General features: G+C 45.8%; 1 protein-coding gene across 1 annotated transcript; it reads left to right on the top strand.

The window, feature by feature from the left end:
• The first annotated feature begins 35,083 nt into the window (after positions 1–35,083).
• LOC138515251 (caldesmon-like) lies at positions 35,084–38,703 on the top strand. The gene is made up of 2 exons (XM_069630189.1): positions 35,084–36,181; positions 36,424–38,703. The coding sequence occupies exons 1-2, from the start codon at positions 35,084–35,086 to the stop codon at positions 38,701–38,703; spliced, it is 3,378 nt and encodes a 1,125-aa protein (XP_069486290.1).
• The last annotated feature ends 33,386 nt before the right edge of the window (positions 38,704–72,089 follow it).

Below are 72,089 nucleotides of genomic sequence, written 5' to 3'. Positions count from 1 at the left end.
CTGCCCCGAGGCAGATGGAGAGCACGGCGTTCACTTACCTAAGGTGAGAGCGTTAACCTTTAGGGTTCTACAGGAGAAGAGAAAGGGAAGAAGAGAGAGACATTCAATAACCCAGTTCCTTAATCCCATATTTTCTATCTGCAGACATCTTACCCTTCGAGTCAGACATACAGTGCACAGAGGTCCAGCCAAAAAAGCCAGCCGTGTGTTACACATCACCTTTGAAGATACGGTATACGCCCAGTCAAGCCTGGCGCCTCTACGGGAATCAGGTGAGCGTTACAGAACGCAAAGCCTACCACAAAACTCCCGTCCAGGCGCTATGGAAACCTCGGATACCGACCAGCTAGCCCAGTTACTTGGGGAACTAAGGGCAGAAGTGCATGCAGCCCGTCAGGAAACGAACGCTCTAAGAAGGGAACTGATTATTTCCAAGGAGCGAACAGATGATCTCGCTAGACAATTGCTACAGTCACAAGCCGGACAGACCCCGTTACCCGCATCTGGGGGAAATCTTCCTTCTACATCCTCTATGAATCCAGTGCAGATCAACCTACCTGGGAATGTACCTCTGGCTCCGCCCGAACGATTTTCTGGTGACCCAAAGAGGTTTGCAGTATTTATCAATCAGTGCCGGTTGCATTTCTTATGCCGGCCAGCAGCCTTTCCAACTGATCAAGCTAAAGTAGCTTTCGTGCTTTCGTACCTTAGTGGCAATGCGGCAGACTGGTCGATCCCTCTAGTAAATCAAGATGATCCGGTCCTCCATGATTTTCAAGCTTTTCAGCTCAGTATGGAAAAACTGTTCGCAAGACATTCACAGGGGCAGGCCTTGGACAATGAGCTTCTTTCGTTGCGACAAGGTAATCAAGACCTTTTGGCTTATATTGCGTCTTTCAACAGACTGATAGTGGAAACTCAATGGCCTGAGGACAAAAGGATTACGCTGTTTTATAGAGGTCTACGTGGAGAGCTCAAAGATGTGTTAGCCCAAGTAGTGAATCCCCCACAAGATTGTTCGGACTATATAGACTTAGTCGTTCAAATAGATCACAGACTGCAGAACAGGAAGGCCGATCGTTCCAAGTTTGATGCTCGAGTATTTTCCAAACCGCCAACTCCTTCCAAAGGAGTAGACTCCGGGGAACCCATGCAAATAGGTTCTGAAAGGTCCTCTAACACAAAAGGAGCGGGAAAGGAGAAAACAGTTGCAATTATGCCTCTATTGCGGAAACTCAGGGCACTTTCTTCGAGACTGTCCGGTGAAACCTGCCAAGAAGGCAGTAGGTGCTGCAGTTACCAAAGTCACAAACTCTGAGCAGGGAAACGACCTCGCCCGACAAGAATAGAGGTCCTCTTGCCGAGCGTGAAAACCAGTTCCGTGACCTCGCATTTCATGATACCTATGGTCCTCATTAGCCCTGATAATCCGGATCGATTACATGCAATTGAAGCTTACGTCAACAGCGGTGCCATCGGCAATTATGTGGATCATGAAATGGTTTTGAGGATGAATCTAACTCTTTGTCTCAAGGCAGTAAAGGACGTCATTACTACGGTGGATGGTACGGAGATAGCCTCCGGGCCAGTAACGCATACCACTCAAGAGGTGACGCTAGTAAGTCAAGGTGGACACCATGAGAAGATCGTGTTCGATGTGATCAAGGCCCCTCAGTTTCAGATTATTCTAGGAATACCTTGGTTAGAGAAACACAATCCTCTGATCGATTGGCGAGCAAGAACGGTCCAGTTTCCAGAATGTGTCTCTACTTGTCACCCTCCACCTGGTGTTGCACTGGCAGCAATTTCTTCAGAGACTCCCCAATTACCTCCCGAATACCTAGAATACCAAGATGTTTTCCGGAAGGATCAGGCTAACTCTCTACCTCCTCATAGGTCTTATGACTGCCAGATAGACCTGATACCTGGATCTACTCCTCCTTGTAGTAGAATGTATGCCCTCACCGAGCCTGAGAACCTTCACCTTCGACAATACCTGGATCAATACCTGGCAAATGGGTTTATTCGTCCTTCCAAGTCCCCTGCTTCTTCAGCTTTGTTCTTCGTTCCAAAAAAGGAAGGAGACCTTAGAACTTGTATAGATTATCGCTCCCTGAACCAGATCACCGTTAAGAATAGATATCCGTTACCTTTGATCCCTGAACTCCTGGACCAAGTCAGAAAAGCATGCATATATACAAAGCTGGATCTTAGAGGAGCTTACCACTTGGTACGAGTAAAAGAGGGCGATGAATGGAAGACGGCCTTCCGCACTGAGTATGGGCTATTTGAATATCAGGTCATGCCCTTCGGACTTTGCAATGCCCCGGCCGCCTTTCAATATTTTATGAACGATGTCCTCAGAGAGCTCATAGATGTGTGTGTTGTTGTTTACATTGACGACATCCTCGTTTATTCTTCATCGGAATCTGAACATCGGAAACACTTGAAAATGGTCCTCGAAAGATTGCGTCAACACAAACTTTTCGCTAAGTTGGAAAAATGTGTTTTCAACGTGACTGAAGTTGAATTCTTGGGATTCATATTATCACCTGGCGGAGTGCGTATGGATTCAAAGAAGGTCGATGCAGTTCTCAAATGGCCATCACCATCCTCCGTAAAAGGTGTGCAAAGCATGTTAGGCTTCGCTAACTTTTACCGCAGGTTTATCCCCGAATTCTCTCGAATAGTCCAGCCCATCACTGCCTTGTTAAAGAAAAACAAACGTTTTGAATGGTCTACCGAGGCGGAACAAGCTTTCCAGGATTTGAAGACTAAATTTATCTCTGCACCAATCTTAAAACACCCTCGCCCCGAACTCCCCAACATCGTGGAAAGTGATGCTTCAAGCCTTGCCATGGGGGCAGTTCTATCACAAAAGGACCCGGTAACCAATCAGTTGCATCCCGTGGCATTTTGGTCCCGCAAATTCTCGCCTCCTGAAATCAATTACACGATTACTGACAAGGAACTTCTGGCTATCAAGTCTGCCTTTAAGGCTTGGCGGCATTATCTGCTGTGGGCCGGACACACCGTTACTGTGATTACGGATCACCGAAACCTGCAATATTTGAAAACCGCAAAAGCCCAATCCTCTAGACAACTTCGTTGGGCATTATTCTTTGCCGAGTTTGACTTCATAATTACCTATCGACCTGGTACAAAGAACGGTAAAGCTGATGCCCTTTCTCGGATGGGAGTGGAAGAACACTTGATGAACCCTAAACCTGTACCAATCATTCCCGAACAAAGAATTCTGGGTGTAATCGCCACAGAATCCATAGAGGAAGTTAAGGATAAAGCCAGGCAACTTGTAACTCCAGCAGACATACAGAATTGGCAGCTGCAGGGAAAGGACTTTGCAGTAAAGGACAACTTATTGTATTTCCAAGAACGATTATACCTACCCAGCACAGATTTACAGAAAAAAGTAATCTCTTGTTATCATGATTCTTTAATGGAAGGACATCCCGGTATGGCCAAGACCTCAGAAAAGATCAAGCGCTACTTCTGGTGGCCATCTTGGAAAAAAGATATCAGAGACTTTATAATGTCCTGTGGAGTATGCGCCCAAAACAAGAGTCAAAAGGAAAGACCAGCAGGCCTCTTACGCCCTATTGACATCCCACCTCGCCCTTGGCATACGCTTTCTATGGACTTCATCACCGATCTACCTCCATGCTCCAGATACAATACGATTCTAGTAATCGTGGACTTATTCTCCAAGATGGCGCATTTCATTCCGCTCAAAGGCTTGCCAACAGCAGCAACTCTGGCCCGAGAATTTCTCGAAAACATCGTCCGACTGCACGGTTTTCCTTCGGTTCTAATTTCGGATCGAGGTAGTCAATTTATTTCTCATTTTTGGCGAAGTTGCTGTCGGTCGGCTCAAATTGATTTGAGACTATCAACCAGTCACCACCCTCAGACCGACGGACAAACCGAGAGGACCAATCAAACTCTGGAACAGTATTTACGCTGCATGCTGCAACAAACTGAAAAAACTTGGAAAGACATCCTTTGGATAGCCGAATATGCCTACAATAACTCTGTCCATTCGGGAACTGGGAAAACCCTGTTTTTTCTTTTGTACGGCAGTCACCCTCGAACCTCGGAGTTGGATCCCCTCCAAGATCTTGAAACACCAGCAGTAGACTACCTGCATTCTACAATCACCCAAGCCTTTAAGGAAGCTGTTTCTCACCTTCAAAGGGCTAAAGAACAATACAAGAAAGGAGCAGATCAACATCGGAAGGAAGCCCCTCAATATCAAGTAGGGGATCAAGTCTGGTTATCCACCAAATATCTACCTCTAAAAGGGCCACGCACATTCAACCCAAGATACCTTGGTCCCTATTCCATCACTACCATAGTAAACCCAGTAGCGGTCAAGTTGGACTTGCCCCCGCACATGAAGATACATCCGGTCTTCCACGTCTCTCTATTAAAACCCGTGCAACCTCAAACCCGACTAACTAAATCTCCAAAACCTATCCTAGTTGATGGAGAACTCGAGTTTGAAGTCAAAAGCATTCTGGACTCCAAGATCTCCAAATCTAAACTATTTTACCTAATTGACTGGAAAGGCTACGGCCCCCAAGAGAGATCCTGGGAACCTGCTGAATATGTCCACGCTCCTCGCCTAATCAAAAGATTTCACCGAACATTTCCTGACAAGCCAAAACCCCTGGAGAAGCCTGGTTTGGGAGGGGCCTTGAGGGGGGGTACTGTCATGATCTCTGCTTCCAAAAGGTCAGGGTTTTCCCAACTCCCTTGGAAGCAGATCCATAACCCAGGTTCCGAGTGCCAACCAGTCCCAATTGGGACCTTTTGGACCCAGTCCTGGCGCCAGTGGCACCAGGCTCATAAATATGCCCAGTCCCAGCGCTGGAAGCGCCGGGCTCATAATGCTTGGGTGGACTTACCTGCAGCAGACCATGCTGCTTACTTGCCTGCCAGTTGAGCCTCTGATCCTCTTCTGTTTGGAGCTACTTTTCCTGTTGGGTGGGGCAGGAGCCACTCCCTAGATTCAGAGCACTGGAACTCTTCTGGAAAGCAGGAACTCTTCTCTTACCTAGGCGTGGCTGTGGAAGGAGACACCTAAGCACTACAGGAGGCTATTTAAACCACACCCGATGGATGAATCTTGCTTTGCGTTATTCTGCATCCTCTGCAGCAGAACGCTCATCGTGTCTTCTGCATCTGATCCTGGGCCTAAGGAAAAAGGCTTACCATCCTGAATCCAGTTTTCAGCAACACCTATAAAGACAAGAAAGAACAGGTTAGCATTATGGTCTTCAGTGACAGCTCTTCACTTACCTGGTCCATCGGCTGTCACCAACGCCTCGCACTGCATTCCGGCATCTGAAAGACAAAGGCTTACCTACTCTTCGTGCGCTCCGGAGGTCTTCACACTGCATTCCGGCATCTGAAAGACAAAATCTTACCAACTCTTTGCACGCTCTGGAGGCCTTCGGCGCTGCATCCCGCATCTGAAAGACAAAACAAGGTGTGTTTAAAGACATTGGGGAACTTTAATACTCACGTGCCATTACTCCTTTCCACATCTAACCCAGTGGGTATTCCGGCACCCTGCAGCCGCTCCGAACTTGTACCTGCAAAATAAAAAGACAGTTAGAGCGCATCGTGAAGCAGGCAACAAGCGCTTACTTACGTGCTTCCAGGCGCTTCTATTCATCACACGGGCTCCATCTTCAACTCACTTCAGCCCGTCATCCGCCATCGCCGGAACCCTGCAAAACAAGAAAGATCATTACTAAAGACTTTAAAGACATTAGAATTACTCGAAACTTACCGTTCGTGCAGTAAACGACGGACAGCAGTCCTCTGAAGTCAATAGGCCTGCTCCCCTTATCCAGTGAAGAAACTGGTTACAGCACCCTGCCCCGAGGCAGATGGAGAGCACGGCGTTCACTTACCTAAGGTGAGAGCGTTAACCTTTGGGGTTCTACAGGAGAAGAGAAAGGGAAGAAGAGAGAGACATTCAATAACCCAGTTCCTTAATCCCATATTTTCTATCTGCAGACATCTTACCCTTCCAGTCAGACATACAGTGCACAGACGTCCAGCCCAAAGAGCCAGACGTGTGTTACACATCACCTTTGAAGATACGGTATACGCCCAGTCAAGACCGGCACCTCTACGGGAATCAGGTGAGCGTTACACCTCCTCTCCCTCCCTCATCTCTGACTGCCTGTCTGATATCCAGGAATGGTGTGCTGCCAATGACCTCTGCCTTAATGCTAGTAAGACTGAGATCCTACTCATCGGCACACCCACTCCCTCCTTCCCTGCAGCTCTCTAGCCGGCCTCTCTTGGCCCTCTTCCTGCTCCTACCTGCAAGGCAAAAAACCTCGGGGTCATTTTCGACTCCACACTCTCCTTCTCTCCTCATATATCTGACGTCTCTAAGAAGTCACATTACCAGCTGCACCTCCTCAGAGGTATTCTTCCCTTCCTCTCCTTCCCCCAGAAGCTCACTGTCTCCCGAGCCCTGGTTCTCTCGAAGCTGGACTACTGTAACAGCCTCTATATTAATCTGCCTGCCTCCACTCTCCGCCCTCTGCAACTCATCCAGAACAGAACTGCGAGACTTGTCCTTGGCCTCAAGCCCAGGGACCATATCTCTCCAGGACTGAAATCTCTACACTGGCTCCCAGTGGCTGCGAGGATTAAGTTGAAAACCCTCTGCATTGTCCACAAGGCCTTCTGGGGCCTGGGTCCTAAATACCTTCAACTCTCTCTTCCTAAATATCTTCCTTCCCGAGCCCTACGCTCATCCGTCTCCAACTCCCTCAGGGTCAGCCGCTTCTCGAAGCAACGAGCTGGGGGTAGATCTCTCTCCGCGGCAGGAGCCTCCCTCTGGAACAGCCTTCCTGCCTCCCTGAAACTTGAGGAGAACTATCTCCGGTTCCGGAAGCACCTCAAAACCTTCCTCTTCACTTCTGCTTTCTCTCTCCCTCTCCCCTGCTAAATTCTTCACCTTAACTGCACTGTTTCTGCAAATGGGCCACTCTCACCGACCTCGATCCTGGGCCCAGTCACTCTTCACTTGCACTGCCTCCCTGGCAACCCCTGCACTGCGAGACTGTCTCTGTATCACTACAGCCCCCCCCCCCCAGCACTTGTCTGCACTTACCTTGCACTTGCCACCAGCTGGCCCTATTTATTTATTATTTTATTTCTATTCTACTATTTGTACTGCACTCCCCCCTCCTCCTTCCCCATGCACTTTTTCCCTTCCCCCTACCCCTGCACTTGCGCGGTCTGAATGACACCTGGCCTAGTAGGATCGTTGTCTGTCTTCCCCTTGTTCCCCCCTCCCTGCCTCGTCGCGCCTTGAAACACTTGTGTATAGGCGCGTTACAAATGCCTTATCATATCATATCATATCATATCTGGCTTTCAATGTAAAATGCTACGGTACACAAAGAAGTAGACTGAATTTATTGGAGTTGCTGATAACATGTCCTGCAGAAGTGACCGTAAGGTCAACCTTCTGATAAACCATGCATTAAGCCTGAGCAGGTACCCCTTTGAAGCCAAAGAGAGAAAAGGTTAAGATAAACCAAATGGCTGGTCACATGTTTTAAGAGAAATTAAACTTACTGACACATGTTATGCCCTGCCATTGATTAAACATTGAATACAATTATTCCCAAGTAAAATTAGCACGAAAAGACCTTTGGGTCCCTGTAAAAATTATTATTTTGTGATGTACATAATTTAAGTTATGGGGAAAATTATGATTCGGCCATTTTCATAGACCTGAGAAATGGGAAAGTTGGCAAAAGGTTTGAATTGGAAATTGTCCAATTTTTTGCTGTTTCCTGCAGCAGAAAACTGCAAAAAATGATAACCACCCAGGAAGGGCATGCCGAAATAAAATTAGTCTGGTCTGACTCGCCATACAATATAGAACCCAGTTACACATATCTTCATAGGGTTATCTGAAAAAATAAGGGAGATACCACATGATGAGATTTTTCAGAACACAAATTTTAAAACTCCCTGTCATTTTGAAATAATGTATCTATTCTCTTGCCTCAGCCTACATCATACATATCTCCCAACTCATGGTCCTATCAACAACAAGTGGGCGTCTTGGTGGGAGGTGAAGTGAGCGAGTTAGGCAATCCTGACCATGGGAATTATGGCCATGTTTCAGTGTCACTAGCCCTATGAAAGAGCATGTGCATCAGAACAGGGATTTTCTGACTTATTTTGGCAGATAGCCGGATGCTGAACTCTTGTGAGGAACAACTAGCAGCAAGGCTAGGAGAGCTAACAAGGTGATCAGGGTAAACCTTGCCTGGAAACCTAGGAGCACTATCTGGGAGAGGCCTATCTGGAGGGACATTGCTGTGGGAGGGGCCTGGTGTGAGCTGCCTACCAAAAGAGGGTCCTAAAAATCCGGCAGAGAGTCCCCATGTAAGTAGACCCATCCCAAAAAGCCATCCATTGGGCCTCATTACGACTCAGGCGGTAAGGGTTTTACGGCGGCGTAAACAGCGCCGACCCTTACCGCCTGAGTACGAGGTCTCTTAGCGCCATGGCGGACTTAACACCTGCTTTTAGCAGGTGTTAAAATCCATGGCGCTAAGGGACCATGGAGTTAATTACGCCACCGTAATTTACGGTGGCGTAATTAACGCCTTCCCCACTCCCATTATGCCCTATGGGGCAAAAATGGGAATGGGGAAGGGTAAATGGGGATTGGGGACTTACCGCCCCGCCCCCGCGGTAAGTCCGCCAACCACCATGGCGTAAACGTGACTTTACCATGGTGGTAAAGTCACGGCCCAGGCGGTAATTTACCGCCTGGGTCGTAATGAGGCCCATTGTGTGGGATCCACCTGCCCGTATCCCTTTCAATTAGTCAGTAAAAGGGGGGATGTGATACTGGGTACACCCTTTGCATACATTTCTTGAATATCACTTAAATTACATCCCCATTGAAAAACATGCCCTCTGTTGAAATTGCATTGGGTTGGGAATAGCCCGCCTTAAATCTTTCCATTAAACTGTGGGGGAAGGGAGAGGCACTGTGTAGATCCTTACCACATTTGATAAAATAAATCAATTCATTCCCACATAGAAAATCACAGGATGAGTGTTGTTAGTATTGAAAACTAGCAAAGTTAATCCCTACTGTGTTAGAGCCAGTATAGCCCATAAAGACTTGGTAGACTGTTTCCTGAATCCCTTCACTACCGGTCCCGAAGGTGGGTGTCTATAATTCCAAAATAAGTAAACCTAAACCCTACCTTTCAAGTGAATGTAGAGGGTGAAAATTGAAATTTCCCCATTTATCGACATTCATTTTAAATCATAATTACAAAGTATTGCATCTCATCTGTATGTGTGTTACAAAACAAAATTTCCCTTTTTTCCCCATTTTTCTGAAATTACCAAGTCCTGCCTTTTTTCATGCAAGTTGAAAAACGATTTCCATTGGAGTCCTTTTTCCCCAACCTTGCCTTTTAAATAAAAGTTGAAAAAATAAAACCCCCACTCTATTCCTTTCCCTAATATTACATTTATTTTAACAAACCCAAAATTATTTTTCCCATAGAATTCCCTTCCCAAACAGCTCCTTTTTAAATAAGTAGCCAAAAAGATTTTTCCATTGTGCTCTAACTCACTGCACCTTGCCTGTAAATGAAAGGGGTCATATTTAATTGTGGCCTTGAGGGTGGGGTTTGCTGGGAGAACAGCATTGTTTCAAATTAAGTAATTCCTGTGGATCCTGTATTGTATTATGAATGTTTTGTATTTGTTAAATTAACATATATTTGTTCAAGATTTCACCTGTGCATTTGAATAGCAGAACTATTGTTGTGATATTGGGTGTGCCACAGCTTTGGTGGCTGATATTGGTGTTAGCAATTTGTCAAAATAAATAATTCAATATATATTCTTACTATACACTGTTCTGGTTCCTAGTCCATTGGGGACACAGGGTATTTGTGGGGGTTGGATGTGAGGCGGGTTGGAGGCCTCACCAAAGTGAACCTGAAATCAAAAGTGCTTTATTGTGCGCCACCTTGCTTGGGGGGAAAGGAACTCCCTGAGTTGAGTGTGACCGCCTAATAAACTGTGACAACACCTTGAGGGACACACTTCTCTATGGGAAAAGCAAAGCTTGAAGTCAAGTTTTAAAATTGGCCTCAAATCCCTAAAGCCTGTCTAAGCCCCAGCACTATTAACAGGCAGGCCTGCTAGCTACATTTAGAAATGCTCTACAACTCTTTGTTCCTGCTTGTAAACTTTAGTTATCCATTACATTCTAGTGAATATGAGCGTGAATGAATGCTGCAGATTGTGTGATTGTTTGACAGGGAATGTGCAAGTGAATGCATGGATTACTTACCAATAATCATATTACTCCTACCCCTACTCTTCCTCATCACAGTACGTACATGAGGTCACCCACATCACAAGTAAGTACTGGGACGAGGAAGAGGGGTATGGAGGTAATGACTGCTGGTGAATAGCAGAGTGAATGAATGCTGCTGATTGCATGCGTGTATGAATGGGGAATGTGTGCATATTCTTTTTTTTTTTCTTTTTTTTAATCAGAGTGAATGTTTAAGTGTGTACATTCGCGGGATGTATGGGTTCATGGCTGCTTGTGTGATCAATGGGTATGAGTATGAGTGAGTGAATGTGTGTGCATGCACTTGTGTTTGTTCGGTCAGGTAGTGATTTTGCTAGGAGGGTCGGGGCAAAAGGGGAAGAAGGGTGCGTGGTATTTTTTGATGGTCATCTGTGATAAAGCAAGCATTATAAGTGATGTAAATGGCTAGACTGGCATTTTGGTCGATCCAGTCTAGCTGCTTTTTACTGTGGCATATATATATATATATATATATATATATATATATATATATATATATATATATATATATATATATATATATGTAGTCAACCCTGTACGCGAGTGCAGGGAAAGCGGAAGGCATTCCAGGAAGCGAGTTCTGCTGCTAACAATTACGGCAAAACACTGAGGCAGCAATCCATTAGGTTCAGTCAAAAAATAGTACTTTATTTGGACATATGTCCAGGACAGAAAAAAGAAAACACACGGTAAACGACGCGTTTCGCGGCAACTGGCCACTTGCTCGCGTTCAGGGCAATGAACACTAAGGAAGGACAATTTATCCACATTGAAACTCTATGATTGCAGTGTAGAAAGTCACGCTCTTTCTCTATTCGTTCGTTTCACATATCCACCATTTTACGTTGGGTTCAAAAGGTAAAAAGTTAAAAACTTGCACATATTTTAGTAGATTCAAATGGAACATGTGTTCAAAACGACCATTTCTAAACATAAATGGAAACATATTCAAGTCACATCAATATTAAATCTTTTGATTTTTAAGTTTTTAACGTAATTGAATCAATGCAGTTATTTTACCCATTTGATAAAAACAAGAAAGGATTATAGTGCATAGTGCACACAAACTCTTCATTTTTAAGACACAAGTATGTTTAAATTACAAATTCTAATACAGTAGTACCTTTTTGGAATTGTTGTGCATAATATGCTCCGTACAGCTTAATGCTGTTAAAGTGCTTTGTGCTAGCAGCCTCCACGGAGTGTAACTCCGGATAATAAAGTGCTTAGTGCATCTAATGACCTTCATTAAAATTCTCCATTTCAATATGGAATAAAGTGCTTAGTGCATAAAAGGCTTCCCTTTGGTACATTAAAGATTACATGTGTCATGATTTGCTGCATGAATATAGAGTTCTAATTTACCCTTCTGGAAAGAGAAATGAGCGTATAAGTGGTAAAGTTCCTGTGTCCATACATATTTAAGCAAAAAATGAAGTGCTAGCCCTGCAAAGAGTAATGTGAAAATAAATGTTAAAATACTTTAAAATAAAGGGCGTCCAGGCCTCACTGGAGATTCATTATGCATGAAATTATCAAATGATGCAAAAAAAAATCTGTTGAGAGACCATCGCACCCTTGAACTTGTGAACAACATAGTTGCCAGATAAGCTGCAAGCAACCTAATATATTCTGCATTTACAATATCATGAGGCTATTAGTTAAATTAAACATTACATTAGTACTAAAAACCAACCATTCACTATTTGAGGAGGTAAGGACTAAATCAACCATGTTGGAATCAGGGGTTTGTTAAAATCTTATCATGCATCAAACTAGTTTCAAATGTCATTTCATCAATCAGGTGCCAAGGAATGTATATAATTCTTCATCCAGATTATGGCCATATGGTTTCTTTGTTTCATAATCCAAAATGTATCTAGTTTCTGTTTGTCTCAATAGGAGTTCCCGATTTCCACCCCTTACAGGATTGCTGATGACATGTATTCCAAAATATCCAAAGCCTTCAAATTTCCCTCCGTGTTTCTCTTGAAAATGTAAAGCCATGGGGTATGTCGGATCGATATTTTTAATTGCTCTTATATGTTGTAAAATACGCAATTTTAGCTTACAAATCGTACTTCCGACATACCATTGGTTACACGGGCAGGTAAGGACATATACAACAAACTCTGTGTCGCAAGTAATTCTAGATTTTATGCTCACATTGTTTTTCAATATTGGATGTTGATAGTTCTTAATGTTTTTAGCAAACTTGCATGCCTTACACTTTGTGCATTTATAGAAACCTTCAGGATTTGCTCCCAGCCAACCAGGGAACACTGATGTACTTTTGGGACTCATATAACTTGAGACTAAGCTGTCTTTCAAAGAGGTAGATCGTCTATAAGTGATCTTGATGTTAGCCCCCAAGGTACACCCCAAATGCTCATCTTGCTTAAGTACATGCCAATGTTTCTGCATTATGTGTCAAATGTACTTAGAGGCTTTGCTGAATGTCAAGATGAGTTGCGTTTCCGTCTCTTCTATGTCTTTTGCAATTTGTACCTTAGGCATCAACAATGTTGAACGATCTTTCTGTCGTATATATATATAAATATATATATATATATATATTTTTTTTAACTGGGCATCTATTAAAGGAAACATGGTAAGTGTTATCACGTGTCTATACTGACCTACATTGCTGCGGCCAGTTCGGACATGCTTTCTTATAGTGGCATGGCATCTTTAAAGGCAAATCCAACAAGAGTGTCTTCTTACATGGGACAACGACATATATTGGCAGTACCACCTGCAAGGCTCCGCCAGCTGCGGATCGTGCGCAGCATTTCGGACTCATCCACCGCATTCAAGCCCAGGACAGACCTCAATAGGAAATTAACACTTAAGTTTTGACAAGAATCTTACCGCTACTGAAGGCATATGTATCACAACAAAGGGACACTTTCTCCAAACAGACCTGTTACCCAACAGTCGAATTACAGATCAAATTATTAAACTCACAGCAGAACAATTCAGCTTATGAGAAGCTCTCATGTTCTACAACATTGAAGGGGACAAACATATCAAGCAAGGCGACACCAGTTATCAGAACATTGTTCAATAGGCCCAGCCTTGAAAAAGACCCAAGCTGGTCGAAAGAAGTGTTAGTTCTTTGGGCTTTAGAAACTATTGGAGTTTTGAATTCATGTTATGGTGTTTCGAACTCATGTCAAATGTGCAATTAAATGGGTCACCTTGGTTCTTTTGGGCTTTAGAAAGTATTGATGTTTCAAATGTATGTTATATGTACAAATTAATGATCTTTGGGCTTTAGAAACCATTGGTGCTTTGAATTTATGTTAAATGTGCAACTAAATGGGCCATCCTATCAGGACATCCTTACCATCTACCTTGGTATTTTTTCACCAACAAGAATTATCCCTGAATATGACCTTGTTACTTATATGAAACTAGTGAAAACGCACACTCCTTACAAAATACAAATAAGCTTTCACCTTGAACACATTATCCTATAGCATTATTAGTGGCATTATGAGCAAAGCAAACATGAGTGAGTTCTTATATTTAAATAATGACATATATCAGTGCAGCCAGCAAGGAAATGTATGGGTGCAGCCAGCGTAAACATGTTTTTTTTATACTGGAATATATTTGGAAAGGCATCGTAAAAATGCATTGGGAAATGCTCCTGTGCACTGTTGGTGTCTGGCATCTATTGGGTTTTTTCAAGAGTTACCCTACAAAACCGATTGCGAACTGTCTGGATTGTTAACAAAATGTTCAGAGAAAGAGTGCTCCATAATCCAAGATTTTAACCCATTATTCCAAAAATATTCTCGTTGAAGAACCCTCCCGAATCCTCGTTTGATGTTTCGGGCTCAATTGCTACATTCCATCGCTTTCACATAATTTTGGAAAATATTTGCACCCCTACAGTTGAAAAATTCGCCAGCTGTCACTTTGGCTAATGGGTGTTTCTTCCAATTGTTTTCTGTGTGTCGCAATGTTATCTATGTGCAAATGTTATGTGTGTGCAATTGTTATGCTTCTGTGTTTCGAACTAAAGGTTGGCATGAGCCGCTCTATGTGAGCAACTGCAGCGTACAATCCACTGTGCCACCTATAACAGTTTTTATTTGGCTGACGTTTCCGGTCAAACATTGTTTTTAAACCTAGGACAAACACAGTTGCAAGAGGAGTAAGTACGTCCCCTGTTGCTCAAATTTTTGAAGGTGTATTTTGGGATAAACGGCTTGGCTCCAAAAGAGTTTCAAATATATATTTTTTTACTCTTTACTAAAATGTATTAGCTATGAGGAACTTTCTGGAAAAATAGTCCCTCTTAAAAAAAAAAAATATATATATATATTTTCCACTATAGGAGAGGGGGAGAAATGTAATAGAGAACACATAGAGAAAGAGATGGTATATAGATAGTGAGAGCTAAAGAGGGAGGCAAAAAAGAGTGTGGGGGAGAACGTGAGGGAGATAATTAGATGGATTAGAGAGAGAGAGAGAGACAGGTTCAATGCAGCTATTAAATGAGAAGGGGTAGAAGTGACAGACAGTGCAGAATGCATGATTATGAAATCTGAGACTTAGTCCTAGATGCGAGATGATACATGCACAGTAGGATATTACCTTTTAATGATGTTAATTAATTATAAATCATAACCTTTTGGCTGTGATTATGCCGTCATTGGTCTGTGTTAGGTGGTGTAAAAATGCCTGGACTCTGCAATGGTCAGAGGTAAGCAGTACACAAAATAAAAAAAATAAAAAACGCTAAAGCATTGATATTTTAGTACCATCTGCAGGGAACTGGTTCATGCAGCAGCTGGAGCTTACATTATGAAACAACGCAGTATTTATGTGTAATCATTCTAAACATGCAGGGGTACCGACACAACTCTAAATGGTGCCATGAATCAGATCAAGAGATATATGTTTTGATCTCAGCTTAAAAACCTTTTATTTTGCAATATAAACAGAAAAAGTAGCACAGTAACCATTCAAATACCCAACAGTGAATCATAAATAAAGTACATCATACAACTGGACAGTAACAATAATGAATTGGCTAAGAAAATTTAACCAATGAAGTCAAGGGAAAGAAGAGAAAAAAGGAGGAAGAAGAGGAAGAGTCAGAAAGAAGTTATGAGCAAAAATCACTAGTGATATTAACATCTAGAAGCATCAATCAACAAAAACATCACATAATATTATGGTCATGAAATCCACAGTCTATACAAGAAAGAATGCAGTAGATCATAAGATATTGACAATGAAGTCACCATAACATAGAATTATACAGACTTTAACGCACACATCAGCCATAAACACCAAAGAAGCTTCCCCATATGTCCCAAAACGTATCAATGTCTTCTGCTTGCTTGGAAATAGCTTTCTCATAGGTGGAAACGGTGAGCAGCTCCTCCACCCAGTTGTCGATACAAAAGGAGCTAGTCGATTTCCAGGATCTTAATATCATTTTCTTTGCAATCATGCATGCACAGAGAAGCCAGATCTTCTTGCTGAATGGAACTTCTTCTACTAGAGACACATCCCCCAGAACTAGTAGAGAGGCAATCATAGGGATTGCAAAGCACAGTATCAAACCTAGCCTCTCGCATGCCCACTCCCAAAATGTCTTAATCTTTCAACAGAGCCAAACAAATGACAGCGGGTGCCCCTTGCAATTTTACACTTATAACATAACTCATTCTCCAGAAGATGTATTTTGAATAATCGCACCGGCGTCCAGTAGGACCTTAAAAGCAGCTTTGTTTGTGACGCTCTTAGGCCTCAGTCAATGCTCACTACGTGTGTATTACCATAGCATCGCTGCCAACAATTCAGATCAATATCTTCTCCAATTTCTTCAACCCAGATGATTGGCAACCTCGGGTTTCCTTTACGACAAACCTTTAAGACTCCATACATAGTAGCAGCAGGATGAGATGCACTTTTACCGGTCAGCAAAGCTGACCATGCCATATTCTGAGCTGCCAATTGAGACATATGCACACCTGCAGCAATGATGAATTTCAATCTCCTAAATTCTGAATAAGTGCAATCATCCATTATAATGAATGGCTTAATTGTGCAAACGATATCCATTTGTCACCATCGATCAGATCTTTAAAGTATTTTATTCCCATCAAAAACAACCCTGGCCAAAATAGGACTTTTCCTTGTGATTATAAAGTCGGGTTGAGTCAAATGGAAGCATCAGGGAATAAGTAAGGCTCAGTACCCATGCGTTTAGAAATATCACGCCGATAGTCCTGTAAGACCTAAGTCAGTGGATTTACCCCTTAAGAGGATTTTTTCTTGGTTGTCAATAGGGCCTTTGGATCCAAATGTGATAATGTACTGCTCTCCCAAGCCATATTTTGAACTTGGTCTTCATCTGTTCCAATGACCCTGCATAGATGGCAAATTGTGAATGACAGATGATAGTCAGTGAAATTTGGGAAGTTCATTCCCCCTTTCTTTAAGGGGAGCTGCATTTTCCACATTTCAAATCTGGGTGGCTTTCCGTCCCAGATGAATTTTTGCATGATCCTATCAATCTCCTTGAAAAGATGTCCCAGTACTTTGATGGGAAGCATAGATAAAATATAATTTACCCATGGTGCTAGGTTCATTTTTATACAATTGATCTCCCCCCATGTGGACGGTTTTAAAAGTCCCCACCTATCTAGGTCAGATTTAAGTTTCGGTAAAATTATAGCAAGATTCATTTTTGTCAACTTTATCACTTCTGGACCAATCCAAATAGCCAGATATTTCATCCATTCCGAACACCAAGTGAACTGGAATTGAGCACAGGTGTGTCGCAGGCAAATATTGTTCACTGGGAGGATTTCAGATTACCCCAATTCACCTTATAACCAGAAAATAAGGAAAATTGCTGTATATCTCGCATCAGGTGAGGTATGCAATTTGCTGGATCCTGCAGGGCCACCAGCAAATCATCTGCGTAGAGCCAGAGTACATTTTTGTGATCATTCCTAATTATCGGTTGAAGACTATCATCAGCTCGCAGTAGCACTGTGAATTGCACCATCGGCAAGATGAATAATAGTGGCGAAAGCGGGCAGCCCTGTCTTGTACCACTATGAAAACCAGAAAGTGTCCGAAATAAGGCCATTTGTAAGTATGCTCACAGATGGATTTGGGTATAACAGCCATACCAAGGGCTTGAAGTCCTGGCCAAATTTCATTTTGTCTAAACAGGAGAACAGGAAGGCCCACACCACACGATTAAACACCTTCTCTGCATCCAAGCGAAACCACTGCAGTGGCATTGGGTTGCCTATGTCCATATTCAATTATTAACAACAAGTGTCTCATAATGTCAGCCACAGCCCTTCCAGCGAAAAAGCTGACCTGGATCCCATGGATTAATGAGGGTATCACTGGCTCCAATCTCATGGCCAAAGACTTTGCCAGAATCTTGCAGTCAGTATTAATTAGACTGATTGGCCTGTAGTTTTCACATCTTGTAAGTGAGCTATCTTTTTTTCTTCAAGACTGTTATCAAAGCGTGCCGCAATGTGTCTGGCATGGAGCCAGTCTAAAAGCGTTATTAAAAACATCACAAAGAATTTGCAGAGCGGAATCAGGTAGAATTTTGTAAAAACTCTACAGGCAATCCATCCGTGCCTGGTGATTTCCCCACAGTAAGTTTGGAGATGGCTGACAGACATCTTCAACTACCATTCCCCTTTCAAGACTCACCGTTTGATCACTTGACAGTTGAGAAATGTCTAATGAATTTAGGAAATCTTCTATCACATCAGTCTCACAAGTCAGATGCGGCTTGTAGAGTTTTGCATAGAAGTCATGGAATAGTATATTTATCTCTTTTTGTTGGGTTTTCAAGACATCACTTGGATTTCTAATTGCATTGATAAAATGATCACTTGAGAAATGATCAATTGAGAATTAGTTCCCTCATTTCGGCTCGCAGCAAAGCAATTGTCTAGACGCTTAGCCTCTGCAGAAAATTTCTGAATTTCTTTGGCATTCTTTTTCTTTTGTTTGCTGGTTTTAGACATTAGCGCACCCTGGACCAAACATTTCATTGCTTCCCAGACTGTGGAAACCGCAATATTATCTGTTGTGTTAATTCGAATGAAGTCTTCAATGTCTTCCACAACTTCATCTCTAATCTGTTAGTTCAGCAGAAGGCTTGAATTCATTCTCCATCTTGATGACTTGACCAGAGTATGCTGCAAGGAAAGACGTAAGGATACAGGTGCGTTGTCTGACAAGGCAATGAGCCCGATACTTGAATCAAAACAACTCAAAGTCACTTGGCTTGAGGTTAGAAAGATGTCAATACTGGAATAGGTATCATGACATGATGAGTGGAAGCAATAGTCTCTTTCAGACGGGTGCTCCAAGCGCCATATGTCTGCCAGATAGAATTAATTCATTAAACATTCTCAAGATCGCTTGCTCTTCTTTGGGACAAGCGAGCAGTCTCCATTTTAGCGGTCTGGATCCAACACTTGGTTGAAATCGCCAGCCAACAAAATAGCACTATCATTATAACTTTGAAGCAATTGAGCAAGCTCATGAAAAAAAGGGTATCATCCAAATTGGGTGCATACACATTGCATAATAGCATTGTTGTATCTTGTACTCTAATCAAAGCACAAACAATTCTTCCTTGTTTGTCTGTTTTGCTTTGTAAGAACTGAGTTAATCATATAACTCTGGTACTAGTTACAAATAGATGGCTCACAGATCGGACGTAACGCTAAGGTAAGTTCAATAATACAGTAATCTTAGCGAGCAACTGTACAAGTAAAACCACCAACCCCAGTATCCCGCCTCCACCCTATAAATATATTCAACAGCTGACACCAATGTGTCAAGAGAACTAGTGCCCCCAACACGCTCCCATTTCTAAATTTCAACATCCACAGACCGCATGCCATAATCCCAGCTGAGGTATCATCCCACCAATAAGGCATACAGATTGCAACATGTAAAGTACATCAGTAATAAACACGTTGAAGCCACACGATCGAACATGAGTAAACAACCCAATGTTCAAAGCTAAAGCGAGCAGACATAGTAGCAAAGCAAAAATAAAAGCATGCTCCCGGGCCACATGTATCGTTGTCCAGTCAATTGATGATATCCTAAACCTCATTTTCCAATGTAACGTGGCTTCGTCTGCTATCATCACAACAGGTTAAACCAACCCATACAAAAATGGCTCAAGACTGCTTTACTATTTTGCACTTGCTTTACCTAAGGCCCATGCCACTACATAATGACTGAGACACTCAGGGCCTGATTCATGGAAATGTTTTATAATGGCGCAATCCCATAGGAAAACATTCTGTGAATTAGGGCCTCAGTTCCAATTCACAAAACAAGGGACTGCATCTTGAATTCCTGTACCATACAGTACATCAAAAGCAACTTCACTGATTCATCCCATCACATACGCCCAAGCAGTGCCACCTAGATCAATCGAGCAGTGGACAACAACAGTAAACAGTAAAATCAGCCCAACTAATACCGGGTGCCCATAAAGGAAGTACTCCAAGAGTAGGTCAAAACATGTAAAAGCCTCAAGTACCCGACAACAGGGTTACAATAATAATAATCACACAGTTTTGCCACTATCAAATACGTGTTCATAGACAATTAGTATATCTGGCCCATATGTCTTGTATTGCAAAGAAACGTGCAAATAGGGATGTTCAGAGACGCATTCTGTATGTAAACCAGCTCAATGCACCCAATTTTGTATCACAATTTACATAATGGTACACTCTTTCCAATTTTATCATTTTCAGTAAACAATATATCCCATACCTATCACCTGTGGCATGCCTCAAGGCTCTTGTGTCTCCCCCACATTGTACAACATATTTACTAAGCCCCTTTTCGATGATTTGGATTATCTCGGTATCACCTACACCAATTACGCAGATCATACCCAGATCCTCCTTCCGCTTTCTGGAGATTATAGAAAGGATTTGGCCTTCGTAAATAGAGTGTACATCATCTTCCAGGCATGGATGGCCACACATGGACTATGCCTGAATGATGATAAAACTGAACTCATCATCCTAGGCATTAACACCAGTTTAAAGAAACTAGGCCCTGCCTACTGCTCCTTCGTGATTGATGGCAATAACATTAAAGTGGGACAAGAGGTCAAAACTCTAGGCTTTTACCTGGACACCAATTGTTCCTTTAACAAACAGATGAGCTCCCTAGCATCCTCCACGGCATACACGTGTAAATTGATCAGTGCAGCCAAAGCATTCCTGTCCGACACTAGCTGCCTAACCCTCGCTAGAGCCCTCGTACTGTCCTGCTTAGACTATTGTAATGCCCTCTATCTGGGATCCCCTAAAGCCACCACTAGCAAACTACAAACTCTTCAGAATAACGCTCTTAGGGCAGCTCTGGGAATCTCCAGAAGAGAGCATATCACAGGTTACAGCACACAGAACGACTGGCTCTCCATCAAAGACAAAACTCTCCTGAAAACGGCGTCACTCACTCACAAATCCCTTAATGACGCTGCCCGTCCTATTTGATCGACAGATTTCACAGACAGTCCTCCCTTAGACCCATAAGAACAGCAAACAAAGATCGCCTTTCTGTCCCTAACTTCAAACGCTCTACTATCGGTGGTAACAGATTCCCTGTGAAAGCAGCTAAATTATGGAACTCATTGCCGACAACTCTCAGAACAGACCAGCCCTACCAAAATTTCCGATCCAAGTTAGTTCTTTGGCTAAAAACATAGGCCCTTAAATACACTCAGGTGCCAAGTCTGTCCCACTCGTGCCACCTGCACACACTGTAACCACGTGTGCCTACTTGTATATATGTATATGTATTAATTCTAAGCTTCAAATATTCATGTAAAGGCTCCGCCCTGATACCTGAGGGTATGCTCGCGCATTACAAATAATAAAACAAACAAACAAAAAAAAACATATCCAACGTTCAATTGGTAAGGAAAGAGAATGACATGAATTAATGCATATGTATAGGAACATGAATTGAGCATTAGGCTTAACGTTAACAGAAACTAATATGGCATAGGGTTGCTATAAAGGAACCTTAGTTGGGTAATATCAAGCGGTGTGCAAACTCATCCGTGACTTTCTTACTGACATAGGAATGAACATCTGAATCGTCTCGGGTGCCGTCAGCCTGTACACAAACATTCAGTAGTACATGCCCCTTTGTGACCTGCCACTTCAATCTCGCATACGCAACAAGCACCATAGCACCAGTGCGGTGCAAATATGCTGACCCCTATTCACCGGTGCAGCCACATTAAGACCGACCCAGAAGCTAAATGATACGTGTGCAGTAAAAGCAGTAATGTCATCACGTCCCGTCACGCTACACATGCGTGCCGCATCACCCCAGGTCCTTTTCTCAATATCAGCCCTATGCAAACACGCTCTACGATGTAATACGCAACAGATAACAACACTGAACACACATGACCAGCGTCCGTTAATGGCAAAAGCCTAAGTAAATCATAACAGAACTATTAAAAAAGTTACAATTATTAAAATAGAGGCAATAATCACTTCAATGAACACATTAGATATTATGTGGGAGGAGGGGGTCTGGGAACCCCCCCATTCTTACACTTCCTTGGTAGGCCCAGTTATGGCTGCTTTGGGTTCAGGGCCCCGGCCCCGGAGCACCCGCGCGGGAATACCCCTAGGAAAAGTGACCCCTTTAAAGACATCATAAAACCAGAGTTGAAGAGGACTCCATTTTGTGGGCTACCGACTCCATTTTGTTATTTCATAATGGTAGGCCAGCCGTGAAATTAGAACACAGGCTTGCAGCTCTCCCCGCCAGTCGTACACAGCAAACAAGCTACTCCCCAAACCTCCTCCTCTGTGCCATCTCTGCAGTCGTCCGGTTCTCATGGGAGACTAGCCGCCAGAATGCAACAAACTTTACACTGTATCTTCTGTCTTCCGTCTTACCTCACCGGCCTGCCACAGCCAGCACAGGGACTAACAACAGAAGTCGTTCATCTCCACAAACCTTCCCCCATTTAACAGACCCAGGCCATAAAGCATACCAGCCCCAGATCCTTTGAACTTGGTCAGATAATTAAGAATGTTCGTTAAGTATGTTTATTTGTTCGCATCTTTAAATCAAAGTGTCTTTTCTTCACACAACCAAATAATGTTGATCATGAACTGTTTCCATTGCGTGCAGAGTACTGAAAGAATACTGAAAGAACAGCCTTAAAATAGCGAGCGCATGAGTGTATACTATATTGTATGTGTAACCAGAATTATTAACAAAAGATTCCAGTTTTAAATGTGGGTTGTATTAACGTGTAGAATGTAGTGGAATGTAAATGGATTGTAATAACAAAATGCATAACAGAACATACCACTGTACATCCCAGCACAAAGCTACCTCATTTTAAGTTTAATGTAAATATATGCATGATATAGTGTGAAAACAATATAGCAACCAGTTGCCATAACTAATGTGATTTTAACATGACAATATATGTTATGGCCTACATGTGAAGAATTTAATAATGAACAGTTCAATTTAGTATGGACAATGACCTGAGCATATGCGACTTATCATCGTGAAGTATGTAACCATGAGAACACTCAGTCAGGTAGAAGAGATAATATGCTTTAGATGAGTATAATCAGAATGCAATAAGCCACGTGTAAAAAGCCTTCATGTAAAACCTACTCCTAAAGGCCCTGTTTTTCTGTGCTATGCAGAACTACACCGCAAAGGTGTTTTGATTCCCCCCCACCCTTCATAGTGTCAAAATAGATCAGCAAAGATTTAATGATGTTTAAACAACCGATCTTTGACTCCCATAATAAGATTTATGACCATTGTGGTATGTGCCTCTTTGTGACCCAGTCTTTTATGTGTAGTACAGGTCTTGGATTTAGAGCTCCCTTTGTTGTTTATCAGATAGACATTCCAGACCACACAATGACCTCAAAAAGTCTCACCTCTTTAGCCAATAGTAGTTAAGCCGACACATAGTTAAGCCTGCCTATCAACGGATCAAACACTGCATGTAATAGTTGTATTTTGACCTATGCCCAATGATAAATTAACCTGTGGTTGAGAAATGTCTTTTCCTTTAGTGTCTAAGCTCACAGGTCTCAGAGCATGCCGGACATAGCAAATTATGGTATTGAATGAATGGGAATGTGTGGCCACAAGGGCAAATGGTTATTTAATAAAGAAACATCTCAACAGTTGCCGATCCTGCATACCAATTCGATGAGCCCAGCTGACTGATTGACCCAAGAAGCATCATCACAACACCACGTCCTCCTGAGCCAACCACAGCTCTCTGATCCTATGGTACCTATAGGTGTTCACCCCTAGTGACCAATCCCAACTGTTCATGTGTCCCTTAGGCCTTCCCTCTGTTTGGTGACGAAAAAGTTGTATAAAAGTAACTTGTAACATGTTTTCTGCAGAGTGCGCTCGGGGTAAGCAGAGTAGATTCTGCTTGGCCTATTTTATATAAAGCCTTTTGATGTAGCCAGCACTTGGTCTTGGTCTCATTCCCTCCGGGGAAGTGCCCTGATTTACTTTATTGGGAGAATTAACTGCATTTTTGGGGGCCTCTCACCTTCAGTGACCCCAACGCAATAGCATTCTTTTTCGTCCTTCTGGCACGAGACGTCCCCCTTTTATGACCCGGACCACGCTCCCTCAAGAGCTACCCGGCAACGGCAACCAGTACACCTAGACGTGCACACGCAATAGGGCGAAAGGGTACGGGATCCCCCTTTACAAAACCCACCGTACCACTCGCCGGAGCCGGGCGTGGTCTTTGAGCGAGGGGCGGCGCACTGACCGCTCGGGTCCACAGGGTCTCGGATCAAGACGGACACGTGAGTATCAAGTGGGGGTGATATTAAAAGGAGGGCGGGAGTCAGATTAGGAGGCTATGGGAAATACAGCACAGGCAGGGTTGAACAGGTGTAGAGATTTGTAGCACGTGGAGAACCTTGGGGTCTGGGTCTGTTCTATATTCTAATCTACACTCCATCTATCGCATATGGCCATTAGGACAGTAATGGAAAATAAGGTGAAAAGAGGTTAAAGGGATCCTATCTCCTTTGGGAGGTGGAAGGCGGTGCCGCATAGTGCTATCTCGACTAGTACATGATATATGGACATGGGAAAATTAAGGTGAAGACTATCGTAGGGGTCTCGAAGGAAGACCCGGAGTAGTATTTAGAAACACTTTTTTCCTACTTTTTCTTACCTATTTTTCTCCCTCTCATTTGGATATGGATAGAGAACAGGGAGGGAATTGGTTATAAGGGATTGTAAAGCCAGGGAAGAGACATTGAGAAAAGGGTGGGTAGGGAGCATTAGGGAAGGTGAGGTTGGATTTATGTTGTCTATGTCATTCGTTATACGTAGTATGTGTTAAAGTGTCAGTCTTTTGTCAAAGTATGTTTTTTGTTGATGAACATTAATGAAAATGATTTAAAATTGTGTTCAAGAAAATTTTGTTCAAGTTGACGTGGTTTATAACTGATGAAAAGTGAGTAAAGTGTCCGTTCCTTTTAAGAAGGGTTGCATAACGCATTGAGTAGCCATACAAGAAGGGCGAGAGAATAGAGAAGGACTGTTAGTTGAGTAACGCCTTCAGTTGGGTAAAATGGGTGCAGAAATGCCCCTAGCCCACATCTGTAAAAATCTGCCAGGATATGCGGAGAAAATCAACAAGTTCCATAACCAATGGGTCACAGAGTTGAAGGGAGAAGGCTTGCCCCAAGTGTGGCCCCAGCGTGGGTCCTTTCATAAGGCTAGATATGGTTGCCATCTGTTTGTTCATTAAATATAAAGGGAAAAAGTTGCAGAACAGGAAAGAGATATTGGACCTGTGGTGGTTGTTCGAGGAAGTCCCCCCGGGTAAAAGTGGCCAGTACAATGCAGCTCCCCTGGCAACAACTGGCAGTGGATGGCAATGTGAACAGAATGAGAATAAGATAGATGTTACACAAGCATATCCCTTATTTACAAAGCCAGTGCCCGCAGAAGGATACAGTTAACCTGTATACGTGGCACAACCTACACTACCGCCAATACCTTAGCCATCTGCCACAGCACCACCCCGTATGAGAGCAAAGGAATAACAAGAAAGGTGAGTACCCCCACAATCGATAGTGAGAAACTTACGCAGGATTTGGATTCACGACTAACGATGGCACGAACGGAGATGTCCCGTCGGTGGGCCATGGGGAAACAGGGAGGGTCACTCACCCCCAGAGTAGAACGAGACGCAATGTCTCATTGAGTGAACGGGCGGCAGAAGAAGGATGGAAGAAGGGAGAGATATTATTTAGAATAAATGCCACCCCCACGCGAATCATAGAAATAAACACAGTTGGCAGTGAACACGAGTTAGAAGAGGGAGGGATGACGTCGGACAGGGAGGAAGAATATGGATCTATTCATTTATTTATTTATTTATTGAGCACCTTACACCAAGGCGCTGTACAATGGAACAACAAATACAGAGAAATAATAACAATTAACATTGTGAGCAAGATTACATCTTGAATCATTCTACAAAACAGTGCAAAGAGCAATTAACTGAGAGGGGGAAAGGAGTGGGAATAGGAGTGTTGAGGGGGGCAGGAGAAGGATAGAATACGTGTAGAAGGAAGGGAGAAAGAATGTGATGGGAGAGGGGAGAGAGGAATTAAAAGAGGGGAGAAACAGGGGGGGAGTAGAGAGGGTAGGGGGGATTCAAGGTGGGGAATGGAGAAGGAGGGATTTAAGGGAAGTGCGAAATGAAGTGAGGGCAGACGAAGAGCGGATTGGGAGGGGGAGAGAGTTCCAGTGCAGAGAAGCAAGAAGGTGGAAGGAACAGAACCGGGGGAAGCACAGGGGGAAGGAGGTACAGTGAGAAGGAAGTTGTCAGCGGAACAAAGGGAGCGAGAGGGGGAGTAGAAGGAGAGAAGGGAGGAGAGTGTGGGATATTTTTACCCATGCATCCAAGCCCTACCATAAAATTGTGCGTTACCGGCATTGAAAACATCATGATGGCCAGAACACCCCAGAGAGTGCACAGGGAAAACATGAAGAATAGGCTGCCACCCATTTTTGCCTATGTTGTGAGCACAGGAGGGCACTGCCTAAAACCACCATTGGGCTACACACACAGTAGCCTGAAACCATTGAGAATGGCAATGCTGATTGCCAAAAGCAACCCAGAACTGTGGGGAATTCATTTTCTTAATGTCAAAAATGGATGCAGTACCGGTGCTCACCACTATCAGAAAGCCGGCGTTTTAAAACCACCAGACTTTTGTGTAAAACTGAACAAATTAACCGAAAACCAGGCCAAGGAAAGACTTGCTAAGAGGTGGATACAATGTAAAACTATATTCTGAAATGACTTGAAGGAAGTCATTATTTAATGTATATATAAAAAAAATAGCTGCATGTAAGTTGGATTTGAATGTAGATAACTGGGAACTAAAGTGACATTTAGCTGAATTCTGCCTGACAACTACCCCCGACAGGAGTCGAACTGGCTCAACAACTCTTCCCAGGCCTGGCTGCATCCTGCTGGCCCCACCAAAAGGAGATCACATGGCCCTGTTGATTGAAAGGGGAGTGTCAGCTGGGGACTGCAGGGAACTGAACAATGGGCCTTCTTTGGCTTAGGCAAATGTTATATTGGGGGGGTTGTAAAATGGCTTCCTCTTGGGAGAAACTGGGAGGGGCTGTGCCTGTGAGAGCCAGCTGATCTTGGGGGAAGTGGATAAACCAGTTATTCCACCATGTGATGTGGGAAGCCACACCCCTTTTTGACCAGGGCATAATTTTAAAAAGATGGATAATTCATAGTATGGACCTGTCAAAATTATATAAATAATATCATTATTCTTGTGATTTTCCTGTGCCCATTTTAAGAGGTGTTAGGACCCTGTGGTATGTTCCTGGGGATAGTAGCGGAAAAAAGGTTGTTACTCCAAATGTATGCATGTTAAAAATCTGACACTTTATCATCTGTAACCCATATCCCTGGTGCACATTTGTGTAAAATCTGGAAAGGTTTAGCGGTCGTTATCTGGATGAAAAGGGGAGAAGTCTGTCATCAGTGGACACAACATCGTACAAAGACAGGGATCGGATGGTTTGGTGCTACAGAAAATATGTTAACTGGACCTATAATATTAGAAAAATGGTACATAGATAAATATGTGTTTGGGTCAGAAATAGATTTGTGTGCAATCTGACAAGGGGAGATTCCTCTGACCATGAAACCTACAGCATCACTCTGACTCACATTTCCTTCTCCCAATCATGGGAGAGGGGAGAATTGGGCCAATGTCAAGTGAGAGGGGCAGGTTTAGTTATGACCAACGCACACACCCACTTTCCAAAACACATAAAAAGAGACTGCTGGGACAGGTAGACACATTCATTTTCCATTTCTGCGGAGCATTTTGACGGCCGACATCCCATCCAGACAGAGACCAGAACCAGAGACCCATAGACTACAGAACTTTGAACCTAGAAGGCCCACTGCAAGCAAAAGTATTCTCAGCAGGCCTTCAGAATCCAGCAAACCTAACCAAACTATTCAACAGGGGGCGAGCTGTCTGAATTCTTTGCCAAGAACTTTTGCCAGTACCCAGAAAGCAGTGTTACATCCAGAATCCACTTGATCCGGACCGGAAAGCAGAGCAGTATCCAGAACAAGAGGCCGCTGTATCCAGGGAGGCTAGACCAGCAGAGCAGTGCTGACCCAGACACTGTGAGCAGAACCGCCCGAAGTCCAGTTCAGTTGACCAGATCCGTGACGAGGCCCATTCATTTCAAAATTAGGAGTGAGTATCCGCCAGCACTGTGCAAAACAAATCTCTTAGTTAAAATAATCTAATCCAAACTATTTTAACCTAAGTAGAACTGCCTCCTGGAAATCCTGTCATCTGTCATTCTAAAGCTGCGAGCTGTCATCTGTCATTCTAAAGCTGCAAACTGTCACCTGTCATTTTGAGTTTTACTTTAAATCATAAAATCTACCTTTATTAAATCGTCCGTATCTCTGGAACCATTTGTCCTAGGAACGAGATTTAACTTTCCTCTGAAACCTAGAACCGACTGCCTAGTCCTTATACTTTTACAGCAATCGCGATTTACGCATTCGCAAAATTTACCACGATTTGCGATTTGGCCTGTTTTCGTCATCTGTAAAAAGATAGCTGCTTTTGCCTGAACTGCTAAAATTCGTTTGCAACCTAATAACCATCCCTGAACCATTGTTAGGGCTTACCTGAACTGATTTAAAGTGTCTACCACTCACCCTGAACCTGCTATAGGGAATTAAAAGCAATTTTAGCATTTTTCACTTCCTTGCCACCACATTACAAAGCACTCTTGCCCGTGTTTTAAAAAGCATACCTGTTGTCTAAGCTTGCTGGGGGGGGGAACTGAATTCCGTATTATATTTGATTGTATTCCTGAAGACTGTGTGTGTTACTTCCATCTCCTTGCCTTGCATTTAGGGGAGGGGGTGAATTGCCACCAGGGGAAAAGTGAACATATTATCTCTTGTGAAACCATATCAGTTTATTTTCTGTACTGCATTTATTCCACCTTGCATTTCCTTGAAACCATAAAGCATTTCAGCTACCTCATCCTCTATACTACTTCTAAGTAACCAAATCAGTTTACCAGTAGAACATTATCCATTGTTGATCACTGTCATATTTTAAGTGTGATATCCAATATTAATTTGTTATAAAAGTGTGATAGATATATATTGTTATATTTCTCAAATAAACCTTTTAAATTCGCGAAACAGACCTACTTCTTGGCTAAGTAGGGTCAGGGGGATTCTAAGAGAGGTGTGTTATATAAGGGTTGTCATCCAGAGTACATGAACTGGACCAAAAAATATATCAATAAGGGTTTCCCTCAGCATCCCAGACTAGGCATTGACTTATCTGTAGTGTTGAATTGAATCCGCTTACAAGAGATAAGGAGGGGCAAGACCATGGAGGGATTTGAAAACAAGGCAGAGAAAGTGGAATTTTAGTTGTAGGTGGAAAGGTAGCCAGCCAAGGTGAGAGAGCGAAGAGGAGATGGAGTCACGGGAGGTAAGGAGACAAAGGGTACGAATGGCAGAGTGGTATATGGATTTAAGAGGGGCAAGCTGAGGAGAGGGAAGTCCGAAGATTAGAGAGGATCAGTAGAAGAGGTGGGAAAAAATGAGCGAGGAGATTAGTAGTTTGGTAGCGTGGAATGTGAGAGAGGGGCGGATTTTGCAAATATTGTAGAGGTGGTGTCGGCAGGTGCGGGAGGTGAGTGAAATGTGTTGGGAGAAGGAGAGAGAGGAGTCAAATAGAATGCCTAGATTGCGAGCATGGGTGGAGATAGGGAGATCGGAAGGAGGAAAGTGGATAAAAGAGGGAGGAAAGGGAGGCGGAAGAGTATTAGAGGGGAAGAAAAGGACTTCGATTTTATCGGTGTTGAGGGAAAGAAAGCGGGAGGACATCCAGTTCTTGATGGCTGTGAGACAAGAGGAGAGTTTAAGATGGAGGTCAGGTGTGAAGGAGGAGAAGGAGAGAAAGAGTTGAGTATCATCAGCATAGAAATGATGGGAGATGCCAAAGGAGGAGATAACAGGGGCGATGAGGGAGGTGTGAAGAGAGAAGAGGAATGGACCAAGTACAGTGCCTTGAGGAACACTGTAATTTAGAGGGAAGGAAGGAGAGGTCTGGCCTCCCCGTGAAACAGCAAAGGAACGGGCAGAAAGGTAAGAGGATAGCCATTTTAGAACAGGGCCATTGAACCCAAAGGAGAAGAGAGTGAGGAGCAGGAGTGCGTGATCGACAGTGTCAAAAGCGGCAGAGTGATCAAGGCGAATAAGAATAGAGGATTGCTTAGCATGACGAGCAGAGAGGAGTGAGTTGAGAATATAGGGGAGAGCAGTTTCAGTGGAATGTTTGGGACAGAAGCCAGATTGGAAAGGATGAAGGAGAGAGGAAGTAGAGACAAAGGATGAGAGTTGAGAGTAGGCAAGGCGTTCAAGGAGTTTAGAAAGGAAAGGCAGAAGAGAGATAGGTCTGTAGTTAGCAGTGAGCAGTGGATCAGCAGAGGGGTTCTTAAGAATAGGAATAATCGTTGCATGTTTGAAGGCAGAGGGAAAGGTAGATGAGGAGAGGCAGGAGTTGATGAAAGTGGTAAGGTAAGGGATAATAAGAGAATAGATCATATAGATGAGAGCGGACGGGAGAGGGTCAGAGGGGGCGGATGTGGGGTGGGCTTTGGAAAGAAGAGAGGAGACATCAGAAGGGGAAACAGCTGAGAAGACAGACATGATGGAAGAGGGAGGAGAGGAGGAAGGAGGAGGGAGGGAGTAAGAGAGGGGTTGATTTTTTGCCTGAGTGTGATGATTTTGGAGGAAAAGTAGTTGGCAAAATCAGAGGGAGAAAGTGTGGAATTGGATGAGGGATCAGGAGTGGGAGGAGATAGAACGCGGGAGAGAGTTTGAAAAATCCGACGAGGATGGGAGGCTTGAGACTGAAGAAGGTTAGAGTAGTAGGAGGATTTGGCCGTTGCAAGGCAAGAGTTGTAAAGTGCGTGGTAGGAGAAGTAAGAGGATTGATTTGAAAGCGAGGAAGCTTTGAGCCAGAGTCTCTCTAATCGTCTGAGAAGGCGTCACATAGAGCGGAGATGGGAAGTAAGCCAGGGTTGAGAAGGTTTCTGAGAGGGCGGAAGAGAGAAAGGGGTTAGAGATGGTCAAGGGTAACGGTGATAGAGGATGAGTGGGAAGAGAGAGCATCATCGGGAGAGAGTAGTGCAAACTCTTGGAGAGATGGAAGAGAAGAAGAGCATGTGTCAGAGAAGAGGGTAGCGTTGAAATCACGCAGGTCACGACGTGAGTAGATCGGAGGGAAGGGATTAGACTTGGTGGGGGTGAGAGGGGCGAAAGGGAGAATGAGAGTAAGGCATGGTCAGAGAGATATACAGGAAGAGAAGAGACAGGGGAGGAGGGATAGGAGGAGTTAAAGATGAGATCAAGAACCAGAGGAGTGCATCGGGGATGAAGGAAGGGGGGAGAGGAGGTAGGAATCAAGGATGGAGAGGAGGGAAGACGATTGGGGGGAGAGGGAAGATGAATATTAAAGTCACCAAGAACAGTTAGAGGAGAGGGGGAGGGAGAAATAATTCAGAGGAGGTGATCTAGGTCATCAAAGAAGGAGGAGAGAGGACCAGGGGGATGATAGATGATCAGGAAGGAAATAGGGTGGGGAGAGGAGAATGACTTGTATAGGAATTCGAAGGAAGGGAAAGAGGGGAGAGATGGGGAAGAAGAGGAGGAGATATATTTGGAATGGTACAGGAGACCAACGCCACCACAAAGGCCAGAGGGGCGGCGGGTATGGAGGAAAGAGGAAGAGGAGGTTGTTAAGGAAGCGGGGACAGAGGTGTTATGAGGAGGAATCCAGGTTTCAGTAAGGCAGAGGAAATTAAGGTTGAGACGGAAGAATAGATCAAGGGTAGCCGCGGTTTTGTTACAGATGGATCTGGCGTTCCAGAGAGCAATGTTCACGAGGGCCGCGTGGTTGGCAGTGGGGGGGTAGAGAAGGTAAGGACGGTGAGAAGAGGAAGGGGAGTGGCTGGCGGAGTGGGAGAGAGGATAGTGAAGGGGACTAGGCATAAGGAGGACAGAGGAGAGTAGAAGGAAGAGGAGGAGGGGGAATGGAGGGGGGAGGGAGAGAAGGAGAGGTGGAAGGGAGATATGGCAGATCACATAGGGTCATTGGGAGCAGGTGTAGGGGATTCAAGTTGGGAATTCCAAATTGGGGATGGCATCCAAGGTGGACTAAAGACAGTGGTGAGAGACAGCTTGAAGGAGTCAAAAGAGTCAGTGGGTGTAGGTTCTCAAGATTGTGGTTGGAGGAGCCCAGGTGCTTGAGGCAGGAGATGAGGTGGTAGTTCTGATTGTAGCAAGGAGGTCACAGGCTCAGAGCTGAGGGATGATCGGCGGGAAACACTAGGGTCAGAGGGAGTAGGCACTCAGGTCGTGGCTGGAGGAGAAGAGGCACCAAGGCTCTGCGTAGTGGGGAAGGAGGCCGTTAAGAAGGCGAGGCGCCTCAGAACCACGGAGGGGACACACAGTGCAGGCCCGACACAGCCATGACATGGAAGGAGGAGGACCGAGGAGATCCGCTGTGAAAAGGGGGAGGGGTCAGCAAGAAGTGGATCACATTAGGGCTGCAAAAGGGACGCTCAATGCCGCCCCGGCTCCACCCGGGCACAGTGAGGGGGGGAGATAAATGGTGGCTCCAGGAGGGTCCGACTCTGGGTCTGTAAGTGACAGAAGACTCTCCAGGACCCCGTAGAGTGGAGAAGGGGTTGGTAGATGAGCCGCAGAGTGGACACAGAGAGCTGTCCAGGCCAGGACGGACCCTGCGTAGTGCAGTGGGGGCTCAGCAGCAATGCAGGTCCTCCGGGACCTCATGTGTGGAAAAGGAGGGTCCAGATCCCGTGTGGCGAAGAGGGGCTCCAGGGGCTGAGTGGAGCCCCGTGGTCATGAGAGATCATAAAGCTGGTCAATGGTTGCAGGTCACGTGGAGGGCTGCAGCTGCATCCAGACCCCGATCCAAGGAGAGGGCCTCCGGGGGCAGAATAGGGTGCACAGAGGTTTCGGGTCCAATCCTCAATGCTCACCAGGATCCCATGTGAGAAAGAGGAGGTCCGGATCTGGAGCGAAGAAGGCGGGCTCCAGGGGCAGCGCGGGGTCTGTCAGCTGGGAGAGACTCCTACGCTGGTCCGATATAGGCTCCATGGACGGCTGCAACCGCTCCCAGATCCCACACCAGGAGGGGGGTCTTGTAACGCTCACCTGATTCCCGCAGAGGCGCAGGTCTTGACTGGGTGAATGCCGTATCTTCAAAGGTGATGTGTAACACACGGTTGGCTCTTTGGGCTGGACCTCTGTGCACTGTATGTCTGACTTGAAGAGTAAGATGTCTTAGGTAAGTGAACGCCGAGCTCTCCATCTGCCTCGGGGCAGGGTGCCGTAACCAGTTTCTTCACTGGATAAGAGTGCAGGCCTCTTGACCTCAGAGGACTGCTGTCCGTCGTTAACTGCACGAACGGTAAGTTCTGGGCACTTCAAATGTCTTAAAAGTCTTTTGTAATGATATCTCTTGTTTTGCAGGGTTCTGGCGATGGCGGATGGCGGGCTGATGAGAGTTGAGGATCGAACCCGCGTGAGGAATAGAAGCGTCTGGAAGCATGTAAGTAAGCGCTTGTAGCCTGCTTCACGATGCGCACTAACTGTCCCTTTTATCTTGCAGGTACAAGTTCGGAGCTGAAGAGAAGCTGAAGGGTGCTGGAATACCCACTGGATTCGGCGTGGGAAGGAGTAATGGCACGTGAGTAATAAAGTTGCCCAATGTCTTTAAACGCACCTTCTTTTGTCTTTCAGATGCGGGATGCAGCGCTGAAGGCCTCCGGAGCGTGCGAAGAGTAGGTAAGCCTTTGTCTTTCAGATGCCGGAATGCAGCGCGAGGCGTTGGTGACAGCCGATGGACCAGGTAAGAGATGCGCTGCCACTGAAGACCGTAGTGCTAACCTGTTCTTTCTTTGTCTTTACAGGTGCTGCTGAAGACTGGATTCCAGGATGGTAAGCCTTTGTTCCCTTAGGCCCAGGATCAGAAGCAGAAGACACGATGAGCGTTCTGCTGCAGAGAACGCAGAATAACACAAAGCAAGATTCATCCATCGGGTGTGGTTTAAATAGCCTCCTGTAGTGCTTAGGTGTCTCCTTCCACAGCCACGCCTAGGTAAGAAAAGAGTTCCTGCTTTCCAGAAGAGTTCCAGTGTTCTGAACATAGGGAGTGGCTCCTGCCCCACCCAACAGGAAAAGTAGTCCCAAACAGAAGAGGATCAGGGGTTCAACTGGCAGGTAAGTAAGCAGCATGGTCTGCTGCAGGTAAGTCCACCCAAGCATTATGAGCCCGGCGCTTCCAGCGCTGGGACTGGGAATCTTTATGAGCCTGGTGCCACTGGCGCCAGGACAGGGTCCAAAAGGTCCCAATTGGGACTGGCTGGCACTCGGAACCGGGGTTATGGGTCTGCTTCCAAGGGAGTCGGGCAAGTCCTGATCTTTTGGAAGCAGAGATCATGACAGCACCCCCCTCAAGGCCCCTCCCAAACCGGGCTTCTCCGGGGGTTTGGGCTTGTAAGGAAATGTTCGATGAAATCTTTTGATTAGATGAGGCGCGTGGACATATTCTGCAGGAGCGGAGTTGGTGAGGAGAGTTGAGTCTGCTGGAGTCTCTCTCCACTGTCTACTACAGCGTGTGGGAGGGCTTAAAAACCCTGCACCAGAGCGGAGCGGTGAGCGGAGTTGGTGAGGAGAGTTGAGTCTGCTGGAGTCTCTCTCCACTGTCTACTACAGCGTGTGGGAGGGCTTAAAAACCCTGCACCAGAGCGGAGCGGTGAGCGGAGTTGGTGAGGAGAGTTGAGTCTGCTGGAGTCTCTCTCCACTGTCTACTACAGCGTGTGGGAGGGCTTAAAAACCCTGCACCAGAGCGGAGTGGTGAGCGGAGTTGGTGAGGAGAGTTGAGTCTGCTGGAGTCCGCGGGAGCCCGCGAGGGCAGAGGCAGAGGTAAACGCAATATGGAGGCAGCCCAGAAATATGAGAGACCATCGTTACAGCAAGGGCGAAAAAATAGTAAAAATGAAAAACCGGACGAGGTGGGAGCGGTTTCGGACACTGACAACACTGAGAACAATAAACGGCGCCTAAGGAGTGTGAAATCGCCAGCCACTCGGCTGAAATTAAAGACGCTTCTCAGCGAAGAAACCGCCCACGAAGTGAAAAAAGAGCTATATACGCCGATGTCTCGTCTCAACAGTGCGAATAACGAGCTCAGAGAGGTGGGCACGACGTCTACTTTGTGCGTTCTTGAACCAAAGGAGAAAGACGCACAAGTAACAACAGAACCAGTAACAATAGAACCACAAGCCCCAGAAATAAATCTAAGCGGCGAAAGTAAACAAGACCTACCGGGATCTGAGGTGGCCAGCGCCCTGCACACCGCACCGAAGGCGAGTGGGTTTCCGGAAACGGCAGTCGGAGGGCGGCCGCTGACGGACCCTCAGCAGGAGCGCTGTGACGCCGAGGACCGGGAACGGAGGGAGAAGAAATCATCGGAAAAGACAACAAACCGCGGAGCAGGACACCCAGCCCTGCCTGCCTCACCTGACTCAGGGCGGGCTAGGAGGAGGAGCCCCACGCGGATGGAGAACACGGTGAGGAGTGGTCTAGAGAAACGCTGTGAGAAAGTTCGAGGCCAAACAGACAGCCCAAATGAAAACACCAAAGGGACACAGTTAGCGGAACTGGCCAAGAGCCAGGCTAACAAGCTGACCGCCACTCAAGAAAGGGAAAGAGTGGAGGTGGACAGTTTACCACTAGAAAACGAAGAAGGAAGAAGGCTAGACTGGCCAAAAGAGAAGGTTCCCAAAACAGTCGTACAAGCAAATGTACACAGGGAACCAGAGTTTGCTGATACTGAAGAGGAACTAGGCATAAGTGAGAATGTAATAGAAGAAGAGATAAAACAAAGGGAAGAAAATCGGACGCAAGTGGCAAGTAGCAAATTCATCAGCAACGAGGGGAAAGCAAGTAGCACGGAAGAAAGTTGGAATGAAAGTGAAACGGGGACGTCAGACTCAGATTCCGAAATAGAACAAGAAAAAAAAGCGTTAGAAGTAAAACAGAAAAAAAGGATACTTACCAATAAACCAACAACGCAAAGAAAAAGTCAAGAAAAGACAAACGAAATGAAAACAACCAAGAATAATAAAGAAAGAGGCTGTGAACAGCTAGGAATTACGAAAACGACATTAGAAAATATAAAAAAAAAAACGCAAAAAAAAAAAATGAGGGAATGCAAAAAGGACCACTGCCAGTATCCTTGTCAGGAACATTGAAAGCATTTTTCTTTAACCAGCAGAAACGAAAATTAGAATCGGAAAACGATCTATCTGACGCAGAACTGCTGGAAGCGGTTGAGATAAATTCAGGAGGAGATAGTCAACAGACCCCCAGGGTCTCACCGGGGCCAGAAGGATCGCCAGCTATAGGTCTGCAGCAGCTCCTGCAAGAAAAAAGGAATGCGGCGAAAGCAATCCGGCGACAAATAGAAGAAAGAGAAGAAAGACGGAAGCAAAGCGCTTTAAAAGAACATCAGGAGGAGCAGCCTGAAGGAGGGGGAAATACCGCAAGACCTGAAGACGACAACCAAAGACAGGCCCTGGCCCGGGAGAGGGTGTCCCAACCTAAAGATCAACGACAAAACGTGGATGGCCCAGATGGGGCAAAAGCACACCCAAATTCAGACCAGTTACTTCGTACCCCGGAGAAAGTAAGAGAACTACATGGAGAGACCCAACAAAGAGAAACACAGAAAGAAAAACCTAAGTGCACAAGGTTGGAGGAAAAAGCACACAGACCCAGGTTAAGCGATAGCCTATTCACAGAAATAATGGCTATGCCAGGGAAAATAGCCAGCACTCCAAAATCGCCGAAAAATAGAAGGATAAGTGAATTAGGCACGCCGACACAAAAGGAGTCCCCAAGCAAAAAACCAGATCTACTAACAATCATGTCTGCAATAACGATAGCATTGGCGCCATATTGCAAACTATACGAAACAATAAAAGAAGGAATACAAGACAACACATCAATTCTGGCTTCAATGTCCACAAAAATCACGCATATAGAAGGATACATCACAGCTGTAGAAGAAAGAACTGACACCTACAAGAAAGGGTGGGAAAAAGAGCTGGAGGACTTAAAGAAACAAATTGAGTGTCTAAAAAGAGGGACAGAGGAGGAGAACAAGAAAACCAAAAAATTAGAGCGGGAAAGTCAAAACGCAGCATTAACAGAGAGACACAAAGGAGACAATGAGATAAAGGAAGTGATGGAGAAAAGGTCCAAACCCCCGCAAACATACCCAATCAAATCAGGACTCCATAATCATCCCCAGAATAAAGCCCCAGTGATATTGAAACTAAAGAAAAATGACAAGACTGACAAAGACCCGACGACAGAGAAGGCGGGGCAGCAGGAAGCAGAAAAACTAAAAGGAAAAAAAAAGGAAGAGGAAATCAGAGAGGAAAGTTCTGAAAAAAGCCAGAAAGAAAGGAAAAGAGACAAAATGAGAAGTCCACCCCTCTCGGTCGAAGATCTTATGAGCGACACAAACCTGATGAATTTGTCCCAGCATTGGGAGACCGCCTCCAACAACTCAGTGATGGAGGTGAACACAGATCAGCAAATACAAAAGCAAAAAGAACCGGAGAAAGAAATAGAAATGAGACAAAATATGAAACCTCAAACACCAAAAAGAAGCCGAGAGGCAAGTGAGACCCAAAAGGGAAGAGCAACGGAAACACAAAAAAAGAACAGAGAAGAAGAACGAAAGCCCTCGAAAGATCAAAGAATAAGTGAGTGGTCATCAAAGCACGGAAAACAGGAGATAAAAAGCCCAGAGAAAAACAGAAGAACTGGTATGTCGAAAGCGGAAAGACAGGAATGTATATTTAAACTTGAGCAATTAGATATAAAAAGTGGATACATGATCCTAAATAGGAAGACGATCTTGAAATTAATGAGTAAAATGAATGCGTTGAAAATGATAAAAACAGAAGACATCACGTTAATAGAGCCTTATCATAGAGGAAAGATCGCCAAGGCATACATTCACGTGAAAGAACCAATCCGGCAAGAAACGGAAGTAAACGCAGCTACTGAAATGCTCCAAAATGGGTTTGGGCTGACAGAAATTAAAAGAGAAATACAAAAAGAAAAGAAAGACACTAAGTACGATGAAAAAGAAAGAAGACCATACCAGTTCACTTCACGGACAGAAGAGCGGTATCGATCTAATAGACTAGGAAAACAGAGAGAAGAAAGGGGTATCGATTGGCAAGTGAAGTATGGACGAACGGAAGAGAGAAAAGAGAACCGAAGATCCCATAAGGACAAAAAACAAAACACGCAATCAAGGAAGGAGCACCAGGACACGGGAGCAGAATATCAGAACCTACACAGGAGAGTGGAACCAAGGCGCGTTCAGAGCTATTTTAGCCCAGAGAGAACTGGCCGCCACAGTAGAAACGAGAGAGCAAAGAAATCACCTCCGAGACAAACAAAAGATACGTCAACGAACACAGGCCCGCTAGCATGGCTAAAAGCAGCCTTAATGGGCAAAACAGAAAATTAGCAATTAACACGGTCACCAGCACCTTCGTGGGATGAACAAAGAAGTGGTGACCAAAAAGAAACCAAGAAATGTTTCATCCTGGGGTCATGGAACACAAGAGGATACACGCATTTAACCAGACCGGGCGACGTGGACTTAGGCGCACTAGACATCATATGCCTACAAGAAACTTGGCTACAAGAAAAGCCCGGCCTAGATGGCTATGTAGTGGAAATAGCACCTGCAAGCAAGGAATTGTTAGGCCGACCATCCTCAGGCCTGTTGACAGCAACGAAAATGGGAGTAGGCCTGGCAACACCGAAAAAATTACACGAATCATATGAGATGTTAGTAATACTGACTACATGGACCAACGAAGGAAAATCAATTAGCAAGAGGATTGGCAACCAAATCATCATAATAAACACGTATTGGAACCCCCAAAAGATGACAAATAAAACGTACTGCGCAAATATGGCAGAGGTGATAGACGAAATCAAAATAGAGCACATGAATGCGGATATCATCATATGTGGCGACTTAAACGCCGATTGCAGAGAGGGGAACAAAGAAATAAAGTTGGGAAAGTGCCAAGACTCGACCCGCGAGAGGGGTGTTGCATGGGAGACCCTGATTAAACCAAGAAATCTTCATAACATCGCAGCTCTATTTCCGAAACAAAAGAACATTCCAACTTGGGAGAGTTTGAATGCAAAAGCTACCCTAGATTACATCTTTGTATCAACAGAATTTATACCCAGAATTGAAGAATACAAAGTTCAAAGAACCACATACAGTGATCACAATCTGCTAATATGCAAATGGACAGGATCACAAACTGAAAATCACGTGTATAAACACAATCTCGAAATAAACAACCAACAATCTAGAGTCTGTCTAACAGAAGAGGTAAAAATGATAACAGCAAGTTATAGACTCTCTGAGGAGGCTCAAGAAAAAGCCCCACAAACTCGACCGAACTACATACCGTTGCTAATACCATACAAAAAACCAGCGAGGAGTCAACAGAAGAAAACATCAAACGCATTACACACATATGACAAACTGGTGGTGGAAAGAAGAAAAGTGGTGAGGAGGTTAAGGAAAATTGCAACAAAAAGAAACCAGCAGGAAGACTGGGAAAACTGGCAGATGGAGGCTAAGAAATATAACCATTGGCTAAAGCAACATAGACTATGGATGTACCAACAAGATGCGGAACAAATGTTGAAAAGTCTTGGCTCAAAGAAAACAAGCGATTTCTGGAGAATAATCAAAGAAACAAATAGATCGAAGCCTCCAGAACTGATAAACCAAGTCCCTGAGTCAAACTGGAAATCATACCTAATGGCACAATTTGAGCGACCAAAAACGCAAACAACCAAAGGATTATTAGACACGACAGCCACTTGGGTGAACGTGGCTAACATCACAGACATAGAAAAAACCATAAAAAACTTAAAAACATCAAGGGCCCCCGGACCGGACGGGTTGTCTAATATCGACCTAAAGCAATCTGCGAAGGCATGGGCAGTGCTAATTAGCAAAATGTTCTCACATTGCGCCGAGACAAAAATGGTGCCGGAAACATGGCTAAAGGCCATAATTGTGCCAGTGTATAAAAAAGGCGACAGAGAAGACCCAGAAAGCTACAGGCCCATAGCACTGTTAGACATTGTGGGCAAAATTTACGCAACCCAGTTGTTAATCCACTTTGGGACATGGGCAAAGACTGCACCCTGCTTCAACATTTTTCAGACAGGATTCCAGAAGAAGGGAGGCACGGCAATAAATATACTGATCCTTCAGATCTTGAAAGCGAAAGTAAAAGAAGGTGCACAAAAATCTACCTGGCTTTCGTAGACTTATCAAAAGCCTTTGATAAAATTGATCGTGAAAAATTATGGCTGAAACTGAGCAAGTGGGAATGCCCAACGTCTGTCCTGGCACCAATAAAAGCGCTTCATGAAAACACAAAAATCAGAGTAAAACTGAATAAACAAGGCACCTTGTCGGAAGAGATTGAAATCCAGAGAGGTGTAAAGCAGGGCTGCCCACTAGCTCCAGCCCTGTTTATCGCTTTCTTGGGGGACTACCAGATCGAAGAAAAAAAAATAAGAGCTTTCCCACCAAAAATAGGAAAGGAAATCATACCACGACTATGGTACGCAGACAACGCCATCATTATTGACCAAACACTAATAGGGCTGCAACGAAAACTAAACAACCTGGCAAATTATATGTCAATAAACCATTTGGAAATTAACACAACAAAAACTAAAGTGATGGTCTTTGAAAAAACCGCGAACAAAAATACAAAGCAGTCAACTTTGCACTTGGAAAACGCCAAACTGGAAGTAGTTGACAAATTCAAATACCTAGGGGTAACCTTAGACGGATCAGCAGGTGACAACGCAATACAAGATCAGTTATGGGACAAAGTCAAAAGACTTACGGCACAAATGAGACTGGTCGACAACAAATTTGGGAAATTTTCCATTATCCCGGCAATAAAATTTTACAAGGCAAAGGTTGTGCCGTCTATCACCTATGGTATGGAAGCCGCGCTCAACTTACCGAACTCAATGTGGCAAAAATTGGAAGGACATGTGTGGAAGGCAGTACTAGGCCTACCGAAATCAACCTCCATGCCCGCAATCAGAAGGGAGTTGGGCCTGGCCTCGTTAGCTACATCAGTCAAGCAAAGCAAGCTGAGACTTTATAGAAAAATCATAATGGCCGATTCATTGCCAATATGCGCGGTGATAGCAGAAGAATTGAAAACGGGCACTTGTAAAGCGCTCAACAATTGGGCAACAACAATACAAGAAACACTAAACGAAATATTATGCACAGAAGAAGATCTCAAAAAAAACCCAGACCGAGTAAAGATAAAAATCGAACTCATGGATTGGATCCACACTGTAGACACAGCGAGAGCAAATAAGCTACTCACCCACCTTCCACCGACGTTCAACAGGGTGAAAGAGCCACTGAACTACTGCAAAAAGTTCCCGAACAAAAAGATGAGGAGCACATTCTTGAAGGCAAGACTAAACCTGCTGATGACACATCAAATCCTAGCCATTAGATCATCAAAAATGGATAAAAGTTGCCGCCTATGCAAAAATAAAGAAGTGGAAACATTGCGACATCTAGTCCTAAGATGCCCAAAAAACAGCATCATTAGAGACAGATATATACAACCATGTCTGCAAGGGGCGACGACGCTAGATGAAGAGGCGGTCTGGAATAGGCTAATCTCAGGAGAAACAATGAGATGGACCATAGCGGCAGTAAAATTGATAGACCTTGCCTTCGAAAAGATTTCCAACATACAGGTCCATATGAAAATAGCAGAGATGGCCGGAACAGTGAAATCGCCCATTGCAAGCCAAATCCAAGAAACAATCAAATAACAGCGAAATTCCGGAGAGAGAAGGCGAAAAGTAAATATGAACTCAGAAGTGTCAACATCAGAAAAATGACTGTCAAAAGCGCCTTGGCGCATCTGTAGAAGAAGAAGGGTTCTTGTAAAAATCGTTAATTTCATTTCCGATTAAAAACAAGTAAATAATAAATAAATAAATATTCTGCAGGTTCCCAGGATCTTTCTTGGGGACCGTAGCCTTTCCAGTCAATCAGGTAAAATAGTTTAGATTTGGAGATCTTGGAATCCAGGATGCTTTTGACTTCAAACTCGAGTTCGCCATCAACTAGAATAGGTTTTGGAGATGTAGTTAGTCGGGTTTGAGGTTGCACGGGTTTTAATAGAGAGACGTGGAAGACCGGATGTATCTTCATGTGAGGGGGCAAGTCCAACTTGACCGCTACTGGATTTACTATGGTAGTGATGGAATAGGGACCAAGGTATCTTGGGTTGAATGTGCGTGGTCCTTTTAGAGGTAGATATTTGGTGGATAACCAGACTTGATCTCCTACTTGATATTGGGGGGCTTCCTTCCGATGTTGGTCTGCTCCTTCCTTGTATTGTTCTTTAGCCCTTTGAAGGTGAGAAACGGCTTCCTTAAAGGCTTGGGTGATTGTAGAATGCAGGTGGTCTACTGCTGGTGTTCCAAGATCTTGGAGTGGATCCAACTCCGAGGTTCGAGGGTGACTACCGTATAAAAGAAAAAACGGGGTCTTCCCAGTTCCCGAGTGGACAGAGTTATTGTAGGCATATTCGGCTATCCAAAGGATATCTTTCCAAGTTTTTTCAGTTTGTTGTAGCATGCAGCACAAATACTGTTCCAGAGTTCGATTGGTCCTCTCGGTTTGTCCGTCGGTTTGAGGGTGGTGGCTGGTCGAAAGTCTCACATCAATTTGAGCCGACCGACAGCAACTTCGCCAAAAATGAGAAATAAATTGACTACCTCGATCCGAAATTAGAACTGAAGGAAAACCGTGCAGTCGGACGATGTTGTCGAGAAATTCTCGGGCCAGAGTTGCTGCTGTTGGTAAGCCTTTGAGTGGAATGAAATGCGCCATCTTCGAGAATAGGTCCACGATTACTAGGATCGTATTGTATCCGGAGCATGGAGGTAGATCGGTGATGAAGTCCATAGAAAGCGTATGCCAAGGGCGAGGCGGGATGTCAATAGGGCGTAAGAGGCCGGCTGGTTTTTCCTTTTGACTCTTGTTTTGGGCGCATACTCCACAGGACATTATAAAGTCTCTGATATCTTTTTTCCAAGACGGCCACCAGAAGTAGCGCTTGATCTTTTCCGAGGTCTTGGTCATACCGGGATGTCCTTCCATTAAAGAATCGTGATAACAAGAGATTACCTTTTTCTGTAAATCTGTGCTGGGCAGGTATAACCGTTCTTGGAAATATAATAGGTTGTCCTTCACCGTAAAGTCCTTTCCCTGCAGATGCCAATTCTGTATGTCTGCTGGAGTTACCAGTAGCCTGGCTTTATCCTTAACTTCCTCTATGGATTGTGTGGCGATTACACCTAGAATTCTTTGTTCGGGAATGATAGGTACAGGTTTAGGATTGATGAAATGTTCTTCCACTCCCATCCGAGAAAGGGTATCAGCTTTACCGTTTTTTGTACCAGGTCGATAGGTAATTATGAAGTCAAACTCGGCAAAGAATAGTGCCCAACGGAGTTGCCTAGAGGATTGAGCTTTTGCGGTTTTCAAATATTGCAGGTTTCGGTGATCTGTAATCACAGTAACGGTGTGTCGGGCCCCCAGAAGATAATACCGCCAAGCCTTAAAGGTGGACTTGATAGCTAGAAGTTCCTTATCAGTAATAGTGTAATTGATTTCAGGAGCCGAGAATTTGCGGGACCAAAATGCCACGGGATGCAACTGATTGGTTACTGGGTCCTTTTGTGATAGAACTGCCCCCATGGCAAGGCTCGAAGCATCAGTTTCAGGGCGAGGATGTTTTAAGATAGGTGCAGAGATAAATCTAGTCTTCAAATTCTGGAAAGCTTGTTCCGCCTCGGTAGACCATTCAAAACGTTTGTTTTTCTTTAACAAGGCGGTGATGGGCTGGACTATTCGAGAGAATTCGGGGATAAACCTGCGGTAAAAGTTAGCGAAGCCTAACATGCTTTGAACACCTTTTACGGAGGATGGCGATGGCCATTTGAGAATTGCATCGACCTTCTTTGAATCCATACGCACTCCGCTAGGTGATAATATGAATCCCAAGAATTCAACTTCAGTCACGTTGAAAACACATTTTTACAACTTAGCGAAAAGTTTGTGTTGACGCAATCTCTCGAGGACCATTTTCACGTGTTTCCGATGTTCAGTTTCCGATGAAGAATAAACGAGGATGTCGTCAATGTAAACAACACACACATCTATGAGCTCTCTGAGGACATCGTTCATAAAATATTGGAAGGTGGCCGGGGCATCCGAAGGGCATGACCTGATATTCAAATAGCCCATACTTGGTGCGGAAGGCCGTCTTCCATTCATCGCCCTCTTTTACTCGTACCAAGTGGTAGGCTCCTCTAAGATCCAGCTTTGTATATATGCATGCTTTTCTGACTTGGTCCAGGAGTTCAGGGATCAAAGGTAACGGATATCTATTCTTAACGGTGATCTGGTTCAGGGCGCGATAATCTATACAAGTTCTAAGGTCCCCTTCTTTTTTTGGAACGAAGAACAAAGCTGAGGAAGCAGGGGACTTGGAAGGACGAATAAACCCATTCGCTAGGTATTGATCCAGGTATTGTCGGAGGTGAAGATTCTCAGGCTCGGTGAGGGCAAAAATTCTACTACAAGGGGGAGTAGATCCAGGTATCAGGTCTATCTGGCAGTCATAAGACCTATGAGGAGGTAGAGAGTTAGCCTGATCCTTCCAGAAAACATCTTGGAATTCTAGGTATTCAGGAGGTAACTGGGGAGCCTCCGAGGAAATTGCTGCCAGTGCAACACCAGGTCGAGGGTGACAAGTAGAGGCACATTCTGGAAACTGAACCGTTCTTGCTCGCCAATCGATCTGAGGATTGTGCTTCTCTAACCAAGGAATTCCTAGAATAATCTGGAACTGAGGGGCCTTGATCACATCGAACACAATCTTCTCATGGTGTCCATCTTGACTTACTAGCGTCACTTCTTGGGTGGTATGCGTTACTGGTCCGGGGGCTATCTCCGTACCATCCACCGTAGTAATGACGTCCTTTACAGCGTTTGGACAAAGAGTCAGATTCATCCTCAAAACCATTTCATGATCCACATAATTGCCGATGGCACCGCTGTCGACGTAAGATTCAATCGCATGTAATTGATCTGGATGTTCAGGGCTAATGAGGACCATAGGTATCACGAAATGCGAGGTCACTGAACTGGTTTTAACGCTCGGCAAGAGGACCTCTATTCTTGTCGGGCAAGGTCGTTTCCCTGCTCAGAGTTTGTGACCCCGGTAACTGCAGCTCCTACTGCCTTCTTGGCTGGTTTCACCGGACAGTCTCGAAGAAAGTGCCCCGAGTTTCCGCAATAGAGGCATAATTGCAGCTGTTTTCTCCTTTCCCGCTCCTTTTGTGTTAGTGGTCCTTTCAGGCCCCCTATTTGCATGGGTTCCCCGGAGTCTACTTCTTTGGTAGGAGTTGGTGGTTTGGAAAATACTCGAGCATCAAACTTGGAACGATCGGCCTTCCTGTTCTGCAGTCTGTGGTCAATTTGAACGACTAAGTCAATATAGTCCAAACAGTCTTGCGGGGGATTCACTACTTGGGCTAACACATCTTTGAGCTCTCCACGTAGACCTCTATAAAACAGCGTAATCCTTTTGTCCTCAGGTCATCGAGTTTCCACTATCAGTCTGTTGAAAGACGCAATATAAGCCAAAAGGTCTTGATTACCCTGTCGCAATGAAAGGAGCTCATTGTCCAAGGCCTGCCCCTGTGAATGTCTTGCAAACAGTTTTTCCATACTGAGCTGAAAAGCTTGAAAATCATGGAGAACCGGATCATCTTGATTAACTAGAGGGATCGACCAGTCTGCCGCATTGCCACTAAGGTACGAAAGCACGAAAGCTACCTTAGCTTGATCAGTTGGAAAGGCTGCTGGCCGGCATAAGAAGTGCAACCGGCACTGATTAATAAATACTGCAAACCTCTTTGGGTCGCCAGAAAATCGTTCGGGCGGAGCCAGAGGTACATTCCCAGGTAGGTTGATCTGCACTGGGTTCGTAGAGGATGTTGAAGGAAGATTTGCCCCTGATGCGGGTAACGGAGTTTGCCCGGCTTGTGACTGTAGCAATTGTCTAGCGAGATCGTCTGTTCGCTCCTTGGAAATAATCAGTTCCCTTCTTAGAGCATTTGTTTCCTGACGGGCTGCATGCACTTCTGCTCTTAGTTCCCCAAGTAACTGGGCTAGCTGGTCGGTATCCGAGGTTTCCATAGCGCCTGGGTGGGAGTTTTGCGGTAGGCTTTGTGTTCTGTAACGCTCACCTGATTCCCGCAGAGGCGCCGGTCTTGACTGGGTGAATGCCGTATCTTCAAAGGTGATGTGTAACACACGGTTGGCTCTTTGGGCTGGACCTCTGTGCACTGTATGTCTGACTTGAAGAGTAAGATGTCTTAGGTAAGTGAACGCCGAGCTCTCCATCTACCTCGGGGCAGGGTGCCGTAACCAGTTTCTTCACTGGATAAGGGTGCAGGCCTCTTGACCTCAGAGGACTGCTGTCCGTCGTTAACTGCACGAATGGTAAGTTCTGGGCACTTCAAATGTCTTAAAAGTCTTTTGTAATGATATCTCTTGTTTTGCAGGATTCCGGCGATGGCGGATGGCGGGCTGATGAGAGTTGAGGATCGAACCCGCGTGAGGAATAGAAGCGCCTGGAAGCACGTAAGTAAGCACTAACTGTCCCTTTTATCTTGCAGGTACAAGTTCGGAGCTTTAGAGAAGCTGAAGGGTGCTGGAATACCCACTGGATTCGGCGTGGGAAGGAGTAATGGCACGTGAGTAATAAAGTTGCCCAATGTCTTTAAACGCACCTTCTTTTGTCTTTCAGATGCGGGATGCAGCGCTGAAGGCCTCTGGAGCGTGCGAAGAGTAGGTAAGCCTTTGTCTTTCAGATGCCGGAATGCAGCGCGAGGCGTTGGTGACAGCCGATGGACCAGGTAAGAGATGCGCTGCCACTGAAGACCGTAGTGCTAACCTGTTCTTTCTTTGTCTTTACAGGTGCTGCTGAAGACTGGATTCCAGGATGGTAAGCCTTTGTTCCCTTAGGCCCAGGATCAGAAGCAGAAGACACGATGAGCGTTCTGCTGCAGAGAATGCAGAATAACACAAAGCGAGATTCATCCATCGGGTGTGGTTTGAATAGCCTCCTGTAGTGCTTAGGTGTCTCCTTCCACAGCCACGCCTAGGTAAGAAAAGAGTTCCTGCTTTCCAGAAGAGTTCCAGTGTTCTGAACCTAGGGAGTGGCTCCTGCCCCACCCAACAGGAAAAGTAGTCCCAAACAGAAGAGGATCAGGGGTTCAACTGGCAGGTAAGTAAGCAGCATGGTCTGCTGCAGGTAAGTCCACCCAAGCATTATGAGCCCGGCGCTTCCAGCGCTGGGACTGTGCATCTTTATGAGCCTGGTGCCACTGGCGCCAGGACAGGGTCCAAAAGGTCCCAATTGGGACTGGCTGGCACTCGGAACCGGGGTTATGGGTCTGCTTCCAAGGGAGTCGGGCAAGTCCTGATCTTTTGGAAGCAGAGATCATGACAGCTCTCGAGGCTGCACAGGTTGGCTGGCTGCGCGGGGACTGGCAGCCAGGAGAGACTCCAACAACGCTCAGATGCTGGTACCGTGGGCGGCCGCAGCCACACTCAGACCCCGAACCAGGAGAATGGGTCCGGGGGCTGCGCAGGGCGGGCGGAGGATCCAGGGGCCGCCGCCGAGGCTGGATGTGTAGTGGCAGGAGGGGACTGCCGCCCGAGATGACAGCAAGGCGGGAAGGATCCTGCAGAGCCAGCCCGAAGGTAGAGCGGGAGGAGCCTGTCTAGGCCGCAGCCAGGAGACTCCAGCGCCGGCCTGACACTGGCCCTGTGGGCAGCCCAGGCTGCACCCCGACCCGAACCAGGAGAGAGGGTCCGGGGGCTTTACAGGGCAGGCGGAGGATCCAGGGGCCGCCGCTGGCGTTGGGTGCAAGGCGGTAGAAGACGACAGCCGCCTAAGATGTCAGTAAGGCAGGAAGGCTCCCGAAGGATCGGACCGCTGAAAGAGCGGGAGGAGGGCATCCTGAGACTGGAGGAGGCCGTCCCAAGACTGGAGTCGATGTCGTACAAGGCAGATCCAAATTTTGCCGAAAATGCAGCCAGAAGGGCCCCAGAAGGTGAGTAGCAGGAACGGAGAAAGGAAAACTGTAGAATTGCAGTTTAAACTGTTTTAGTATATAAATGATTCAGCCTGAATGAGGAGACGCTAGCTCAGGCAGCCATGCTCATGCACCCCCTGGTAGTTGGCATGAGTGACATAGTGACATAGTGGTATGTCGTGAGTGACATAGTGGTATAGTGACATAGTGGTTGGCGTGAGCAACATAGTGGTATTGGAGTGACATAGAGGAACAGGCTGAAGAAGAAGGGAGTTTGGGAGTTGCCACAGTTGGGGCTTCATTTGGAGAAGGATTGCCCCCCACAGAAGAGTCAAGAGGGTGGTTAATGAATAGAACGGGACGAATGGCAGTAATAGGAAAGAAGGGAAAAAAGGTGAGTACCAGCAAGGGGAGGAAAAACCTACAGCTGCCCATAATACACAGGGGGGCAGGAAGGCCAAATTACATACTATGGGCCCAAATGGACAAGGTCAACTTGCTCAAACAATTAACTGCACTGTCCGGAAGCACCAGTAAGTGGATATACGTATTTGAGAAACACATGGCAGGAGTGCCCTAGGTAGTGGGGTATGTTAAAAGCCTGCTGGCATCTGCAGTAGGAGACCAGGCAAACAGGGTATGGGCGAAGGCAGGGTTTCCCAGAATAACATTGGATTGTGACCGTCATGATGGAGCCTCATTCAACACAGTACGGGCGAGAGTGTGGGATGCCCTAAGGGACACATTTCCAGACACACCAGATTTACAGTCAGTAATGCAGTGTACAATGGGAGATGAGGAAGATGAGATGTCTTTCATTCTCCGAGTGCAGGATATGTGGAAAGTGGAAACGGGCATGGCCTGGGACCAATCAATACCCTTATTTTATTTCACAATAAAAAAGGGGCTCCCAAAGGAAGTTCAGAAGGCCCTTGATAAAATAGCTGGGATAGAAGCCAAGGATGGCCTGAAATTCAAAGCATAATAGTGCACCACTGTAAAAGGATCAAAGAGAAAGAAAAGGAGATAGCCCAGTGGCGGCTGGCAGACGAGACTAAGTTACTACAAAGCAAACTATTGTAGGTCAGTGGAGTAGCATCAACCAGCATGGCAGGAAGGGAGCGGGAGGAGGACAACGGACAAATGGGAATACCGGTGCAAATGGCAGCAAACTGGACAGGTAATGGCCAGGAATCATGGTCAGGGGAAAATCAGTATGAGGGACCACAGTGGCCAGTGAGAGGTAGCCGGTGCAACAGAGGAGGATTCAGGGGGCCAAGAGGAGGGGGTGCAGGGTAGGGAGGGCCCCGAGAAGGAGGGCAAGGACAGTGCTCGAACTGTGGGAGGTGGGGGCATTTCATGAGAGAGTATCAGAGCAGGCCGACTAACTCATATTCAACTGAACAACAGAATGGACACCCCCACCCAGGGAGTCCCTACGTGTTCCCGATGGGTGGAAATAGAAGGTAGAGCCAGCCCGACCTTAGGTACACGAATGAGAATGATAGAAAACAAACAATTCATTATTATCGTGGATTCAGGGGCAGAAAAATCATGCCTCAGAGAGGGCAGGTACCCGCTTTCTAATAAGACTTTGGAAACGCAAGGATTTTCTGGGGTGGTGGTCGAGGTTCCATACACTGAAGAGTTAGACATAACGGTGGGGGGAAAAACTGCACGGGCACCCTTGTTATACAACAAAGAGTCACCCATTAATTTGCTGGGAAGGGACCTTCTCAGCAAGCTTGACATGACCATATCTCACACTGCCGAGGAATAGTATGTTCTACACCGGGCATATGCTTGATTCGTGCCACGTTAGCCATACACACTCAAGCAAATTTCCCACAGACACGTGGCATACCTGTAGATCCAGATATGTTCGTACAAGGGCTGAGGATACTGGTGAGAGTGGTGCCAGAGTTGAAAAGTAGGAAATGGAGGGTACCCTCAGAGTTCATTTTCCACCCAATCACAGACCCAGGGATAGTGCCAGGATCAATAGCATCCCTAGACACACATGCAGTGCAGGTGTTGGCACAAAGAATAGCGGTAATTGCAATGAACATGCAGGGATGCCAGTGGAAAACAGTACTGTGCATCAACTCCAATACGGCCCTGCACGATTTAACAGATGAGGGAACTTTTTAGTGACACAGAAGATGATGGGGAAATAGTGATGGAGATTGCAATCCCCTGTGATGTGATGATTCAAAAAAGAGAGGTACCACTACCCCTCATAGCAAATGTTAAAGCACCACCAGCATACTTTGAGGAAAGTACCAAGTACCGCAGCAGTTGTGGACCACAGGCTCACACAATGTAGGGCTGCTACATGAAGTAACCCCTGTAAAGATAAAGCTCAAGCCTGGAGCCCTTCTACCCCAGGTAAAACAATATCCCTTATTGAGGGAAGCAGAAGAGGGAATAAAAGAAACAATAAATGCATTGGTGATACAGGGAATAATAGTACCATCCAATTAACCCTGCAACACTTCCATTTACCCGATTAAGAAAGCGAAAGGGGGGCTTGGAGGATGATCCAGGACCTACACCCCCTCAATGACGTAGTACAGAAGGAGTTTCCGCTTGTTCCAAATCCAGCCTCAATATTATGTAGCATCCCAACACAAGCCACCCATTTCACAGTGGTGTATTTGAAAAATGCCTTCTTTTCAATCCCACTCGACCCAGGTTCTTGGTACCTAGCAGCATTCACGCTAGGGGAGAAAAGGTATGAACACTGCAGATTGCCCCAAGGGTATTGCGAGAGTCCCAGTATCTTTAACAGTATACTCCATGAGGATCTTGGAAACATACACATGACAAGTCCAATAATCCAGTACGTAGACAATTTGTTGGTCTGTGGTAAAGACGAAAAGGAGTGTAGAGAAGATTCCATCACCCTGTTAACACATTTGGCACAAAAGGGGTACAAGGTAGACAGACAAAAACTGCAGTATTGCTTGACAGAAGTGCTATACTTAGATCAATTGATATCCAAAGATGGTAAGAGAATAATAACTGATAGAGCAGCAGCGATAAAAGCAGTAGAAGAGCCAAAACCAGTGAAAGAGCTGCAGATGTTCCTTGGCATGCGCAATTACTGCCAAGCATGGATATTAGATTACGCAGCATACACAAAATCCCTATTACAGGCACTCAAGGAAGTGCAACGAGAAAAAACTCAATTACAGTGGACGCAAGAAATACACACAGCTTTTGACACACTCAAAGAATTGATATCTACTGCCCCAGTTCTAGCAACCCCCAATTATGAGCGTGAGTTTTATTTGTTCTCACATTGCAATGGCACACTCATGACAGCTGTACTGACACAGAAAACATCTTTAGGCCACACGCCCCTGGCATTCTACAGTAGAATACTGGATGCAGTAATGCAAGGACATTTTGCTTGCGACCAGGCTCTCGTAGCCGCCGTGTTCGCAATCGGAAAAAGCTCTACAATCGTGATGGGATGCTCCATCATGTTGTATGTAGAACATTCTCTTTTTACCATTCTGGAAAGATCAAAAAGCACACTAATTACCCAAAGGGCAACAGCGTATGAGTTGATCATATCCAGCGCGAACATTCACATTGTGCGGTGCAAAAGTGTAAACCCTGACACATTTCTCACTGAAGCATGCACAGTAGAAGACATGCAGCAACATGACTGTGCCACATACAGAGGTCTCGATGACAATGCACCTACAGCGCATGAAAATGCACTAGCAGAAGGAGAAATGTATTTCGTTGATGGGTCCGCCTCCATCAATTGTGAAACAGGAGAAAACCACATAGAGGCAGCAGTAGGGTGGGTGGAAGATGAGGAATTTGAAGTGATTGTACAAAAAGGTTACTATCACACTTCTCAGCTCAAGCAGCAGAACTAGTGGCACTCATCGAAGCATTGCACACAGCAGAAGGATGCACGGTCACCATCTACACAGACTCTGCCTACATGGCAACAGCAGTACATGAAGGATTAGCAAGATGGGGAAGGAGAGGATTCCAAAGGGCAGACGGGTCCCCAGTCCAGCATGCAACACTACTAGGGGAATTAAGTGACATGCTAAAAGAGCCTACACTTGTAGCAGCCGTGAAATGTCATGCCCACACATGAGGGGATGACGTTGTCTCATTGGGGAACGTGGCAGTGGATGCTGCAGCCAAGGAAGCCTCCTATTTACCAAAAAGCTCAACAGGTGAGTACATACTACAGAAGGTAGTAGAGGAAGAGCAGCCAGAAGTATTCAACTCATTGCCAGTCTCTCAAATTTTTAAGCTCCAGCTAGATACACCCAGTGAAGAGAAGAAGACATGGGTGAAAAGAGGGTGTAGCCAGTCGTCCACCAACCTTTTATGGAGACAGAATAACATTGGTAAGGCAGTCATGCCTGCAACATTACTGAAGGTAGCATTCCAGCAACTGCACTTCCCTGCCCACAATGCAAAGCAACACATTATTGCGGACATACAAGAAGATTGGTTCGCCCCAGGAGTATAGGAGCAAGTCACAAAGCAAATAATAGAATGTATCACATGCCAAACATACAACTCTGGCATGGTGTTACGGACACTCAGGGGAACATTGCCAAAACCTGAAGGGCCATGCAGAGAGCTGAATATAGACTATGCAGACATGAGAGAGTGGTGTAATGGGTCCCGATATTTGATTGTTGTAGTGTGTCCCTTTTCCCGGTGGGTGGAAGCAGGCCTGTGCGCTCATCCGGATGCACGGTGTGCTGCCAAAATTTTGGCCAGGGTGGTATTTCGCCACTGGGGCCTTTGTGATGTCATACATTCCGACAATGGGATGCACTTTGTGAATGACATGTTTAAGCATATAACTGCAATGCTAGGTATAACCCAAAAGCTCTGTACGATTTATCTTCCGCAATCGAACAGAATTGTTGAAAAAACAAATAGATTGCTCAAGTGCAGATTGTCAAAATTGCGTCATACACTCAAAAAGAACTGGGCATATTGTTTACCCGTAGCACTTTTTGAGATGAGGAATCAGCCCAGCAAGGACCACCACTTGTCACCCCATGAGATTGTGACAGGTAGGAGGATGCACACAGCCCACTCACCCCTGCGCAGACAGTCAGATGCACATCAGAGTGCCACAGTACTAGGAGAAGACTTCCATGAGTATCTTAGAAATCTTGCAAGAGCAGCACGAGCCATAGCAAAGCAAATAACACCACCATTTACACAGGCAATTGCCACAGATACAACCACTCTAGCCACAGATAGCCCAGATTGCCAGTTGATGACAGGAGACATGATATACAGAGAATTTCTGAGTGAAGATGGAACTGACCTAGGTTCCATGATCCTTACAAAGTAATATACTGCACACCTATGGCAGTGAAGGTACAGGGCCTTAGGTATTGGGTGCACTTGATAGATGTCCGCAAGGCTCATGGGAGTACAGACTGCACAGACTATGAGGATGGCAGAAATGAACAGAGTGCACAAACGTAGAAAGTGAAAAAGAAGAAACACAGAAATAGATTGTAAGCATAGATCAGGGGTAAACAATGGTAAGAGATTATTTAAAAGGATACATGGCCGCCATGAGTAAAGGTATTAAGTGTGATATGTAAAATGAAAAATGTCTGCCGAAATGCAAAATATTTGAATAAAACGATGATGAATGTCCTCCACATTTTCTCTCTCTCTCTCTCTCTCTCTCTCTCTCTCTCTCTCTCTCTCTCTCTCTCTCTCTCTCTCTCTCTCTCTCTCACACACTTACTCTCATGATGCATTCCCCTCTGTTGTTGGTTCCAGATTGACAGTAAATTGTCTCCCTCAATTTGTCTTCCCCAATTCCCCAAACTTGAGGTATGGGGAGAGAGAAAGGAAGGACGCAACATTAATTACCAACAAAAAGCAACAAAAAAAGAAACAAAAAGCAAGTTTAGAAAACTTGAAAAACTGGAAGTGTTTTATGAGAAAAAGTGTAAATAATGAAACATTAACACATATGATTAACAACTGCTTACATCTAATTTATTAGGAGCTACAATGGGCAAAGACAGGCCCCAGCGGCAACGAGTGATAGTGTAGATAGGAATAGAAGAATAAGTGTTTATCCTAGCTATTCATATGAGTGTGTGCAGTGGTATTCTTTTCAATGTTATTTGGCCTGGTACTGTACTGGGCAATAGCTTTTATTTCAATTGATATGAGTCAGTGGGGTGTGGGCATGAAATCAATTAAACAAGGAACGCATCTAATTTGGGATGGCGTTAAGTTAATCTGGGCCCACAGGAGTCACGGGAACGAATACAATAATAACACAAATGGCAAAATGATTCAGGCCACACAAAAGCCCCAATATTTCAATGAATCTGATTTTAGTGTTTACACGATGAATGACAGAACGCCTTCAGAACTCACATGGGTACAAAACCACCCCTATCCGACCACGATGCCAGTCGGAGAAATCCCATCAATAGGTAATGTAACCACCAGAGAAGAAAACAGTGAAAACAGACACATGTCTATAAGCTATTCCAGCCAATACACAGACTGGGAGGAAAAAGTGAATGACCAGGAGGCCCAGGGGAGCAAGTGGGGTGGACGCAGGAGGAAACAGAGGGGAACGCAACAGGAGAAATGGGAAGAACATTATAAATTCGGCCTAGATACAGTTAATGATCCTCACCACCCACACCAAACAAACAAATGGTATGCTGACACGAGCAACACAGCGAAGCAGACAACAAACGAAAGTTGTTACATTGCTCGCTTATACCCCATGCTTCGGGCACCCCTAAGGTATTGCTGCCACAAGAAATTCCATTTGCAGAGGCACAGTGTCTCTTACATCTTGCGCAGTGTAGAATCAAAAATACTTTTCAAGCACACACGGTTTCATTTGAGCTGTTACAAAACGAGCAGACATTTTTTGGGTGATAAAGGGGACGCTGCACTCAGACAATAAGTGGCAGAACAAAGAAATATTGTGCAAGGCAGAAGCACTGCGAGGGCTGTCTGAAGAAAAACTTTCCGGGGTACAGAGAACATGCACTCCCATATGGACTGAACACATAATGAAACTCACTTGGGTTACTGCCATCGAAAAACCCTTCAAACTGCAAAAAGACATTTGTTACAAACTCTGCTTCCATGTGGAAGGTAAAAGGAACATGGGGGAAAACAAAAACTGCAGCAAAACCCTCATAATACCTGACAAGAAGAAAGGAACAGCTGCAATGATCGGTGTATACTGGGTTTGCAGCAACCTGGTGTACCTGCACCTCCCACAATCATGGAGGGGCACGTGCTCCCTGGCAACGCTGCATTCCGCACTGATGGTGATCGCAGAAAGCCACATCCTGTTATGCTCACCTGGTTCCACGGGGGCGCCACCCAGCAATTGGGGTTCAGATGTCCCTCCTTGCGATGCCCAGATGGAAGAGTTCTGCCTGGAATACAGGTAAGCTATGTTCAGGACTGGGCAACCGGGGTAAACAGCCTCCCACCTCCCTGTAGGTCTGCGACCCTTCTGGACTTCTCCTCACCTTGTTTTAGATGTTGGCAGGTTCTCTGTCCTGCTGTCTTGACAGGGGCGCGTTGAGCTTGGTGGGCAATGGCGATGGAGTTGCTTCACTGATGCCAGCCTGTCTTGAGTCTTTCAGGTAGGTCTTATTGCTGTGAATATTGCTGTTCTTGCATGCCTTTTAAACAATGTCTTTTTCTTCCTAGGTACGTGGAAGTCCAATATGTGGCAAGGCGGAATCTGTGTTTCGCCGGTAAGTATGGGTGTTTTTGGAGCGCCTTGATGTGGTGAGTAGGCGCTATGCGCTGCGCTTAAGATGCCTTGCCTTTGCTAACCTGTTATCTTTTCCTCTCCACAGGTCGCGGCACTCGGCCGGAGTATGGAATTTCTGTCATGATGCTGGTTGAGGAGTGGCCGGCGAGGTAAGCCTTTCGGCACAGTATGTTAATTGTACAATGTCTAATGCCTTGTTTCTTCTCTTTTTCAGGTCCGTCGATCCGGAGGAGCGCTGGTTCCAGGATGATGGTCGGAAGAGCTCCGGAACCGCTGGCGATGAAGTTCAGGTAAGCTGCTGCCTTTTTCTCACAATGGGCCTCATTACGACCCTGGCGCTAATGGTTTAACGGTGCCGTAAAGAGCGTCGGCGGCGTTAAACCATTAGCGCCTGATTACAAGCTCCCTTAGCGGGTTGGAGGCTTTAACGCCTGCTTTTTGCAGGCGTTAAAATCCAACCCGCTAAGGGACCTTGGAGCTAATTACAGCAACCGTAATTTATGGTGCTGTAATTAGCGCCTTCCTCATCCCCATTATGCCCTATGCGGCAAAATGGGAATGGGGAAGGGCAAATGGTGAATGGGGAATTACCGCCCCCGCCAACCTTGTGATGGGGCGGTAATTCCGCCATCCACTATGCCGGAGACCGGCATGGACCATGGTGCTAATAGCACCATGGTCCAGCGTCTGGGTTGTAATGAGTCCCAATGTCTTCTCCTTTCCTTTGCAGGTGCTGTCCTTACGAGGTTCGTGGCTGAAGCTGAACACGATGAGCATTACGCTGCAGTAATGCAAACTAACGCAAAGCATGTCAGTCTATTCAGGTGTGGTTTAAATAGCTTCAAGAAAGAAGTCCAGGTAAAATAGTCCCCATGGTTCCACACCCAAAGGCACTACACTGCAAGCTTGGTTTCAAGGAGCCAGGTTATGAGGATGCCTCTACATGACTGGCTTTAATGAAAAGTAGTTCCCAACCACAAATCCATATTCAAACATGAGCCTGGCGCCAAAGGCGCCAGGACTGGCCCCAAGAAGGCCTATGCTGCAATTTCTTGGGTTTAGTGGGGGCTGGAATCAAGACTCTCCCTGGCCCGTAGGTTGGCCGGGGGGTCTTCAGAGTGAGGGTCGTGACAGCACTCCCCCCCAAGGCCCCTCTCAGGGTATTCCTTCTGTCCGGCCCAGGCTTAGTTGGGAATCTTCGATGGTAGCTTCTGATCAGACGCGGTGAGGAACACCGTAATTTAGAGGGAAGGAAGGAGAGGTCTGGCCTCCCCGTGAAACAGCAAAGGAACGGGCAGAATGGTAAGAGGATAGCCATTTTAGAACAGGGCCATTGAACCCAAAGGAGGAGAGAGTGATGAGCAGGAGTGGGTGATCGACAGTGTCAAAAGCAGAGAGATCAAGGCGAATGAGAATAGAGGATTGCTTAGCGTGACGAGCAGAGAGGATTGAGTTGAGAATATAGGTGAGAGCAGTTTCAGTGGAATGTTTGGGACGGAAGCCAGATTGGAAAGGAGGAAGGAGAGAGGAAGTAGAGACAAAGGATGAGAGTTGAGAGTAGGCCAGGCGTTCAAGGAGTTTAGAAAGGAAAGGCAGAAGAGAGATAGGTCTGTAGTTAGCAGTGGATCAGCAGAGGGGTTCTTAAGAATAGGAATAATCATTGCATGTTTGAAGGCAGAGGGAAAGGTAGATGAGGAGAGTCAGGAGTTGATGAAAGTGGTAAGGTAAGGGATAATGAGAGGATAGATTTTAGGGATGAGAGCGGACGGGAGAGGGTCAGAGGGGGCGGACGTGGGGTGGGCTTTGGAAAGAAGAGAGGAGACATCAGAAGGGGAAACAGCTGAGAAGACAGACATGATGGAAGAGGGAGAGAGGGGGAAGGAAGAGGGAGGGAGTCAGAGAGGGGGTTAATTTTTTGCCTGAGTGTGATGATTTTGGAGGAAAAGTAGTTGGCAAAATCAGAGGGAGAAAGTGTGGAATTGGATGAGGGATCAGGAGTGGGAGGAGATAGAACGCGGGAAAGAGTTTGAAAAATCCGACGAGGATGGGAGGCTTGAGACTGAAGAAGGTTAGAGTAGTAGGAGGATTTGGCTGTTGCAAGGCAAGAGTTGTAAAGTGCGTGGTAGGAGAAGTAAGAGGATTGATTTGAAAGCGAGGGAGCTTTGAGCCAGAGTCTCTCTAATCGTCTGAGAAGGCGTCGCATAGAGCGGAGATGGGAAGTAAGCCAGGGTTGAGAAGGTTTCTGAGTAGGGCGGAAGAGAGAAAGGGGGTAGAGATGGTCAAGGGTAACGGTGATAGAGGATGAGAGGGAAGAGAGAGCGTCATCAGGAGAGAGTAGTGCAAAGTCTTGTTGAGATGGAAGAGAAGAAGAGCAAGTGTCAGAGAAGAGGGTAGTGTCAAAATCACGCAGGTCATGACGTGAGTAGCTCGGAGGGAAGGGATTAGACTTGGTGGGGGTGAGAGAGGAGAAAGGGAGAATGAGAGTAAGGCATGGTCAGAGAGATAAACAGGAAGAGAAGAGACAGGGGAGGAGGGATAGGAGGAGTTAAAGATGAGATCAAGAACCAGAGGAGTGCGTCGGGGATAAAGGAAGGGGGCAGAGGAGGTAGGAATCAAGGATGGAGAGGAGGGAAGAAGATTGGGGGGGAGAGGGAAGATGAATATTAAAGTCACTAAGAACAGTTAGAGAAGAGGGGGAGGGAGAAATAAGTGAGAGGAAGTGATCTAGGTCATCAAAGAAGGAGGAGAGAGGACCAGGGGGATGATAGATGATCAGGAAGGAAATAGGGTGGGGAGAGGAGATGACTTGTATAGGAATTTGAAGGAAGAGAAAGAGGGGAGAGATGGGGAAGAAGAGGAGGAGATATATTTGGAATGGTACAGGAAACCAACGCCACCACCACGGCCAGAGGGGCGGCGGGTATGGAGGAAAGAGGAAGAGGAGGTTGTTAAGGAAGCGGGGACAGAGGTGTTATGAGGAGGAATCCAGGTTTCATTAAGGCAGAGGAAATTAAGGTTGAGACTGAAGAATAGATCAAGGGTAGCCGCAGTTTTGTTACAGATGGATCTGGCTTTCCAGAGAGCAATGTTCATGAGGGCAGCGTGGTTGGCAGTGGGGGGGTAGAGAAGGTAAGGACGGTGAGAAGGGGAAGGGGAGTGGCTAGAGGAGTGGGGGAGAGGATAGTGAAGGGGACTAGGCATAAGGAGGATAGAGGAGAGTAGAAGGAAGAGGAGGAGGGGGAGTGGAGGGGGAGGGGGAGAAGGAGAGGTGGAAGGGAGATATGGCAGATCGCATAGGGTCAGTGGGAGCAGGTGTAGGGGATTCAAGTTGGGAAGTCCAACTTGGGGATGGCATCCAAGGTGGACTAAAGACAGTGGTGAGAGACAGCTTGAAGGAGTCAAAAGAGTCAGTGGGTGTATGTTCTCAAGATTGTGGTTGGAGGAGCCCAGGTGCTTGAGGCAGGAGATGAGGTGGTAGTTCTGATTGTAGCAAGGAGGTCACAGGCTCAGAGCTGAGGGATGATCGGTGGGAAACAATAGGGTCAGAGGGAGTAGGCACTCAGGTCGTGGCTGGAGGAGAAGAGGCACCAAGGCTCTGCGTAGTGGGGAAGGAGGCCGTTGAGGAGGCGAGGCGCCTCAGAACCACGGAGGGGACACACAGTGCAGGCCCGACACAGCCATGGAAGGAGGAGGACCCAGGAGATCCGCTGATTGATCTGGGCACTGCCGCAGGCTTGTTAGGATTGGGGAAGTGAAAAGGGCGAGGGGTCAGCAAGAAGCGGATCACATTAGGGCTGCAAAAGGGACGCTCAATGCCGACCCAGCTCCACCCGGGCACAGTGAGGGCGGGAGATAAATGGTGGCTCCAGGAGGGTCAGACTCTGAGTCTGTAAGTGACAGAAGGCTCTCCAGGACCCCGTAGAGTGGAGAAGGGGTTGGTAGATGAGCCGCAGAGTGGACACACAGAGCTGTCCAGGCCAGGTCGGACCCTGCGTAGTGCAGTGGGGGCTCAGCAGCAATGCAGGTCCTCCAGGAACTCGTGTGTGGAAAAGGAGGGTCCAGATCCCGTGTGGCGAAGAGGAGCTCCAGGGGCTGAGTGGAGCACGGTGGTCATGAGAGATCATAAAGCTGTTCAATGGTTGCAGGTCACGTGGATGGCTGCAGCTGCATCCAGACCCCGATCCAAGGAGAGGGCCTCCGGGGGCAGAATCGGGTGCACTGAGGTTTCGGGTCAAATCCTCAATGCTCACCAGGATCCCATGTGAGAAAGAGGAGGTCTGGACCTGGAGCGTAGAAGGCGGGCTCCAGGGGCAGCGCGGGGTCTGTCAGCTGGGAGAGACTCCTACGCTGGTCCGATATAGGCTCCATGGATGGCTGCAGCCGCTCCCAGATCCCACACCAGGAGGGGGGTCCGGAGGCTGCACAGGTTGGCTAGCTGCGCGGGGACTGGCAGCCAGGAGAGACTCCAGCAATGCTCAGATGCTGGTACCGTGGGCGGCCGCAGCCACACTCAGACCCCGAACCAGGAGAGGGGGTCCGGGGGCTGCGCAGGGCGGGCAGAGGATCCAGGGGCCGCAGCCGCAGCCGAGGCCAGGTGTGTAGTGGCAGGAGGGGACGACTGCCGCCCGAGATGACAGCAAGGCGGGAAGGATCCTGCAGAGCCAGCCCGAAGGTAGAGCGAGAGGAGCCTGTCTAGGCCGCAGCCAGGAGACTCCAGCGCTGCCCGACGCTGGCCCTGTGGGCAGCCCCAGCTGCACCCCGACCTGAACCAGGAGAAAAGGTCCGGGGGCTTTACAGGGCAGGCGGAGGATCCAGGGGCCGCCGCTGGCGTTGGGTGCAAGGCGGTAGAAGACGACAGCCGCCTAAGATGTCAGTAAGGCAGGAAGGCTCCCGAAGGATCGGACCGCTGAAAGAGCGGGAGGAGGGTGTCCTGAGACTGGAGGAGGCTGTCCCAAGACTGGAGTCGATGTCGTACAAGGCGGATCCGATTTTTGCCAAAAATGCAGCCAGAGGGGCCCCACAAGGTGAGTAGCAGGAACGGAGAAAGGAAAACTGTAGAATTGCAGTTCAAACTGTTTTAGTATAAAAATGATTCAGCCTGAATGAGGAGACGCTGGCTCAGGCAGCCACGCTCATGCTCCCCCTGGTGGTTGGCGTGAGTGACATAGTGACATAGTGGTATGTCGTGAGTGGCATAGTGGTATAGTGACATAGTGGTTGGCGTGAGCAACATAGTGGTATTGGAGTGACATAGAGGAACAGGCTGAAGAAGAAAGGAGGTTGGGAATTGCCACAGTTGGGGCTTCATTTGGAGAAGGATTGCCCCCCACAGAAGAGTCGAGAGGGTGTTTAATGAATAGAACGGGACGCATGGCAGTAATAGGAAAGATGGGGAAAAAGGTGAGTACCAGCAAGGGGAGGAAAAATCTACAGCTTCCCATAATACACAGGGGGGCGGGAAGGCCAAATTACATACCATGGGCCCAAATGGACAAGGTCAACTTGCTCAAACAATTAACTGCACTGTCCGGAAGCTCCAGTAAGTGGATATACGTATTTGAGAAACACACGGCAGGAGTGCCCTAGGCAGTGGGGTATGTTAAAATCCTGCTGGCATCTGCAGTAGGAGACCAGGCAAACAGGGTATGGGCGAAGGCAGGGTTTCCCAGAATAACGTTGGATTGTGACCGTCATGATGGAGCCTCATTCAACACAGTACGGGCGAGAGTGTGGGATGCCCTAAGGGACACATTTCCAGACACACCAGATTTACAGTCAGTAATGCAGTGTACAATGGGAGATGAGAAAGATGCGATGTCTTTCATTCTCCGAGTGCAGGATATGTGGAGAGTGGAAACGGGCACGGCCTGGGACCAATCAATACCCTTATTTTATTTCATAATAAAAAAGGGGCTCCCAAAGGAAGTTCAGAAGACCCTTGATAAAATAGCTGGGATAGAAGCCAAGGATGGCCTGAAATTCAAAGCATAATAGTGCACTACTGTAAAGGATCAAAGAGAATGAAAAGGAGATAGCCCAGTGGCGGTTGGCAGACGAGACTAAGTTAGTACAAAGCAAACTATTGAAGGTCAGTGCAGTAGCATCAACCAGCATGGCAGGAAGGGAGCGGGAGGAGGATGACGGACAGATGGGATTACCGGTGCAAATGGCAGCAAACTGGACAGGTAATGGCCAGGAATCATGGTCAGGGGAAAATCAGTATGAGGGACCACAGTGGCCAGCGAGAGGTAGCCGGTGCAACAGAGGAGGATTCAGGGGGCCAAGAGGAGGGGGTACAGGGTAGGGAGGGCCCCGAGAAGGCGGGCAAGTGCAGTGCTCGAACTGTGGGAGGTGGGGGCATTTCATGAGAGAGTATCGGAGCAGGCCGACTAACTCATATTCAACTGAACAACAGAATGGACACCCCCACCCAGGGAGTCCCTATGTGTTCCCGATGGGTGGAAATAGAAGTTAGAGCCAACCCGACCTTAGGTACACAAATGAGAATGATAGGAAACAAACAATTCATTTTTATGGTGGATTCAGGGGCAGAAAAATCATGCCTCAAAGAGGGCAAGTACCCGCTTTCTAATCAGACTTTGGAAACGCAAGGATTCTCTGGGGTGGTGGTTGAGGTTCCACACACTGAAGAGTTAGACATAACGGTGGGGGGAAAAACTGTATGGGCACCCTTGTTATACAACGAAGAGTCACCCATTAATTTGCTGGGAAGGGACCTTCTCAGCAAGCTTGACATGACCATATCTCTCACTGACCGAGGAATAGTGTGTTCTACACTGGGCATATGCGTGATTCGCGCCACGTTAGCCATACACACTCAAGCAAATTTCCCACAGACACGTGGCATACCTGTAGATCCAGATATGTTCGTACAAGGGCTGAGGATACTGGTGAGAGTGATGCCAGAGTTGAAAAGTAGGAAATGGAGGGTACCCTCAGAGTTCATTTTCCACCCAATCACAGACCCAGGGATAGTGCCAGGATCAATAGCATCCCTAGACACACATGCAGTGCAGGAGTTGGCACAAAGAATAGCGGTAATTGCAATGAACATACAGCGATGCCAGTGGAGAACAGTACTGTGCATCAACTCCAATACGGCCCTGCAAGATTTAACAGATGAGGGAACTTTTTAGTGACACAGAAGATGATGGGGAAATAGTGATGGAGATTGCAATCCCCTGTGATGTGATGATTCAAAAAAGAGAGGTACCACTACCCCTCATAGCAAATGTTAAAGCACCACAAGCATACTTTGAGGAAGACATGTACCAAGTACCGCAGCAGTTGTGGACCACAGGCTCACACAATGTAGGGCTGCTACATGAATTAACCCCTGTAAAGATAAAGCTCAAGCCTGGAGCCCTTCTACCCCAGGTAAAACAATATCCCTTATTGAGGGAAGCAGAAGAGGGAATAAAAGAAACAATAAATGCATTGGTGATACAGGGAATAATAGTACCATCCAATTAACCCTGCAACACTTGCATTTACCCGATTAAGAAAGCGAAAGGGGGGCTTGGAGGATGATCCAGGACCTACCCCCCCTCAATGACGTAGTACAGAAGGAGTTTCCTCTTGTTCCAAATCCTGCCTCAATATTATGTAGCATCCCAACACAAGCCACCCATTTCACAGTGGTGTATTTGAAAAATGCCTTCTTTTCAATCCCACTCGACCCAGGTTCTTGGTACCTAGCAGCATTCACGCTAGGGGAGAAAAGGTATGAACACTGCAGATTGCCCCAAGGGTATTGCGAGAGTCCCAGTATCTTTAACAGTATACTCCATGAGGATCTTGGAAAAATACACATGACGAGTCCAATAATCCAGTACGTAGACAATTTTTTGGTCTGTGGTAAAGACGAAAAGGAGTGTAGAGAAGATTCCATCACCCTCTTAACACATTTGGCACAAAAGGGGTACAAGGTAGACAGACAAAAACTGCAGTATTGCTTGACAGAAGTGCTATACTTAGGTCAATTGATATCCAAAGATGGTAAGAGAATAATAACTGATAGAGCAGCAGCGATAAAAGCAGTAAAAGAGCCAAAAACAGTGAAAGAGCTGCAGATGTTCCTTGGCATGTGCAATTACTGTCAAGCATGGATATTAGATTACGCAGCATACACAAAATCCCTATTACAGGCACTCAAGGAAGTAGAACGAGAAAACACTCAATTACAGTGGACACAAGAAATACACACAGCTTTTGACTCACTCAAAGAATTGATATCCACTACCCCAGTTCTAGCAACCCCCAATTATGAGCGTGAGTTTTATTTGTTCTCACATTGCAATGGCACACTCATGACAGCTGTACTGACACAGAAAACATCTTTAGGCCACACACCCCTTTTGCTTCAGAACAGGCTCTCGTAGCCGCCGTGTTCGCAATCGGAAAAAGCTCTACAATCGTGATGGGATGCTCCATCATGTTGTATGTAGAACATTCTCTTTTTGCCATTCTGGAAAGATCAAAAAGCACACTAACTACCCAAAGGGCAACAGCGTATGAGTTGATCATATCCAGCATGAACATTCACATTGTGCGGTGCAAAAGTGTAAACCCTGACACATTTCTCACCGAAGCATGCACAGTAGAAGACATGCAGCAACATGACTGTGCCACATACAGAGGTCTCGGTGACAATGCACCTACAGCGCATGAAAATGCACTAGCAGAAAGAGAAATGTATTTCGTTGATGGGTCCGCCTATATCGATTGTGAAACAGGAGAAAACCACATTGGGGCAGCAGTAGTGTGGGTGGAAGATGAGGAATTTGAAGTGATTGTACAAAAAAGGTTACCATCACACTTCTCAGCTCAAGCGGCAGAACTAGTGGCACTCATCGAAGCATTGCACACAGCAGAAGGATGCACGGTCACCATCTACACAGACTCTGCCTACATGGCAACAGCAGTACATGGATGTTTAGCAAGATGGGGAAGGAGAGGATTCCGAAGGGCAGACGGGTCCCGAGTCCAGCATGCAACACTACTAGGGGAATTAGGTGACATGCTAAAAGAACATACACTTGTAGCAGCCGTGAAATGTCATGCCCACACACGAGGGGATGACGTTTTGTCATTGGGGAACGTGGCAGCGGATGCTGCAGCCAAGGAAGCCTTCTATTTACCAAAAAGCTCAACAGGTGAATACATACTACAGAATGTAGTAGAGGAAGAGCAGCCAGAAGTATTCAACTCATTGCCAGTCTCTCAAATTATTAAGCTCCAGCTAGATACACCCAGTGAAGAGAAGAAGACATGGGTGAAAAGAGGGTGTAGCCAGTCGTCCACCGACCTTTTATGGAGACAGAAAAACATTGGTAAGGGAGTCATGCCTGCAACATTACTGAAGGTAGCATTCCAGCAACTGCACTTCCCTGCCCACAATGCAAAGCAACACATTACTGCGGACATACAAGAAGATTGGTTTGCCCCAGGAGTATAGGAGCAAGTCACAAAGCATATAATAGAATGTATCACATGCCAGACATACAACTCTGGCATGATGTTACGGACACTCAGGGGAACATTGCCAAAACCTGAAGGGCCATTCAGAGAGCTGCATATAGACTATGCAGACATGAGAGAGCGGTGTAATGGGTCCCAATATTTGATTGTTGTAGTGTGTCCCTTTTCTCGGTGGGTGGAAGCAGGCCTGTGAGCTCATCCGGATGCACGGTGTCCTGCCAAAATTTTGGCCAGGGTGGTATTTCGCCGCTGGGGCATTTGTGATGTCATACATTCCGACAATGGGATGCACTTTGTGAATGACATGTTTAAGCATATAACTGCAATGCTAGGTATAACCCACAAGCTCTGTAGGATTTATCTTCCGCAATCGAACAGAAGTGTTGAAAAAACGAACAGATTGCTCAAGTGCAGATTGTCAAAATTGCGTCATACACTCAAAAAGAACTGGGTATATTGTTTACCCGTAGCACTTTTTGAGATGAGGAATCAGCCCAGCAAGGACCACCACTTGTCACCCCATGAGATTGTGACAGGTAGGAGGATGCACACAGCCCACTCACCCCTGCGCAGACAGTCAGATGCACATCAGAGTGCCACAGTACTAGGAGAAGACTTCCATGAGTATCTTAGAAATCTTTCAAGAGCAGCACGAGCCATAGCAAAGCAAATCCCACCACCATTTACACAGGAAATTGCCACAGGTACAACCACTCTAGCCACAGATAGCCCAGATTGCCAGTTGATGACAGGAGACATGGTATACGGATAAGTTCTGTGGGAAGATGGAACCGACCTAGGTTCCATGATCCTTACAAAGTAATATACTGCACACCTATGGCAGTGAAGGTACAGGGCCTTAGGTATTGGGTGCACTTGACAGATTTCTGCAAGGCTCATGGGAGTACAGACTGCACAGACTATGAGGATGGCAGAAATGAACAGAGTGCACAAACGTAGAAAGTGAAAAAGAAGAAACACAGAAATAGATTGTAAGCATAGATCAGGGGTAAACAACTCTCTCTCTCTCTCTCTCTTTCTCCCTCTCTCTCTCCCTCTCTCTCTCTCTCTCTCTCTGTCTCTCTCTCACACTTCCTCTCATGATGCATTCCCCTCTGTTGTTGGTTCCAGATTGACAGTAAATTGTCTCCCTCAATTCGTCTTCCCCAAACTTGAGGTATGGGGAGAGAGAAAGGAAGGACGCAAAATTAATTACCAATAAGAAACAAAAAGCAAGTTTAGAAAACTTGAAAAACTGGAAGTGTTTTATGAGAAAAAGTGTAAATAATGAAATATTAATACATATGCTTAACAACTGCTTACATTTCATTTATTAGGAGCTAAAATGGGCAAGGAAGAGGCCCAGTGGCAACAAGTGATAGTGTAGGAATAGAAGAATAAGAGTTTATCCTAGCTGTTCATATGAGTGTTGTTTGTGTGTGCAGTGGTATTCTTTTCAATGTTATTTGGCCTGGTACTGCACTGGGCAATAGCTTTTATTTCAATTGATATGAGTCAGTGGGGTGTGGGCATGAAATCAATTAAACAAGGAACGCATCTAATTTGGGATGCCGTTAAGTTAATCTGGGCCAACGGGAGTCACGGGAACTAATACAATAATAAAACAAATGGCAAAATGATTCAGGCCACACAAAAGCCCCAATATTTCAATGAATCTGATTTTAGTGTTTACACGATGAATGACAGAACGCCTTCGGAACTCACATGGGTACAAAACCACCCCTATCCGACCACGATGCCGGTCGGCGAAATCACATCAATAGGTAACGTAACCACTAGAGAAGAAAACAGTGATAACAGACACATGTCTATAAGATATTCCAGCCAATACACAGACTGGGAGGAAAAAGTGAACGACCAGGAGGACCAGGGGAGCAAGTGGGGTGGACGCAGGAGGAAACAGAGGGGAACGCAACAGGAGAAATGGGAAGAACATTATAAATTTGGCCTAGATACAGTTGATGATCCTCAGCACCCACACCAAACAAACAAATGGTATGCTGACACGAGCAACACAGCGAAGTATACAACAAACGAAAGTTGTTACATTGCTCGCTTATACCCCATGCTTCGGGAACCCCTAAGGTATTGCTGCCACAAGAAATTCCATTTGCAGAGGCACAGTGTCTCTTACATCTTGCGCAGTGTAGAATCAAAAATACTTTTCAAGCACACACGGTTTCATTTGAGCTGTTACAAAAAGAGCGGACATTTTTTGGGTGATAAAGGGGATGCTGCACTCAGACAATAAGTGGCAGAACAAAGAAATATTGTGCAAGGCAGAAGCACTGCGAGGGCTGTCTGAAGAAAAACTTTCCGGGTTACAGAGAACATGCACTCTCATTGGACTGAACACATAATGAAACTCACTTGAATTACTGCCATCGAAAAACCCTTCAAACTGCAAAAAGACATTTGTTACAAACTCTGCTTCCATGTGGAAGGTAAAAGGAACATGGGGGAAAACAAAAACTGCAGCAAAACCCTCATAATACATGACATGAAGAAAGGAACAGCTGCAATGATGGATGCATACTGGGTTTGCAGCAACCTGGCGTACCTGCACCTCCCGCAATCATGGAGGGGCACGTGCTCCCTGGCAACGCTGCATTCCGCACTGATGGTGATCCCAGGAAGCCACATCCTGTTACGCTCACCTGGTTCCACGGGGGCGCCACCCAGCAGTTGGGGTTCAGATGACCCAAGTTGCGATGCCCAGATGCGACCAGTGGAAGAGTTCTACCTGGAATACAGGTAAGCTATGTTCAGGACTGGGCAACCGGGGTAAACAGCCTCCCACCTCCCTGTAGGTCTGCGACCCTTCTGGACTTCTCACCTTGTTTTAGATGTTGGCGGGTTCTCTGTCCTGCTGTCTTGGCAGGGGCGCGTTGAGCTTGGTGGGCAATGGCGGTGGAGTTGCTTCACTGATGCCAGCCCGTCTTGAGTCTTTCAGGTAGGTCTTATTGCTGTGAATATTGCTGTTCTTGCATGCCTTTTAAACAATGTCTTTTTCTTCCTAGGTACGTGGAAGTCCAATATGTGGCAAGGCGGAATCTGTGTTTCGCCAGTAAATATGGGTGTTTTTGGAGCGCCTTGATGTGGTGAGTAGGCGCTATGCGCTGCGCTTAAGATGCCTTGCCTTTGCTAACCTGTTATCTTTTCCTCTCCACAGGTCGCGGCACTCGGCCGGAGTATGGAATTTCCGTCATGATGCTGATTGAGGAGTGGCCGGCGAGGTAAGCCTTTTTTCACAGTACGTTAATTGTACAATGTCTAATGCCTTGTGTCTTCTCTTTTTCAGGTCCGTCGATCCGGAGGAGCGCTGATTCCAGGATGATGGTCGGAAGAGCTGCGGACCGCTGGCAATGAAGTTCAGGTAAGCTGCTGCCTTTTTCTCACAATGTCTTCTCCTTTCCTTTTCAGGTGCTGTCCTTATGAGGTTTGAGGCTGAAGCTGAACACGGTGAGCGTTACATTTCAGTAATGCAAACTAACGTGAAGCGTGTCAGTCTATTCGGGTGTGGTTTAAATAGCTTCAAGAAAGAAGTCTGAAGTAGCCGCAATCGATATGGTACAAATGGCAGGAGGCGATTATAACCGTAAGTATATTTATTTATTAATACATATAATAATATAAGTATATAACAGTATATGTAAAAGGAGGAGAGAGACAACTAGTAGCAAAGGGATCTGGACAGTTATGATTCAATTCCAGTCTTCCCTTCTAGAACTCTGTAAACACCTGAGCTCCAGGTATTCTGATTCTACATGCCATAATGAGGTCAGGCATGTCCCACCTAGATCAGGCAGCTTCTAAATTTCAACTTTCCCCAATGCCAACCAATGACATTAATTTTCACACCTCCATAGGCTCTTGGATTGATATCCGCCTCATGTAAATATTCATGTTTATTCTTGTTCCAAAATTGTCTCGGCAGGAGTGTATATTTTGCACCCGTATCAATCATCATACATACTTCATTGCCATCAATGGACACCACCGCCCTGGGACCTTCCAACACTTCTTCATCATCGTCATCAGTTATAGTGCATACACATTCCTCTTGAGTATCCTTTTCACTACGATCACTATCAGAATTGTCCCCTATCCAGTTCATGGCATTGTCGCGAGATCTGCAACACCTTTTTGACCTTTTCCTTTGCACTTGTTGCAAATGATTTTTAATGCTGGACAATCTGGGTCATCAGCCCAATGATTCATATTGCCGCATCTGTAACACCTTCCTTGATGTTTTTTTTCCACTTTCCTTAATTGATTCTCTGGACTGTTTTTCTTATAAGCTTCATATAATGAACCCTTTTGACCATATTTGCTTGATCTTTTGTCCGTTCTCCATACATTATTTTGTTTTGTGACAGATCTCCTCTTAATGGTGTCATTATTGATCATGGAAATTGACTCCTCATCAGGTGTATCATGCATTTTACTATTACTGCTTCCTATTTTTACTTGTTTCATCTTAATCTCCAATTCTTTAACCCACTCCTCGGTGTGTTCTACTTCTTTTGCTACTCTGAGAACAGTGTCAAGAGAAGGATCACTTTCTGACCACAATCTTTCCCTCACTTTGCTACTGCGACACTCTAACATAAATTGGTCTCTGAGTCTCTCATCCAGTTGCTCATTGAAATTGCATGACTTTGCTAATTTCCTTAATGCAGTGACAAACTTCTCCACACTCTCTCCCTCCTCCTGTGTGTGTTTGCCAAACTTGTAACGTTCTAGAACTATGCTCACTTTCTTTTCAAAATGTTTATCAATTTTCTTTACAGCTTGCTGGTATTCATTTAGGTCCACACTCTCCTCTTCTGGTAATTCTGGAAGTGTTTCATATTTTTCTTGACCAACAGGACCTAAACAGTGCAAGAGTAATGACTTCCTTTTCTCTGCACTGCAATTGGACCACAAATCACCCCCGCATAATGTCCGAAAGATTTGATCCACCTCTTCCAAGGTAAAGCAGGTTCATCAGTGCTGGGCATAAAGAAGGCAGGTGGAGGCACACTGCTAAATGCCATGACAGTTTGTTATGCTTATTCAATTCTGTCAAAGTGCATGAGAGAAGCAGGCTTGCGTTTGAAAAAGAACAGTGTACTGCGCCTTTAAAATTGTCTTCCTTCTTCAGCTCATTCAACGCATGCGCGAAATCCAATGGGTAATGTAGATGCAGCGGTTCAGTGATACGTAGCACAGACCCTCAAATTTCGTCAAATTCCTCATGTGCCGCACTGAAGTGAATACAACACAACGCCGGCTTGATACAATTAAAACGAAAGCCGAGCGTTACCTTCAGGAACAGAAAGACGGGGCCGCTTCTACACTCGGGCATGAGCGGAGCAGCTCCGTACAACTTGATGCAGCAGCATTTCAACTGGAGCCATCCTCGTCGCCAAATGAAGTAGCCGCAATCGATATGGTACAAATGGCAGGAGGCGATTATAACCGTAAGTATATTTATTTATTAATACATATAATAATATAAGTATATAACAGTATATGTAAAAGGAGGAGAGAGACAACTAGTAGCAAAGGGATCTGGACAGTTATGATTCAATTCCAGTCTTCCCTTCTAGAACTCTGTAAACACCTGAGCTCCAGGTATTCTGATTCTACATGCCATAATGAGGTCAGGCATGTCCCACCTAGATCAGGCAGCTTCTATCAGAATGGTAGATACTACAAAGTCCAGGTAAAATAGTCCCCATGGTACCACACCAAAAACGACTACACTGCAAGCCTGGTTTCAAGGAGCCAGGTTATGAGGATGCCTCCACATGACTGGCATTCATGAAAAGTAGTTCCCAAGCACAAGTCCATATTCAAACATGAAGGTGCACATAGGCCCCAAGAAGGCCTATGCTGCAATTTCTTGGGTTTAGTGGGGGCTGGAATCAAGACTCTCCCTGGTCCATAGGTTGGCCAGGGGGTCTTCAGAGTGTGGGCCGTGATACATCCAAGGAGAGAACACACAAGTGGCGTCGCCAAACCAACTATCTCCAACGCCGCCTGAAGAGGTTCCCGTGTATAGCATAGCTGAAGAGAGTTTGCAAAGCACAATGCGAAGGAAGAAATGATCATCAAATGATATTTCAGCTAGGTCGTCAGACCTCCTGGTGCAGTTTCCCAATCGATTCTGGTTTTTCAGCTCCGTCGAGACATTCTTTGCGTCCCTCGTTCCCAGTATCCAGGCGAGGGCAAATGCAAAATGGCTTCAGAAGGTGGGAGCTCATCCAGCTGGCCAGCGACACTGAAGAAGGGTACAACGTCATCAAAGTGGAACTAAAAGCCTTTCGATTAATGAC

This window comes from Ambystoma mexicanum, chromosome 6q, assembly GCF_040938575.1.
Source record: "Ambystoma mexicanum isolate Mex_15411 chromosome 6q, UKY_AmexF1_1, whole genome shotgun sequence".
NCBI classification, from domain to species: domain Eukaryota; kingdom Metazoa; phylum Chordata; class Amphibia; order Caudata; family Ambystomatidae; genus Ambystoma; species Ambystoma mexicanum.
This window is presented reverse-complemented; position numbering and strand designations above follow the sequence as displayed.

What these genes read in the sequence shown, in the direction of transcription:
- LOC138515251 (XM_069630189.1), top strand. Translation starts at nt 35,084, where the DNA reads ATGGAGGCAGCCCAGAAATATGAGAGACCATCGTTACAGCAAGGGCGA. An exon ending in AAGAAAAAAAAGCGTTAGAA is followed by an intron (nt 36,182 to 36,423) that starts GTAAAACAGAAA and finishes TTCTTTAACCAG; the next exon opens with CAGAAACGAAAATTAGAATC.